Source organism: Alosa pseudoharengus, unplaced genomic scaffold (genome assembly GCF_046254945.1).
Source record: "Alosa pseudoharengus isolate Yale_2024_CS ecotype anadromous, Long Island Sound unplaced genomic scaffold, YU_APseudo_1.1 YU_APseudo_1.1_scf_4, whole genome shotgun sequence".
Classification (NCBI taxonomy): Eukaryota; Metazoa; Chordata; class Actinopteri; order Clupeiformes; family Clupeidae; genus Alosa; species Alosa pseudoharengus.
The window spans coordinates 20,970,252-21,042,340 of NW_027468774.1; the positions used below are offsets into that span (position 1 = coordinate 20,970,252).

Below are 72,089 nucleotides of genomic sequence, written 5' to 3' on the forward strand. Positions count from 1 at the left end.
GGCTTCTTTGTTGTTGAAACGTAAGAAAATCACCTTTCTCATGGCTTTGTCATTTATGAATTCAGCTACATCTCGTTTGCCCATGGCACTGACCCATGATTATAAAAGTAACGACTGGCGTAGCCTATGTAGTAGCAGAGGTAAATGTTCTACAGATCTACAGCAACTTCTGGTGAGATTACAACTTACATGAGTAAACGAGACGAGGGGTATGTGGCCTCAACCAGAGCCTGTCTACGAAGAGCCTGTTTACTTTCATTGTATCGAACCTGGTTGCAGTTTACTCATTGTTCCTCTAGGGGCCGCCGCTAGCTAGTGCAGAATGAATGGGAGTCTATGGGGCTAGACGGGTAAAATGTATCTTTATTATCGTCTTAAGCTTAGTTTTCTGTAGACTCAACCATAAATACATGCCTGTCAGTTGGAACAACCCAAAAAATTAGATAATTGCTTGAGATTTTGACGATTTATGGTGATTTTATTTTCGCTAGATCTTTGCCCAGATTGACGCTAATGCATTATAGAGGAGTGGATCACTGAAGCAAGATGGCGTCTCGAATGACGCATTCGTTCCAATGAACAGCAGTAGTCAAGGCGACATCTAGTGTATATATCTATGTAGCAACACACCATAAGCTACTGTGTAGGCTAGTGGGTGGGTCCCATTTAGAGGTGGCTACTTCATTCGCGCTTTCCTTGACTCATGGGCCCACTTCCCCGAAAGCATCTTAAGCCTAAGAGCGTCGTAAAGTCCCTCTTACGAACGTCTTAAGATTTGCCGACTGTTTCCCGAAACCATCGTAGCTTAAGAGCGTCGTGAAAACACTCGTAGATCTACGAGTGCTCCAGAGTACTCGTTACCGGCTAAGAGCGTCTTAACAGTACTTCTCACTGAGGTCACCAACAGGACATACAGAGGAATTACAACTTAGAATACATAATCCAATTTACGTTCCCATTCTTTGTTGTGTTTACCTGTGATGAATCAGATTTTAGCGTGCAAAATAGCCTACATTTAATGGTCATAATAATGTGATGAAAAGCGGACAAAAATGCAATCAAGTTATGAAACGAGACGTTGCCAGAATAGTTTGACATTATCTTTGCTAAGTGAATATTTTATTAGGCCTATGAGGTAAAAAGCAGAGAAAGCAACATGTGGTTTAGTCTGTAGCCTACTGCATCAAAATCTAAGCCTACACATTTCCTCTCTTTCTTACTCGACTTCTTTCTTATCTTCAAACGTGTTCTTAAGTGACACCGCGAAAAATTATTGCATGGTGCAACAATCTAATCTTAAAATAATTAAAATTATTTATGTCTCTGTGTGGTATATAACCTACTTGGGATGCTTACATGCAGATGTCAAAGTGTTTCTATTTTCGTATTGATGTGAATTAATGTGTAGATCCGAAGTTTAAATGGTAGGCCTATAGCTGTGACGTGCAGTCACCTGACATCACCGTCAAATCAGGGGATATTTCAGAACTATTAACGTGGACAGCTCCCCTTAAGAGCATCTTAAGAGCAGCGCACGCGCGTTCACGCTACGAGCATGTTCGGGAAACAGTCGGAAAAACCAAACGAACGATCGTAAGATGAATCGTAGAAAACCCTCTTAAGAGCGTGTCTCCGTCGTTATCGGGGAAGTGGGCCCTGGTCCATGGAGCTGCGTGAATTTTATTACAACTTTTCGCCACGATATGGCAATTTAAGTCCGCTTGATACTGTAATGCTTAAGCCATTGGTTTCCAAAGGAGATTTTATTTGTGTCGCCAGCATAGCTTATTGACAATTTATGTTGTAAATAGGCCTACATTATAAGCCTACCTGTAGCTTAAGGAAGCTAACAGCTTTCTATTAGGATCTAGTTTGTTAGTTACAGTTTTGTCATAACTCCCTGATGCATTTTTGCATTTAGAATAGCCAGAGCGTGAACAATATCGGGTGCCTATGGACTAGGCTCGCTTGGTGAACCCAGCCTGATCTGCCCGTTTCTGAACTGTGAAACTGTGAAGAAAATATGCTTTGTGGATGGGCAATATCATAACTTATTGCAATAACTATTCCAACTGTGTGTGCATGGTTAAAATTCTGAAGTGGAAGTTTAGGCTACAGCACAAATATTTCCATCCATAGATAAGAATAATGTCTAACCTCTGAATTTCTTTGCACCAGATTGATGCATTTAAACGTTAAAATATACCAAATTTTCTTACGAGGGGGGGGGGGGGGCGGGGGAGCATGCCCCCGAACCCCCCTAGGGGGGCTTGTGGAGATCTAGTGATGCCCCTGGGACAGTGTCCCCGTTTTAAGTTTACAATGATTAAAACATTACACGTTTTACGCTTCTCAACTGAAAATGTCCCCGGATTTTGTCTCAGAAATCTGGTCACCTTAGTGTGTGGCCTATTAAAAAATATTTAATCCCAAATGCCATCAGCATTCTTAACCAAACTTAGTGACAACATGCATACCCGGCTGAGCTGTAGGCCTACAGCTATAAACTTATTTATTAATTTTCTATAGGCTATGTTTCCCCTTTTTTGTACTGTAGCCTACTTGTTTTAATCTTCAATGTGTCTGAGATGCAGTGTTGGGCAAGTTACTTCAAAATCGTAATGTACTATGCATTACTTATTACTGTCATTTCAAAGTAATTTGTTACATTATAATATTACTGTCTCTGAATTGTAAGGCATTACACTACTATTGCATTACTTTTAAGTTACTTTCACCAAAATATCTAGAAATATGGATTTGCCATTCTAAATGCAGTTTATTACGCTCAATGCAGCTCATTGCTCTTCCAATGGAGGGAGATGTGGTATAGCATAATGACTGAGCTAGGCTTAAGGCTAACAACATACAGTAAGAATACAATAGGCGCAGTGCTCATGATGCAAAACAAGGAACAATCATAGTCAAAATTTTGTTAAAAACCGACAAAAGGTCAAAGTCTGGTAAATTGTGATATAAATACTGTAACTTTAAGGCCTAGGCCTGCTCAATAGAGAGCCTATTGTAAATCAAAGCTTAATAAAGACATGTCAAGATGGTGGCCTACTGGCCATTTCGGTGCCCTAAGTGAGTGGCTTTGAGTGAGTGACATTTAAATGGTAACTCAAACACCTAAAGTAAAATAAAAGGCCTATTATACAGACCATTACTGTGTGTTTTTTAACATTAATTTCTGAAGAAATGCTGTTTTCTTATAAATGGTGCACGGTCACTTTAAGAGCATTGATTTTTACGTTCTCATAATGCCCTTTTGCCAGCTCTTGTTTATAAGCCTTGTTTGTTGAGTTACATTGATAGCACAATATTAACAATAATATTCACAATGTTAAGTTTTTTTAAGCAGCCTTCATTGCTTTGGAAAGTATGCAATGACATGTTGCTTCACATTTCGTTTTGCAAATAAAAGTGAATTATGAGCCTGGTATCCACCTAGCTATCTGAATGGATTTTTTGTCGACTTGGCATATCATGTGCTTTATGTAGCCTAAATGCTTGGGAAACGAATTATTGAAGACCCACCAATTCCATTCTACTAGTACTACGTGGTGGAGATTGAGAGAACCCAAAGTGCGTGATGCGCGTGGTGGGAGCGGTGGCACTGCCAGGCTACACAATCTTTTTCTGCATTTCTATCCCTTTATTCTCTTTAATTCAAGTTCACAGCTCAAAGCTGTCATGCACTAGAAGAACATAGTTTGTGTTTTATCAAGAATAAAAAAGATTAGCGTGGCACCACTTTAGATGTTTCATTAAATGACTTGTGCTATTTCGCGAGGCATAGTGAGATCTTTCGGTTTCGCACACAAAGTGCACTAACTATTATGTTCTTCATATCCTTGTCTCTGACAAGCTAAAAATAATGAGCGTAGGCTTATGTCCATCCCGCAAATAGAGTCCGACTTTGAGTCTGCTGCAGCCACAGTCATCTTCAACGTTCTACTATTTTGCGCGGATTTTTTCTCCTGTTGTTCTCGCGGTGGTGTTTGCGAATATGTATCAAAACAAAACAAGCGCTTAATTTTGGGTTAAAATGCATTGTAACGCGCGTTACTGAAGTTTGTACCGAGTAAATATTACCCAATTTTTTTTTTGTAATGCCTTACATTACCGCGTTACCGCAAACAGCAATATATTACAGTAATTACATTACTTTTGTAACGCATTACTCCCAACACTGCTGAGATGTTGTTTGTCCATCTGTCTGGTGAGCCAAACACAAATGTCCACTATAGGGCTGGGCCCACTTCCCCGATAACGACGGAGACACGCTCTTAAGAGGGTTTTCTACGATTCATCTTACGATCGTTCGTTTAGTTTTTCCGACTGTTTCCCGAACATGCTCGTAGCGTGAACGCGCGTGCACTGCTCTTAAGGGGAGCTGTCCACGTTAATAGTTCTGAAATATCCTCTGATTTGACGGTGATGTCAGGTGACTGCACGTCACAGCTATAGGCCTACCATTTAAACTTCGGGTCTACACATTAATTCACATCAATACGAAAATAGAAACACTTTGACATCTGCATGTAAGCATCCCAAGTAGGTTATATACCACACAGAGACATAAATAATTGTAATTATTTTAAGATTAGATTGTTGCACCATGCAATAATTTTTCGCGGTGCCACTTAAGAACACGTTTGAAGATAAGAAAGAAGTCGAGTAAGAAAGAGAGGAAATGTGTAGGCTTAGATTTTGATGCAGTAGGCTACAGACTAAACCACATGTTGCTTTCTCTGCTTTTTACCTCATAGGCCTAATAAAATATTCACTTAGCAAAGATAATGTCAAACTATTCTGGCAACGTCTCGTTTCATAACTTGATTGCATTTTTGTCCGCTTTTCATCACATTATTCAGCCTGATCTCACCAAACGGCGTAGAATGACACGCCAATTTCTTATGTCATTTAGCGTGTTATTCATACACCGTTTTGCGTTTTCGCGTGTCATTTCACGCCTTTTAGTCCCAATTGATTTGTGCCAGCAGAAAGGTAGCGTGTAATCTTACGCGCAATGGGGATTTTTTCCGGGCTTTTCCGGCAAAAACGAAGACCTACGAAGGTTGGTTGCTCTCAGAGCGCTGTTTTGATCAATGGAATTTGACAAAAGGGGGTCACACAGAAAACTGCTTTGCCACCTTTTAAAACAAATTGTAAAACAAATATAACTGAAATACTGCCAATTCTACTCCATTAACACCTGTAGAAAATGAATCAAACAGGTGAATAGCGTGTGATAGGCCTATAAACTTTCGTTTGCATTAAAGTTTAGTCCATCAGATTAATTTAGCTAGAATAGAATAAATGAGTAGCCTTACACTGACTGACTTTTCAAGTCGTTAGTGTGAGCCTATACAATCAATGATGTGATCGATTATACATGTCTTGTGTACAGTAGGCTACAATTCGCGCGGGAATGCCGTCATTGAGTGCAACAATTTTCATTCCGTTTGATCCGTCATCCCGGTAAGTCGCATTTATTTAGCCTACTCTTAGTCCAGTGTAAGCATGGGAAATATGACAAATTAGCATGACTAATGGCATATAATAAACTTCTAACATTAATCGTAAATGTTATTAATGCTATGGACTGACAGTCTACATTTCTTTGTCTATGTCAGGCCGCTTTTTGTTATGAAACCGACTTCGATCTGTTTTATTATCCTCTTTGTAGAATAGGCTACTTATTTGACTTAGGCCTACTTATTTTCTTACAATAGCCTAGGCTACTAATATACTGTAATGACATTGCATTGGCAGTTTTAAGAGGAGAAGTGTTTGATCAGGTGTGCCCAATTTTGCCGCTGGAATTTTTGTCCTGGCGGCTTTTTAGTGGTTACAGTTCATCATCTGACCACAGTTTTAGGGCAATTGGGATTAGGCGCTGTGGAGGCTCATACAACGTTATATGAGATGGCATGGCATAAAATAGGAGGTATGTCTGGTAAACCAGTATGTACCAGTATGTTTTACAACTAATAATGGTAGAATTCATGGCAATGAACATAAAAAAGTATAATTATAGGATACATAACAAAGAAAGAACTCAGGATTTATGGGCAATTGTTTTTAGCAGGTTACGAAATATCCCTATTTGACTAAAACTCCCATTTTAAGAGAGAATAAGAATGTTTTTACAGTTTTGGAGGGCTATCATTTTATCTTTGTTATCCCCCTTTGTTCTCTTTTGGTTCTCTTACACGTGTTGGATATTTTGGTCTTTTTAAGAAAAAAAAATGCTGGTGGGAGTTATAAGACTAAGTCTGTCTGAGGTGTTTATAGGGAATCAAAATCTGACAAGGATATTTTGCTTTCTGGACATGGCAATTGCATCAAATTTCATGGGCATCTTCCTTGCCATGCAAACATGTGCCACATGTGTTCAAGAGATATAGCTATTTGATGTGTGTGTTAGAGGTTAGATGAAATCCCTATTTGGCTACTTTTTAACGCCCTAGCAACCATCTTAATTACCCTAGCAACCATCTTAATTACCCTAGCAACCACTTGTATAATGTCAAGCTAGCAACCAACATAGCAACCGTGTTATTTTGCATAGCAACCACCATATCTACCCTAGCAACACCATAGCAACCATTCAAATTACCCCATCAACAACCTAGCAACCACCACAATATGACCATAGTAACTACCATAGCAACCACGGTATTTAGCATAGTAAACGCCATATGTACCCTAGCAACGCTATATATTTACTGACCTGACCAACATATGTGTGTTTTTTGGGTGTCTCAGAGATCCCACCTTTGGAACAGTTGTCAGGGGCCTCAAGTCGGTGCCGTGTGTCTTGGTCCCATCCCTCTAGCACCTAGCGTTACCACGCCAGAAGAGGGAAACCTTGTACGTTTCGAACCGTTTATCTCCTTCCGGGAATAATCCACCGACTCCAAACTGAGCCTGGCTTGTTTGTGATGTCCCGTTGTTCAACATATTCTGATTTCATACTGATCGGACCAACATAAGTGAGTTTTTTGGCTAAAAATTTAAAAATGGCTAAACGTTAGCAATTCTACTGCTTTGTTGTTTTGCATAGCAACCACCATATGTACCCTAGCAACACCCAAGCAACCACCTTAATTACCCTAGCAACGCCCTAGCAACCATCTTAATTACCCTAGCAACCATCTTAATTACCCTAGCAACCACTTGTATAATGTCAAGCTAGCAACCACCATAGCAACCAACATGCTTACTCAGACAACCACCATAGCAACCGTGTTATTTTGCATAGCAACCACCATATCTACCCTAGCAACACCATAGCAACCATTCAAATTACCCTAGCAACAACCCAGCAACCACCACAATATGACCATAGTAACCACCATAGCAACCACGGTATTTAGCATAGTAAATGCCATATGTACCCTAGCAACGCTATATATTTACTGACCTGACCAACATATGTGTGTTTTCTGGCTAAAAATTGAAAAATGGCTAAATGTTAAATAGTCAAAAAAGTATTTTTTGCAGACACAATGCTTTGCGTTACAGCTAGAGGGATGAAACTTTGCACGCTCCATGTGGGTCATGTGCAGAAGGTCTGACTTGAATTTCAGCCTTGTAGCTCCATGCTACCACCCACAACTCCACATCTGAAGTGGGAGTGGTCAACTTTTCTTATGTTTTTCCTTCACAATTCTTTTTGTGGGTGTCTCAGAGATCCCACCTTTAAAACAGTTGTCAGGGGCCTCAAGGCGGTGCCGTTCATCTTGGTCCCATCCCTCTAGCACCTAGCGTTACCACGCCAGAAGAGGGAAACCTTGTACGTTTCGAACCGTTTATCTCCTTCCGGGAATAATCCACCGACACCAAACTGAGCCTGGCTTGTTTGTGATGTCCCGTTGTTCAACATATTCTGATTTCATACTGATCGGACCAACATAAGTGAGTTTTTTGGCTATAAATGTAAAAATGGCTAAATGTTAAATCGCCAAAAAAGTAGTTTTTGCTGGCACAATGCTTTGCGTTACAGCTAGAGAGATGACACTTTGCATGCTCCATGCGGGTCATGTTATGATATGGACCACCCTTGCCATTGTGGACTCCACTATTAAGGGACAGGTAATTCAACCACCTAAAGCATATATTTTCTAACAGTTTTGCCTTTACATCCTGCAGAAGTTCAAGAGGGATCTCTCGTATGCAGTGCTGCTCCTTTGCCTCATCAAGGTGAGACATGTGTAACCTACAGTATATTCCACCCTTATGTTTGCTTAATCTCATCCTGGCATATGGTTTTATTAAGCACTAAAAAGTACCTGCACTCGTCACGTCACTCTGAACAGTGATGTCATCCTGGCATATGGTTTTATTAATCACACAGAAGGGAGGAATATAACTTATTATACTGTAGCTTAGATCACATCTCCACACTACAGGCGTTCAAAAAATATATCATTTAGGCTATCTACGGTAGGTATGGTTATGGTAGGTATGGTTATGGATATGGTTTGCATGGCTGAAACTGCTTTGCCTTTGAGTTGGAGCTCAAAACGTATCATATGTGTACCTTGTTCGTCAATATACAAAATAGTGCCATGTATAGATTTATGTCCTCCAATGGTTGCAGGAAAGTGGGATATGTCCTATTGTATGTTAAATCATACCTACAACTGACCAGCTTTCAGAAAATATATGGTTTGCATGGCTGAAACTGCTTTGCCTTTGAGTTGGAGCTCAAAACGTATCATATGTGTACCTCGTTCGCAAATATGCAAAATAGAGCCATGTATAGATTTATGTCCTCCAAAGTTTGCAGCATGGTGACACATGTCCTATTGTATGTTAAATTACACCTACAACTGATCGTATGATATGCAAAAGTCTGCAGGAAAGTAGGTCAGGCTTTCAGAATATATACAGTGGGACATGTCTCAATTCATGTTAAATGTTCATCATTTTCTTCATAATTAAAGGTTTGAAGACAGAGGACGGTGGTGCAAAAGAGAAGGAGGGCCAGCCGGGCCTTGTGGAGTTCAATCAGTGGCAGGTTTTTTTTTAGCCTGACAGTGTAGCTGAAATGTTAAAGTTGGTGACTTTTTGGAGAGCTAGACAGTAAAGATGTGCACCTGCTAATATTGGGTGCAGTGAAGAAAGAAAGGGAGGGAGGCTGCTTTTAAAAGAGAGGGAAAGTATAATCTTTTTTATATTGTTTTCAGATGAAGAATTGGTGCAGTGGTGAGGCTGGAGCACCCCTGGCTTTTGCCGTATGGGTTGATTTCAGCAGTGAGTCACCCACCTTAAATTTCACAGGTATATGTAATATTTATTCAACAACATTTCAATGATGAGATCTATCGAAGATGACATTCAATGGAAGAACAATTATTTTAGTATGGTCACAATCTGGCCCTGAGTTTTGATAAAAATTATATTGACATGGCACCACAAACCTAATTGATAATGGATTTTAAGGGGGGGGGTTTCGGTTACGGTTCATTTAGGGACAAAGTATCTTGAGGCCTTTTGGACCAATGACAGGAAGGCTGAGCTGCTGAACATGTACACTAATAGGGGTGTGTCAAGTGGTATGTATAAATGAAAGTGGTGTTAAGGTTTGTTTCTGTGTCAATCCTTTCTTGAAGTTCAGAAAAGGAACCTTAACATTTGTTTTTAATGACACTGAGCATACTGTCTTACAGATGCTTTGGGGGGAGAGGCCATACGTTGACCCTGATATCAGTGGCACACATTGCCGGATGGCAATTGGCCGTCTGATAAAAGAACATGGTATGACTGGCATTCTATGTTTTCAATTTCCTTATTTAAAGATCAAAATTATGCAGACAACTGAATCTGATTACACTTTAACACCCTTCTATCTCAGCACTGAGTCAAGGTTTGTCTGGGCCTGAATATCTGCCACAAGAGAAGGATGAATGATTTCAAGTGCAACCATTGTGTTTAAAGACATTTTTACATACATATCTAACAACGATGCGCTTTTCCCTTAGTCAGAGAATGTGCAGCAGTTTGTTGAGGCACCACCAGCAACAGTAGCAGTACCAGCTGTGTCAGTGGCAGGAGCAGCACCAACAGCAGCACAAACACCATCAGCACCAGCAGCAGCGGCAGATTATAAAGAAGGATCACAATGAATATTATGTCATTTTCTTTAATGTGTCAACATCTTTTGGAAAAGTAAAGCATATCATCCTAAAGCAATCTCACTTTTCTTTGTTTGTTGATAAGCTACGTGTTTTTCATCGTAATTGATTCAATATCCAAGTGTGACAGTTTTGGTGTATCGTAAACAGAACAGGACAATTGGAAATAGTTAGCCACCTACAGAGTCTAAAAACAAGCAGATTAGCACTAGCAGATTTAGGCCTACTTCTTTCACAATGCAATAACATAAAAGCATTCATTCATTTACTCATTAGTCATTTCAGTTTGTATTATTACATTCATTATTATTGTTGTAATCTCACATGTACTATGACTACCATAATTAAAATTAGATAGATACATAGATAGTGTGTCCTAATAGGCCTACAGTGAAAATACATAAATATAGCCAACTGTTCCAGCAAGGAGGAAGATGGGGTAGGCCTATGGATATCGGGCATGCATATCCACTCCTAGGCCTATTCTCCTACACTCCCCCTGTAGTAGCCAGCATTACATTTAAATCTCTCACTTTGGCCTATAGGACACTGACTGGATCTGCTCCTTGTTATTTTAATTCAGTGATCAAGATGTACTTCCCCAGCCGCTCACTGCTGTCTTCTGATTACCATTTGTTCTGTCGACTACTCATGAACGCTATTCAAGACTCTTCCTCAGTGGTTCCATGTGGGTGCAATAAGTTGCACAGTGCTCTCTGTTCCTGTGATAGTTTACAGTGTTTTTAAAAGGCGTCTAAAAGGCACGTTTGTTCAACATGCAGTCCATTAAGCAGTAAAGCACTATAACTTGTTATTATATAATTGATTGAATGGGCATTTGTTTATTAGCCTATTGCTATTGTCCTTATTACAGTCTGACCAACATCTTCATTTGTTCCCTGTTCAATTTAAGTGTTATATTGTTATCTATTTATATGTTGCTTTGAACAGCAAAGATAGGATAACGAGCCTCCTTATTCTTCAGTCAAGCAAGTAGCCTACGGGGCGTTGCCTAGCAACAAGGGTCAGAAGTAGGCTAGCCAACACGTTTTTCGATATTTTGTGGAATTATACTTATTTTCATTGAATTCCAATGTCGTGAGTCATGTACCAACTTGCTTTAACTATTTCTCTACATATACCCAGCAAAAGTCGTCTGTGCCAGTGTTTTGCATCCTAACAATAATTTGTTTATGTTTTAAACCGTTTTAATGAACTACAAATTCGGCGCCATTGTTATAAAGCAAATGAACGCTACACGTCATGGGTCTAATTACAGAAATAGCTATAATTTCAAAATTACAAAAATATTTTTATACATAACATGAGAAACATGCTTGAATTATTAAGATGTATCACCTGCTTGACTATAAAGTCAAAAGCTTGCAACATTTGTAATATTTTAAAATAAATGTAATTTTCCCATTTTTGCACATGAGGTACACAAATGACAGAAACATTATTTATAACACATATCTTAAGTAATAAGCATACCAAATTTCAGACAAATCTGACCAGTGGTTCCACAATTCAGGAAACTCAAAATATTACATTTTTACACCTTTGAGGGGCGCTACTGAGGTAACCGGGGTACCTGGGGCATTACAAATTCTTGAGATGCTTCCTTGCATCCGGATGAACAACATATGCTATTTTATTTCACCCTCTGAATATTTACATTTTTCCTCAACTGGGCATAATGACCATGCATAGCCTACATTTGGATGAGCATGACATGATTAACGTAAAGCAATAGTTTCAACTTTGGCAAAAAAACATTTGACATGGACTTAAAGGGATAGAGGAAGCTTTTGAGGGTTTGGGATGGCATCATCAACCCAACTTGGTTTGATCCATGAACTTGTGCATCCAAAACTGTCAGAAAATGCAGCCGAATGGCTGCGTGGATGGTACTTTGCAGGACTGTCGCGTAGGTCAAAACTGACCAGCAGGGTGATGTCATGCAAATCATGTTTATTTCATATCAAAACACTTGCATATCAGATAAAAGCACAATATCGGTGTTATGAGGTGCTTGGTTTGATCCATGAACTTGTGTGCATCCAAAACTGTCAGAAAATTTGTAAAAAAGCTGCATTTTGTGACAGTTTTGGATGCACACAAGTTCATGGATCAAACCAAGCACCTCATAACATCGATATTGTGCTTTTATCTGATATATGCAAGTGTTTTGATATGAAATAAACATGATTTGCATGACATCATCCTGCTGGTCAGTTTTGACCTACGCGACAGCCCTGCAAAGTACCATCCACACAGCCATTCGGCTGCATTTTCTGACAGTTTTGGATGGACACAAGTTCATGGATCAAACCAAGCACCTCATAACATCTATATTCTGCTTTTATCTGATATATGCAAGTGTTTTGATATGAAATAAACATGATTTGCATGACATCACCCTGCTGGTCAGTTTTGACCTACGCGACAGCCCTGCAAAGTCTACCATGCAGCCATTCGGCTGCATTTTCTGACAGTTTTGGATGGACACAAGTTCATGGATCAAACCAAGTTCGGTTGATGATGCCATCCCAAACCCTCAAAAGCTTCCTCTATGCCTTTAAGTCCATGTCAAATGTTTTTTGCCAAAGTTGAAACTATTGCTTTACGTTCTCATCATGTCATGCTCATCCAAATGTACGCATGGTCATATTTTGCCCAGTTGAGGAAAAATGAAAATATTCAGAGGGTGAAATAAAATAGCATATGTTGTTCATCCGGATGCAAGGAAGCATCTCCAAGAATTTTTAATGCCCCAGGTACCTCAGTAGCGCCCCTCAAAGGTGTAAAAATGTAATATTTTGAGTTTCCTGAATTGTGGAACCACTGGTCAGATTTGTCTGAAATTTGGTATGCTTATTACTTAAGATATGTGTTATAAATAATGTTTCTGTCATTTGTGTACCTCATGTGCAAAAATGGGAAAATTACATTTATTTTAACATATTACAAATGTTGCAAGCTTTTGACTTTATAGTCAAGCAGGTGATACATCTTAATAATTCAAGCATGTTTCTCATGTTATGTATAAAAATATTTTTGTAATTTTGAAATTATAGCTATTTCTGTAATTAGACTACATGCCCCATGACGTGTAGCGTTCATTTCAACGCTGCTTTATAACAATGGCGCCGAATTTGTAGTTCACTAAAATGGTTTGTTTTAAAACATAAACAAAATTGTTAGGATGCAAAACACTGGCACAGACGACTTTTGCTGTCTATAATATGTATAGAAATAGTTAAAGCAAGTTGGTACATGACTCACAACATTGCCATTCAATGAAAATAAGTATAATTCCACAAAATATCGAAAAACGTGTACTTCTGACCCTTGTTGCTAGGCAACGCCCCGTAGGGCTACCTGCTTGGCTGAAGAATAGGCTCTCCTAATCTTTGCTGTTCAAAGCAACATAAATAGATAACAAATATAACACTTAAATTGAACAGGTAATGAAGATGTTGGTCAGACTGTAATAAGGACAATAGCAATAGGCTAATAAACAAATGCCCATTCAATCAATGATATAATAACAAGTTATAGTGCTTTACTGCATAATGGACTAAGTGCATGTTGAACAAATGTGCCTTTAGACGCCTTTTAAAAACACTGTAAACTATCACAGGACCAGAGTTCTGTGCAACTTATTGCACCCACATGGAACCACTGAGGAAGAGTCTTGAATTTAGCATTCATGAGTAGGCCTAGTCGACAGAACAAATGGTAATCAGAAGACAGCAGTGGGCGGTTGGGGAAGTACATCTTGATCATTGAATTGAAATAACAAGGAGCAGATTCAGTCAGTGTCCCATATAGGCCAAAGTGAGAGATTTAAATGTAATGCTGGCTACTAGGCTACAGGGGGAGTGTAGGAGAATAGGCCTAGGAGTGGATATGCATGCCCAATATCCATACCCCATCTTCCTCCTTGCTGGAACAGTTGGCTATATAATGTATTTTCACTGTAGGCCTATTAAGACACATTATCTATGTATCTATCTAATTTTAATTATGGTAGCCATAGTAGGCTACATGTGAGATTACAACAATAATAATGAATGTAGTAATACAAACTAAAATGACTAATGAGTAAATGAATGAATGCCTTTATTGTTATTGCATTGGGAAAGAAGTAGGCTAGTTCTAATCTGCTAGTGCTAATCTGCTTGTTTTTAGACTCTGTAACATAGGTGGCTAACTATTTCCAATTGTCCTGTTCTGTTTACGGTACAACAAAACTGTCACACTTAGATTTTGAATCAATTACGATGAAAAACACGTAGCTTATCAACAAACAAAGAAAAGTGAGATTGCTTTAGGATGATATGCTTTACTTTTCCAAAAGATGTTGACACATTAAAGAAAATGACATAATATTCATTGTGATCCTTCTTTTAGACTCTGTAACATAGGTGGCTAACTATTTCCAATTGTCCTGTTCTGTTTACGGTACAACAAAACTGTCACACTTAGATATTGAATCAATTACGATGAAAAACACGTAGCTTATCAACAAAAAAAGAAAAGTGAGATTGCTTTAGGATGATATGCTTTACTTTTCCAAAAGATGTTGACACATTAAAGAAAATGACATAATATTCATTGTGATCCTTCTTTATAATCTGCCGCTGCTGCTGGTTGTGTTTGTGGTGCTGATGGTGTTTGTGCTGCTGTTGGTGCTGCTCCTGCCACTGACACAGCTGCAGCTGGTACTGCTACTGTTGCTGGTGGTGCCTCAACAAACTGCTGCACATTCTCTGACTAAGGGAAAAGTGCATCGTTGTTAGATATGTATGTACAAATGTCTTTAAACACAATGGTTGCACTTGAAATCATTCATCCTTCGCTTTTTAAGTATTTTCTGTGTTTTTAAGGAATGAAGCAAAACTACAGCAATCTAGACAGCTTGATACAATTGTACATATATACCTGGAGATTGAAATCTGCATTAAAGGCTGGTAGTGGTGATGCTGCTGCTGGTAGTGATGCTGCTGCTGGTGCCCAGCGTCCTTGCCTCATGGGGGTGGGTTGTGGTGGGGGGGCTGTGCCCGGGCGTCCTTGCCTCATGGGGGAGAGGGGTGGCTGGTGGGGGGGTGAGAAGCGCTGTGCCCCAGCGTCCTTACCTCATGGGGTGGGGGTTGGAGGGGTGAGAGGCACAGCAGGTGTTTCTGCTGCTGCTGGTGTTGCTGGTGATGGGGGTGATGGTGGTGCTTCAACAGACTGCTGCAGCTCAACAGATTAAAGTAAAAGCGCATTATTGTTAGATATGTATGTACAAATCTGTTTTAGTCTGTAAAACACACTGGTATGCAAAAGGTTTTAGACAGGTTCATACAATTGTACTGTATATATACCTGGAGATTGTAATACGCATTGTATGAGCGTACCACCTGCCTCAGCTTTTCAGCAGTGAAAGCTTTACGCCCTTCACCTTTTCCTTTAAAAAATGCATCAAAGTGTATCAAAATGACCATAGTGAGGAACAAAGTTAAAGTCAAATCATGTTGCAACAGCTGTGTGCATGCAGTTGAAACAGTAACAGCTGGTTATTCAATATTAACGTACCGTCACTGACTGAGGCAAAGGGCAACTCCTCAGGCCACCAAGGCGGCCTGTGTTGTGACAGATATTCAGGCCGAGACAAACCCTGACTCAGTGCTGAGATAGAAAGGTGTTAAAGTGTACTGTAATCAGATTCAGTAGTCTGCATCATTTTGATCTTTAAATAAGGAAATTGAAAACATAGAATGCCAGTCATACCATGTTCTTTTATCAGACGGCCAATTGCCATCCGGCAATGTGTGCCACTGATATCAGGGTCAACGTATGGCCTCTCCCCCCAAAGCATCTGTAAGACAGTACGCTCAGTGTCATTAAAAACAAATGTTAAGGTTCCTCTTCTGAACTTCAAGAAAGGATTGACACAAAAACAAACCTTAACACCACTTTCATTTATACATACCACTTGACACACCCCTATTAGTGAACATGTTCAGCAGCTCAGCCTTCCTGTCATTGGTCCAAAAGGCCTCAAGATACTTTGGCCCTAAATGAACCGTAACCGAAACCCCCCCCCTTGAAATCCATTATCCATTAGGTTTGTGTTGCCATGTCAATATAATTTTTATCAAAACTCAGGGCCAGATTGTGACCATACTAAAAGAATTGTTCTTCCATTGAATGTCATCTTCGATAGATCTAATCTAGAGGCGATTGCTCTAAGACTACAGGGGAAGCACAGCCTCCTCTAAAATATCAGGGGAAATCACATCAAATAACACTATTACATTAGCTTCTAGCCTACTATATTCCAACTAAAATGCTGAAAAATTGTTCATCTTCATGGCTAGTTTGTTCAGCAGTAAGGTTTTGCCGGTCATTTATCGTGATTTCGCACCCGTAATACATTGCTGTGACGACACGATCCATCAAAAAACCATGCAAAAAACCCATAGACACTCGGCTTCACTGGACTTTCAATGGCACTACAGAGTGGGCTGATCTCAGTGCAGAAAAGCTACACGTTTATTGGACAAGCGCCACAAAATCGTCATTTCCAGGGAAGCCCGGCTTCTCTGGGAGTGAATGGGACAGTGGGATGGCCCGGACGCCGAGCTTCTGTATGATGATTGGAGGAACCGTCATAGAGGCTGGACACCATTAGTTGGCGTGCTATGTAACGGTGTAGGCTACATTATGCCATGTCTGCCATGCCAACTCTAGCCTACTGTTTGGCCTATTCTGGGTTTTGGGATAATTTTTGCCCTCAAAGAACAATATAGCACCTTATTAATAATATTAATTTAATAATTGACCATTTTTATCAGAGCTTCCCCTGTTCCAAAGAGCAGCAATCACCACTGATCTAATCATTGAGATGTTGTTGAATAAATATTACATATACCTGTGAAATTGAAGGTGGGTGACTCACTGCTGAAGTCAACCCATACGGCAAAAGCCAGGGGTGCTCCAGCCTCACCACCGCACCAATTCTTCATCTGAAAACAATATAAAAAAGATTATACTTTCCCTCTCTTTTAAAAGCAGCCTCCCTCCCTTTCTTTCTTCACTGTACCCAATATTAGCGGGTGCACATCTTTACATCTAGCTCTCCAAAGTCACCAACTTTAACATTACAGCTACACTGTCAGGCTAAAAAATACCCTGCCACTGATTGAACTCCACGAGGCCCGGCTGGCCCTCCTTCTCTTTTGCACCACCGTCCTCTGTCTCTTCAAACCTTTAATGAAAAATGAAAATGATGAACATTTAACATGAATTGAGACATGTCCCACTGTATATATTCTGAAAGCCTGACCTACTTTCCTGCAGACATTGCATATCATACGATCAGTTGTAGGTGTGATTTAACATACAATAGGACATGTCCCACTGTCCTGCAAACTTTGGAAGACATAAATCTATACATGGCTCTATTTTGCATATTGGCGAACGAGGTACACGATACGTTTTGAGCTCCAACTCAAAGGCAAAGCAGTTTCAGCCATGCAAACCATATCCATAACCATACATACCATAACCATACCTACCGTAGATAGCCTAAATGATATATTTTTTGAACGTCTGTAGTGTGGAGATGTGATTTAAGCTATAATAAGTTATTGCTTGGGTGTTGCTAGGGTACATATGGTGGTTGCTATGGAAAATAACAAAGCAGTGAAATCGCAAACGTTTAGCCATTTTTACATTTTTAGCCAAAAAACTCACTTATGTTGGTCCGATCAGTATGAAATCAGAATATGTTGAACAACGGGACATCACAAACAAGCCAGGCTCAGTTTGGAGTCGGTGGACTATTCCCGGAAGGAGATAAACTGTTCGAAACGTACAAGGTTTCTCTCTTCTGGCGCGGTAACGCTAGGTGCTAGAGGGATGGGACCAAGATGAACAGCACCGCCTTGAGGCCCCTGACAACTGTTTTAAAGGTGGGATCTCTGAGACACCCACAAAAAAAACTGTGAAGGAAAAACATAAAAAAAGTTGACCACTCCCACTTCAGAGGTGGAGTTGTGGGTGGTAGCATGGAGCTACGAGGCTGAAATTCAAGTCAGACCTTCTGCACATGACCCACATGGAGCATGCAAAGTTTCATCCCTCTAGCTGTAATGCAAAGCAATGTGCTGGCAAAAACTACTTTTTTGGCGATTTAACATTTAGGCATTTTTACATTTTTAGCCAAAAAACACACATATGTTGGTCAGGTCAGTAAATGTATATAGCGTTGCTAGGGTACATATGGCGTTTACTATGCTAAATACCGTGGTTGCTGTGTTGGTTACTATGGTCATATTGTGGTTGTTGCTAGGGTAATTTGAATGGTTGCTATGGTGTTGCTAGGGTAGATATGGTGGATGCTATGCAAAATAACACGGTTGCTATGGTGGTTGTTAGGGTAAGCATGTTGGTTGCTATGGTGATTGCTAGCTTGACATTAAACAAGTGGTTGCTAGGGTAATTAAGATGGTTGCTAGGGTGTTGCTATGGTAATTAAGGTGGTTGCTTGGGTGTTGCTAGGGTACATATGGTGGTTGCTATGCAAAATAACAAAGCAGTGGATTTGCTAACGTTTAGCAATTTTTAAATTTTTAGCCAAAAAACTCACTTATGTTGGTCCGATCAGTATGAAATCAGAATATGTTGAACAACGGGACATCACAAACAAGCCAGGCTCAGTTTGGAGTCGGTGGATTATTCCCGGAAGGAGATAAACTGTTCGAAACATACAAGGTTTCTCTCTTCTGGCGCGGTAACGCTAGGTGCTAGAGGGATGGGACCAAGATGAACGGCACCGCCTTGAGGCCCCTGACAACTGTTCTAAAGGTGGGATCGATCTCTGAGACACCCACAAAAAAAACTGTGAAGGAAAAACATAAAAAAAGTTGACCACTCCCACTTCAGAGGTGGAGTTGTGGGTGGTAGCATGGAGCTACGAGGCTGAAATTCAAGTCAGACCTTCTGCACATGACCCACATGGAGCATGCAAAGTTTCATCCCTCTAGCTGTAATGCAAAGCAATGTGCTGGCAAAAACTACTTTTTTGGCGATTTAACATTTAGGCATTTTTACATTTTTAGCCAAAAAACACACATATGTTGGTCAGGTCAGTAAATGTATATAGCGTTGCTAGGGTACATATGGCGTTTACTATGCTAAATACCGTGGTTGCTGTGTTGGTTACTATGGTCATATTGTGGTTGTTGCTAGGGTAATTTGAATGGTTGCTATGGTGTTGCTAGGGTAGATATGGTGGATGCTATGCAAAATAACACGGTTGCTATGGTGGTTGTTAGGGTAAGCATGTTGGTTGCTATGGTGGTTGCTAGCTTGACATTAAACAAGTGGTTGCTAGGGTAATTAAGATGGTTGCTAGGGTGTTGCTATGGTAATTAAGGTGGTTGCTTGGGTGTTGCTAGGGTACATATGGTGGTTGCTATGCAAAATAACAAAGCAGTGGAATTGCTAACGTTTAGCCATTTTTACATTTTTAGCCAAAAAACACACTAATGTTGGTCCGATCAGTATGAAATCAGAATATGTTGAACAACGGGACATCACAAACAAGCCAGGCTCAGTTTGGAGACTGTGGATTATTCCCGGAAGGAGATAAACAGTTTGAAACATACAAGGTTTCTCTCTTCTGGCGTGGTAACGCTAGGTGCTAGAGGGATGGGACCAAGATGAACGGCACCGCCTTGAGGCCCCTGACAACTGTTCTAAAGGTGGGTTCTCTGAGACACCCACAAAAAAAACTGTGAAGGAAAAACCTAAAAAAAGTTGACCACTCCCACTTCAGAGGTGGAGTTGTGGGTGGTAGCATGGAGCTTCGAGGCTGAAATTCAAGTCAGACCTTCTGCACATGACCCACATGGAGCATGCAAAGTTTCATCCCTCTAGCTGTAATGCAAAGCAATGTGCTGGCAAAAACTACTTTTTTGGCGATTTAACATTTAGGCATTTTTACATTTTTAGCCAAAAAACACACATATGTTGGTCAGGTCAGTAATTGTATATAGCGTTGCTAGGGTGCATATGTCGTTTACTATGCTTAATACCGTGGTTGCTGTGTTGGTTACTATGGTCATATTGTGGTTGTTGCTAGGGTAATTTGAATGGTTGCTATGGTGTTGCTAGGGTAGATATGGTGGATGCTATGCAAAATAACACGGTTGCTATGGTGGTTGTTAGGGTAAGCATGTTGGTTGCTATGGTGGTTGCTAGCTTGACATTAAACAAGTGGTTGCTAGGGTAATTAAGATGGTTGCTAGGGTGTTGCTATGGTAATTAAGGTGGTTGCTTGGGTGTTGCTAGGGTACATATGGTGGTTGCTATGCAAAATAACAAAGCAGTGGAATTGCTAACGTTTAGCCATTTTTACATTTTTAGCCAAAAAACACACTAATGTTGGTCCGATCAGTATGAAATCAGAATATGTTGAACAACGGGACATCACAAACAAGCCAGGCTCAGTTTGGAGACTGTGGATTATTCCCGGAAGGAGATAAACAGTTTGAAACATACAAGGTTTCTCTCTTCTGGCGTGGTAACGCTAGGTGCTAGAGGGATGGGACCAAGATGAACGGCACCGCCTTGAGGCCCCTGACAACTGTTCTAAAGGTGGGTTCTCTGAGACACCCACAAAAAAAACTGTGAAGGAAAAACCTAAAAAAAGTTGACCACTCCCACTTCAGAGGTGGAGTTGTGGGTGGTAGCATGGAGCTTCGAGGCTGAAATTCAAGTCAGACCTTCTGCACATGACCCACATGGAGCATGCAAAGTTTCATCCCTCTAGCTGTAATGCAAAGCAATGTGCTGGCAAAAACTACTTTTTTGGCGATTTAACATTTAGGCATTTTTACATTTTTAGCCAAAAAACACACATATGTTGGTCAGGTCAGTAATTGTATATAGCGTTGCTAGGGTGCATATGTCGTTTACTATGCTTAATACCGTGGTTGCTGTGTTGGTTACTATGGTCATATTGTGGTTGTTGCTAGGGTAATTTGAATGGTTGCTATGGTGTTGCTAGGGTAGATATGGTGGATGCTATGCAAAATAACACGGTTGCTATGGTGGTTGTTAGGGTAAGCATGTTGGTTGCTATGGTGGTTGCTAGCTTGACATTAAACAAGTGGTTGCTAGGGTAATTAAGATGGTTGCTAGGGTGTTGCTATGGTAATTAAGGTGGTTGCTTGGGTGTTGCTAGGGTACATATGGTGGTTGCTATGCAAAATAACAAAGCAGTGGAATTGCTAACGTTTAGCCATTTTTACATTTTTAGCCAAAAAACACACTTATGTTGGTCCGATCAGTATGAAATCAGAATATGTTGAACAACGGGACATCACAAACAAGCCAGGCTCAGTTTGGAGACTGTGGATTATTCCCGGAAGGAGATAAACAGTTTGAAACATACAAGGTTTCTCTCTTCTGGCGTGGTAACGCTAGGTGCTAGAGGGATGGGACCAAGACGCAAGGCACCGCCTTGAGGCCCCTGACAACTCTCCCAAAGGTGGGATCTCTGAGACACTCACAAAAAAACTGTTAAGGAAAAACATAAAAAAAAGTTGACCACTTCCACTTCAGAGGTGGAGTTGTGGGTGGTAGCATGGAGCTACAAGGCTGAAATTCAAGTCAGACCTTCTGCACATGACCCACATGGAGTGTGCAAAGTTTCATCCCTCTAGCTGTAACGCAAAGCATTGTGTCTGCAAAAAAAATATTTTTGACTATTTAACATTTAGCCATTTTTCAATTTTTAGCCAAAAAACACACATATGTTGGTGAGGTCAGTAATAGCGTTGCTAGGGTACATATGGCATTTACTATGCTAAATACCGTGGTTGCTATGGTGGTTACTATGGTCATATTGTGGTGGTTGCTAGGTTGTTGCTAGGGTAATTTGAATGGTTGCTATGGTGTTGCTAGGGTAGATATGGTGGTTGCTATTAAAATAGCACGGTTGCTATGGTGGTTGTTAGGGTAAGCATGTTGGTTGCTATGGTGGTTGCTAGCTTGACATTAAACAAGTGGTTGCTAGGGTAATTAAGATGGTTGCTACGGTAATTAAGATGGTTGATAGGGTGTTGCTATCATAATTAAGGTGGTTGCTTCGGTGTTTCTAGGGTACATATGGTGGTTGCTATGCAAAATAACAAAGCAGTGGAATTGCTAATGTTTAGGGCTGTAACGATACACCAACCTCACAATTCGGTTTGTATCACGATTTTTGACCCACGGTTCGATATGAATCTCGATTTTTCTTTTTTTGTTTAATAGCCTCCCTTAGAACACCAGAGGATTACAATATAATATATGTATTATTTTATATCCTGATATAAAAATATTTTTATGAATGACTGATATTTATGACAGCACACTTTATGCAGATTAGCCTATAGCCTAGGCCTGCTATTTTTTATTACAACTCTACCTCTTTAATTCAGCTGTCTGGTTGAAGCCTGGAAATATTGTAAACAAAGTAGCATATAGCTTAGCCTATCACAGTCTACTGATTGGACTGTTCAGTTTCCCCATGTGTGTTTAAGTTTCAAGGTAATACTTGTTCTCCTTGGGACAGGCCCTTTTGGGAAACGTTGGTATTGAGATGATCAGTCAACTTCAATGCAAAAGTTTTAAACAAATATGTGCAGCATGCTAATGATGCTAAGCGGAATTAATAGTAGCCTAATTTAGCTAGTCGTCTATGCGTCCTTGCTTTTACGATTGTGAATGTTTTATTTAAGTCGCGCGTGTTCATTGAGCAGGAGAGGGAGGGAGAGTGAGGCAAGGAGAGGGGGTTTACTTCTATACTGTTTGGTAAAGTTGCACACATAGTCTACAATGAAAGCAAGGAGAGGTATGAAATTATTATTTATTTATTTATTTGTTTTTGGACAATGTAGGCTACCGATAAGTAAAGGGGGAGTTGTGGGTTGCTTTTGCGGCCGCATAAGCTGCAAAGCACTGCGTGAAACACTAGGGTGTGTCGCGATTCTGCCTTTTCACACCGCGACACAGTATCGTGGATATGAATGTCGCGATTTCGGTTTCGAATCGTAAATCGTTACAGCCCTACTAATGTTTAGCCATTTTTACATGTTTAGCCAAAAAAACTCACTTATGTTGGTCCGATCAGTATGAAATTAGAATATGTTGAACAACGGGACATCACAAACAAGCCAGTTTCAGTTTTGAGTCGGTGGATTATTCCCGGAAGGAGATAAATGGTTCAAAGCGTACAAGGTTTCCCATTTCTGGTGCGGTAACGCTTGGAGCTAGAGGGATGGGACCAAGACGCACGGCACCGGCTTGAGGCCCCTGACAACTGTTCCAAAGGTGGGATCTCTGAGACACCCACACAAAAAACTGTGAAGGAAAAACTTTTAAAAAGTTGACCACTCCCACTTCAGAGGTGGAATTTTGGGTGGTAGCATGGAGCTACGAGGCTGAAATTCAAGTCAGACCTTCTGCACATGACCCTCATGGAGCGTGCAAAGTTGCATCAACAAACTAGCAACCACAACCCTATTCTCAACCAAAATGATTACCCTAGCAACCAGCATAGCAACCACTTTATTTAGCATAGCAACCACCATATCTACCCTAGCTAAGTAGCCTAAATCATATATTTTTGAAATGCACTCAGATATATTTTACATTCAAAGATCAACTGGACAGCTGTATCTTACCATGATATGCGCATCATTGACCACATGGGAGACGTTGCGATTTCTCCTAGTGGCCTCCGCCCAGGTCGAACTCCTCTCTCTAAATTTAGAGAGTCGTTTGCTCGTTCTTGCTTGCATCTTAAATTAATTCACATTAAGTATTAACACACCTAACACTCACTCTCATCTTTAATGTACTTATCATCATTTATTGGAGAGAATGGGGGGGGGGGGGGGGGGTCCCAACAGCTGCTATTAATTAAGTTGAATTGGGACATCAGGAAAACATTATTACTGTATTCACAAAACATTACATGTAGTTGTATTAACTTGCATAAAGCTAGCTCAAATACAAAAGCACTTCTTGACTAAGGTTATTATATTATGCGCATTCATCTGCGGATTACATTCGATTGCACATGCCTGTTTTGGACAAGCATGCTATCTAATAGCCTTACCAGAGCCCGTCTACGGAGAGCCTTGCCACTCTGTATTAAGTCCCATTGTACCGAATTTTGGATGCAGTTCCACCAGAGTTCCACTGGGGGCGATCGCCATGAGTGCAGAATGAATGGGAGTCAATGGAGCTAGACGGCTAAATTTGTCTCTTTCACCTGATTGTCGTTGACAAATCTCAGATTTGATTGTAGTTTGTATAACTTCAACATGGGTTATAGGTCAAAAGTTGAATGAACAAGTACTTATGTCCTTTTGATTTCTTACAGGTTGGGTCGTTGTTGCACATAACACGCTAGCATTGTGCTAATGAATGACGTCATTGACACATTTGAAAGGCTTTTTAGAACAATTAAGTGACGGAAGTTTTCCGAGAGTGGCAGTTCTCCCCTTATTAGACATTCTCTGGCCTTACCATGGCTATTGCTAACAAAGTTAAAATTACAACACCTTAACCTACCACCTATAATGGCACTTTATTAGGATATGTATACAATCTATAGATTAGCCTATATAGATCATGCTATTCAACAACTTCAACATTACTAATTATGTGTGTTGTAGGGTAACGTTAGGTTATTTGCAAGCAAGCATAGGCTAACGGTTAACGTTTCCTAACTTTAGCTGATACACCAAACAACGAATAGAGGCTAACAAACCTAACGATACTAATCTTACAATTTTGCAAAATTATGGGGGAGAGAAAATGGAAATATGATGTAGCCTAATATAGGCTAGTACAATGTAATTGTAATCATTACAACCGATTGACGTCTTACCTTGAAATGTCCCTCCAAGCTGGATGGAAGCTGGGTTGATATCTTTTTACTAGTTCGTCAAATGACACGCCGTAACAGGCTGTCATTGATCCACAATGGGCGTGAAAAGACACGCTAAAAGACTGAAAGGCGTTACATGACACGCTAAATTGCTTTAAAAGTGGCGTGCTATTTTACGCCATCTCGTGAGATCACGTTGCATTATTATGACCATTAAATGTAGGCTATTTTGCACGCTAAAATCTGATTCATCACAGGTAAACACAATAAATAATGGGAACCTAAATTGGATTATGTATTCTAAGTTGTAATTCCTCTGTATGTCCTGTTGGTGACCTCAGTGAGAAGTACTGTTAAGACGCTCTTAGCCGGTAACGAGTACTCTGGAGCACTCGTAGATCTACGAGTGTTTTCACGATGCTCTTAAGCTACGATGGTTTCGGGAAACAGTCGGCAAATCTTAAGACGTTCGTAAGAGGGACTTTACGACGCTCTTAGGCTTAAGATGCTTTCGGGGAAGTCCCCGAAAGCATCTTAAGACTATAACCAGGGGCGTCATGCAAGGCAACCAGGGGCGTCATGCAAGGCAAAATTCAGAGGGGGCACAATCAGGCAATTTGTTTCGGGGGGGGGGGGGGGGGGGGGGGTGTTCCCTGTTAGAGGTAGGCCGGTGATTTCTCCCCCAGGAGATTTTGAAATTCTGGCTGCTAAACATACCATTTCAATGCAGTTTGGGAGGGACAGAAATACCTTAACAGAGCAAGCAGCAACCATCCTCTATCTGAGGACTAAGCTAAGTATCTATTTTGTAAGTTAATGTAAAACACATAGGTTGGTGAAAGAACTGTAAACTCAAATTCAGCTCATTAAAGCATGTTTAGACACACACATTTACACTTAGGCCTACTACACATGATTTTAAAAACAGTATCATTGCAGATGTTATGATTTGATTGATATGTGACCTAAGAACAATCTTACATTAATTACATTAAAAAAGTTGCTGAGGTCTGACTTTGTGGTGCTCAGAAATTAAATTATTTTAATCTTAATTCATGTGATGAAGGACTTTGAAAGAAGTTTGACAGGTTTCAGTGCTGAGTAAGGTTAACCCTAACTATTTGAATATTTTACTAGTAATATATTTTTCATGACCATTATGGCAAGCAGGCTACCTCATTTGTAAGTTGCTATCTGCAAATCATGAGCAAGTGACCTGATAATAACCTAAGTTATGAGCACGAGAGAGACTATTATACTTTCTTGCCCTCTACATCACGGTCATAGCGATCCTATATAAAACAACTTTAAGCCTCCTTTTGAACGGGTAGCCTATCCCTTTTCATTAGCACTACATGGATTAGCAGCCAGATACGTGAAGAGAACAAGTGGAGAAACATCCAACGCAATGCCTTGGTAGGCCTAATGTTATTAGGTTGGATTTTGTAGTCACTGCAAATCTAACACCCTCGTTTATGAAACTGCACTGTAAAAATTATAAGATCCTGGAGGAACTTTTAGGGGTTCTTCAATTTGAAACTGTGGGGGAACCTCAAAAGGTTCTTCGAAGAACCTTCAAAGAAAGGTTCTTTGAAGAACCTTTTCAAAGGTTGCTTGAGGAACCTTTTGAAGTTCATTACAGAACCTTCATTATTATTAACCTTTATTATTATTATTATTATTATTATTAGAATGTATTAATCTTTATTGTTATTATTATTTTTATTATTAGAATGTGGGATAAATGTACATGAAACAACAGATGTATTTAAGCAAGAATTTAATCAAAAGCGTCAAAGCATGTCAATGGCAAAATATTAGGAATACTGTACATGAAAGGATGGACAGATAGATACATAAATAAATATATAAATAAACAAATAATACACAGGCTACATAGATGAAGGCATGAATGAAAACATCTATTAAACAATGCTATTAACAAGAACACAATTAACTTCCTAATCTAAATGAAATAGTCAATAAATGATTGATTGAACTATTGAGTATTTAATTTAGAGTATGAAATTTGACATCCGAAATACGGCAATGGGGATTTTTTTCTTTTGTCTTAATATCACACATAGACTGTAAAAACAACAATGTCTTGTTCACGGCCTTTGGGTATTCCATATTGAAAATTAAATAAACTGCTAGCAATGCTCCAATGCCCATCAACACATCTTCTGGTGTTACGACGTCTTGTCCGTCCATGCAAAGTGTAATGGTGGTGTCTTCCTCAAAGGGGTTGCCTCTCATGTATAGGGTAGGTGTGGGTGTCTTGGATATCTGAAAAGTACAGAATAACAGTATTTAGAATGGGGATTGGTGATATTCAAGCCCATTGGCAGGGGAAGTTTCTAACAGTGTCAAATGACTGGTACTCTTACCTTATCCACAACGTCAGGATTGTCCCCAAACAGATATGGCCGCTCTGCTGCAAAGAGTCCTGAATTTGAACAATATACTGGATAAGTCTTATAGCAGTAATAACATACTTGTAATTCCATACAGTTTTATAGCAGTAATGACATGAAGTGTAAATCAAACTTCTTAATACCTTTGTATTTGTAGGTTGTCTCCTCACAGGCCTGATTTAGTGCAGATTGGTACTTAGGTCAATGTTATGCAGGTGCTGAATTTCAGAGAAAACCTTTAAAAAGATAAGAACAAATTACATGTTTGCTTGGCAGAAGAACATCTGAAAAATAATTTGCAGTGAACTAAATGCCAAATGTTAACTCACAGTTCAAATGTGGTGTAAAGCTGGGTATTCAGTAAGGATTTCCTGTGTGGAGTGGCGTTGAATAAATGCCACTCTGTCACTGATTGTTCTCCTTATTCTGTTTTCAATCGTATTTAGATCAGGGTTTACTTTTTAACAATCCTCCTTCATTTTTGTCTCATTGTCCTGTAAATGTTACATTCAATTTAAAGTAAAGGTCAATTTGGTTAAAGAAATGTAATAAGTAGTAATATATGGTGTTTAATCATCATCTGAAAACTTACATTGGATTTGGATACGCTTTCATCACCAAGAACATCTACAACCTGTCAGTGTAAAAAGATCATCAGTGAACATATGCACACGCACGCACGCACACACACACACACACACACACACACACCATACCTGAACTACAGTGTTTGCATCCTGGGTAGCAGGTATCTGTGTGAATAGAAAAAAAATAAGTGTGGTTTCCCTCACATTGGATTGAGTTTTGTCCTGGAATCAAAGTAAACTGCAATAAGGATCACAGTGAAGTGTAATTCTGAAAGCTTCTGCTTGAGATACAGATGCATTTTGCTTTGTGAGGAAAAGGTGACTTGCCTGTGATGAATTTTGCCTTTTCCCATACTTTGCTCGATGGTATCCAATTTCAGGAAGGCTCAGTGGGATTCTTTCCTTCTTGAATTTGTTTTTAGCATTCCCAACCAACTATAATATGAAAGGTTATATAAACCAATTAGCCTAAAGGAAAATTCAAATGCAATGGCCTGGTTTATACAGGTGTTAAGCAACATACCAACAGAAGTGAAGAGTGTCATAGGCATACATGATTCAATTGCATCTGTAAGTGAGCAGACTACAACAACCTGAATACCCCTGACAGGAATATCCCATCCCATTATCCCTACTTGTTAGGTGCCCTAAAAAAGGACCCTCACTACAGCCAGTAGGCCTAACTGTATGTTTATTACTTTAATAATCTACTTACATGCATATCCTGGTCCTGTGCGATCCCGGAGGAAAGTGTGCTTAGATACAGCAGCAGCACAAATGTCATGATACTGGATACCTTTGAAATCAAACATAGAGATGGAGTAGCCTATATTTTAAATGACTTAATGATTGAAATGACTGGTTGTTGTTTTGCGTGAATGCAAATGAAGAACAGTAAGTAAAGCTGTAGGCTACCTCATGCTACACACTTACCACATAGAAATTGAATCAAATAGGACCTGTATAATCTGCAGCAGTATGAACGTCAGGACTTCCTCCATTAATGTTAGCTTTCATTTCAGGAGAGTTGGAAACACGGGAAGTTGAAAAGTCTGTGCTGAAGGAGTAAAATAGACAGAATATTTGGCTAACATTCAGTTTAAGCATAGCATACAAGCCAAGGCATAATGCTATCTTATAACTTAAAAAAACTAACGGTAGGCTAAATAAGGCTGCTAAGCTCTAACGTTATGTTAAACAAAAAGTTAAGGTTAACGTTCACGAACGGTGACACGTTGATCTTACCATTAGTTGTATGCTATAGCCTATAATGAGGTCATGGTTAAAACGTCTCGTTTCCATTTAATATGTAGAATATGTATCATTTAAGGTATAGTTTCTGACAAACGTCAACATTAAAAAAGCTTGAGATAGGGCTGTCAAAATGTTGCACTCACCTCCTGTTAACGTTGACTCAACTGTCAAATTCTGTTGCCATTTTTAAAGAAGATTCCACACGGACGTCATCGCCTCGAGCAACACCTGTGCGCCCATCGAGTTATCCGACCGTGTTCTGCTGCTATTTTGGCATAGGCAGTAGGCTAGGCTATGCTCGTCTAGTTTTTCAAAATAGTTAATTACACACAATGAACAAAACACCACACAAGTAGCTGAATGCTTCAGATCTTTTGCGCAATTAAACACTAGTCAAAGGCGATTACTCATCAAAACTCTTATTTTGTTGTCATAGCCTATCACAGGCCTAGCATCATATTATCTGATTAGGTTAGCCTATGTTTTGAATCAGTTAGGCCTAGGCTACACAGCAATATAGGCCTGTAAAAGATAAATTCAAGAAACAATTGAACCAGGAGACTTTGCCAAATATTTGTAATATTTGTAAGAGTAGCCTAGGCTACGTTATACTGACACCATGTAGGCTAACGTTAACGTAATGCTCTGAATTCGCGGCCAACATCAAATCCATATTCTAACTATTTGATCATCAAGTCAAAATTTCCTGGTCAACTACAAATAATTCCACTACTTTTTATTGCTTAGCTAGACTAGGCCTACTTACCACTTCAATACCATTGACTGTATCTGTTTAAACTGTAACTGTAACAGTTCAACTGTTCAAACTGTAGCCTAAAGTTAACTGTAACAGTTCAACACAAGCAAAACATTGCGAGCTCAATGCACGTGTGAGTTGTTACCGGAAGATACAGACACCAATTTTAGGAAAAGAGCTGTTGACTGGTCTTCAGCTATTTTGCTACGGTTTATTACACATCTAGAAGAATACATTTGAGTCGTTATAGGCTCTGGCTTATTATGGAGTATAATAGGAACAAAGTTATGATCAAAAAAATTATCAGGGACGAAAAATCCGAGGGGCACGTGCCCCCTTAACTTCAATGGGCATGACGCCACTGGGTGCAACAATCTAATCTTAAAATAATTACAATTATTTATGTCTCTGTGTGGTATATAACCTACTTGTGATGCTTACATGCAGATGTCAATGTGTTTCTATTTTCGTATTGATGTGAATTAATGTGTAGATCCGAAGTTTAAATGGTAGGCCTATAGCTGTGACACCGTCAAATCGTCAAAGCCCAGAGACGCCCGCTCCTGCGCCCGCAGCCGAGTCCGCTCCTGCGCCCGACGGCACGCCTGCTCCTGTGCCCGCAGCCGCGTCTCCCGACGCCACGCCTGCCGCCCAGTCGCCCGACGCCACGCCTGCAGCCCAGTCGCCCGACGCCACGCCTGCAGCCCAGTCGCCCGACGCCACGCCGGCAACCCAGCCTCTGCCTGTCTGTCCAGCCCCGCTTCTGCCCGAGCCGGACCCGCCTCCCTCTGACTTTCCGGCCCCGCCTCTGCCAGAGCCGGTTCCGCCTCCCTCTGACTCTCCGGCCCCGCCTCTGCCCGAGCCGGCCCCGCCTCTTCCCGAGCCCTTCTCTGCTCCTGTCTCTCCTGAGTGGTCTGTCCCTGTCCCCATCGCTGTGCCTGTCTTTGTGCCCGTCACCGTGCCCGTCACCGTGCCAGTCACTGTTACCGTCTCTGTCTGTGTCTCTGTCCCAGTCACCATCCTAGTCACCATTCCAGTCACCATTCCAGTCACCGTCCCTGTTACTGTCCCAGTCACCGTCCCAGTCACTGTTCCTGTCACTGTCTTTGTTCCTGTCCCTTCTCCTGCCCCTGAGTCTGTCCTGCCTGAGTCTGTCCTGCCTGAGTCTGAGTCTGTCCTGCCTGCTTGTTCCCTGCCCAAGCCCTCCGAGTCTGTGTCTGTCCTGCCTGAGTCTGAGTCTGTGTCTGTCCTACCTGAGTCTGAGTCTGTGTCTGTCCTGCCTGAGTCTGTGTCTGTCCTGCCTGAGTCTGTCCCGTCTGCTTGTTCCCTGCCCAAGCCCTCCGAGTCTGCCCCGTCCGAGTCTGCCCCGTGTTTAAGGTCTGTCGGACCAGTCCCTCCGTCCAGGCCCCCTCCGCCCACCCTGGTTGGACTTTTCTGGGGACGCCAGGAGGCGTCCGTTGAGGGGGGGGTACTGTCAGGATCTGGCCCGGACTACTAAGTTTGTGCCACCCTGGTGGCCATTTTGTGTATTGTCCAGTGTTTGTTTTTGCCTGTTCCCCATGTGCTTTGTGTTACCTGCCCGTCACCTGTCTTTGTCTCCGCCCCCTCTCCTTATTTGGTCTGTGCTTCCTGTCTTGTTAGTGTTCCCTCCTTTTCTGCCTCCTCACCTGTTCCCTGTTATTGTCTCGTTTGGTTTCGTCCAGTCCTCTGTCTTTCTGTTAATTGGTATGTGTATTTCTACCCTCCTGTTTCTCTGTTCCCTGTTGGATCGTCTCTCTGTTTGTCTTGTCAAAGCCCATACAGTATGTATATATGTAAGTAAGTCTAATTGTTAAGTTCGTGCTAAAATAAATCGTGTTTTTGTCTGTAATTCTGCCTATTGGAGTCTTGCATTTGGGTCCTCCTGCACAACCGTGACAGTCAATAGTAGTGATGGCAAACTGAAGCTTTCTGAACCAGTGAAGCTTTTAATCCAATTGTATCGAAAAAAGGTTCAGTACTCGAAGCTTCAGAACTCTATGAGGACCTCTGCTGGTGAAAGTTAAGCATTGTGTCACGAAGTGTTTCAGACATTAGCCATGAATGTCTTTGAGTCCAAGATGATAAATGTTGAGCATGAATTAATGGATAAATAAATAATGTCATAAATAGGCATAACTAAGCCTATTTTGTACCCTGTATAAATACAAATGTAATTGTCTTCTCTATAAAAACAATAAAGGTAGTGTTTTGGCTGTGAACATTTATTGTATTTGTAAACAAATACATCAATTTAGGAGGGGGATGAATAAAGAATGGGCATGCACATTGCACACACATTTCTGTGATTATATTGAGTACGTAGCCTAGATCAATTGTAATCTGGGTTGTGTTGAAACTGCGATTCAGTCCTGCACACGCCTGGACTCGAACCCGCGAAACAGACGCACCTTAGAACGGGAGTCGAGCGTGCTAACAATGGAGCTAAAAGCCCGGGCTATAAGCTTTCGTGTCAGCAGCACTATTGAGTCTGTTGGCTCTCCTTTTTCAACAACCCACAACGGCGCGCCCCGTGTCGCGCAACTTTAATGCTTTGAATTAAATTTCGAAGCAGTCACGTGGGTGTGTGGGAAACGAAGCTTCGGACGTCACAGATCACGTGATTATCACAAAACGAATCAAGCTCCGATACAAAGCTTCACTCCAAATTGGTTCATGTCTTTGATACACGCTTCGAAGCAGGGGGTTCACAGGTAACATCACTAGTCAATAGCCTACAATAGCCTACGTGATGTCCAGTGAATTATTTAATTGTGCTTTTGACATTCAATAGGCTATCCTAAACGTACGCATTTACACGGTCAGTTAGGCTATTCTCTGCCAAGCAAGGTCTCGGACGCAGGCGCTTAAGTATTGCTTTTTTATTATTATTACAGTTCTCTCCTCCTCGTAAGCCTCGACTACTCCGCCTCTGAAAAATACGGTGCTCTTTGTTTCGCCGGTTTCACTCATGGTTTCGACTCTCAATAGATGATGCCTTTATAAGTTCGCCGTGAACGCGCACAACTCTAGGTTATCTCACACAGGGTTGATTGAACTAACTGGTAACCGGTGCTTTGGAACCGACAGCTCGGGTTTAGTCGCCACAGGTTCAGACAACCCAGAGGTTAAGTTTTATCTCAGTGTTTGTTAAACCTCCTTTCTGGAATACCCCTCTGGAACTGAAATCCCAGGTTTACCACTAACTCTGGGTTAACATACCCAGTTAAGCCAGTAAACCTGCTTTCTGGAATACCCCTCTGGGTTCTCAAGTTTTGAGCTCAGCTTGGAGTGAGATTTGGGGGGGGCACTCACTCACTAAAATGTTTCGCTTGTGTGTAGAATTGAATAAAGTAAGTGCATTATTTACTAAGATGAGTGCACCATTTGTTAAAAAAAGTGCGTAAAACTTGCGCACTAAAGGTGTGCACACATGGGCGAATTATCAGATGTGAAATGGGCCCCCCAGGCACAGATGTGCACAAAACTACAGCACTAGGCATTAGGAAAACTTAACAGAATATGTAAACAGATGTTAGAGCTACATTAAATTGTAAACAGAAATAAGTATACATTTCAAAATAAATAAGCAGAAACTTTGGTTTCACATATTAAAATTGTAAACAGAAATAGCCTAGCCTAGGCCTACATACTGTTTCAAAGTGTTAACAAAGACCACCATAGTAATAAATTGCAAAATGCAAACAGAAATATATTTTAGGCTAAGCCCATCTATGGTGTTTCATTGTATTATCAACATGTAAACAAAGACATTGACCATTATATTCACAATTGTACTAAGTGTGAACATCTTCATAGCTTTTCTGTCCTGACAGCGGTTTTTTTTTTTTTTTATCTCTCAGGGGCTACAAGAGACACTGTTGGATTGGCCTCTTCAGACATTAAAGTAGTTGCATCCTTCATTGCTTTTAACACTCTGAGGTCCCGGGCCTTTCCTAGGGACAGTTTGAGGCAGTCTGCTACACCTTAACATTTTTAAGTAGGCTATTTCATCTAACTAAAACCATCTATGCAAAGGTGGCACATATTTTTATATTCTAGAAAACATCTACAATAATAACATGAGAGTAAAGTGAATAATGAAATTAGTTTTTATTAAAATTAAGTGTAAACACAACTACACAAAAACCTATTTTCAAATGTCTTCAAACCAATGTAAAAAAAACACACAATAAATGTACCTAGCCAAGACTTTGGACTTTTGAACCTTATAAACATAAGTGTTGGCTACATAAAAGTAAGAAGAGCATTCAGAAATGTTATGTAGTTTCAACACAAATTTAAAAAAAGTCAGACTAAATTAAACCAGTGGCTCTTTCAAATGAATACTGATCAAAGTCAAAGTCAAAGTCTGCTTTATTGTCAATTTCTTCACATGTCAAGACATACAAAGAGATATACATACAATTACGTTTCCCACTATCCCACGGTGGAGACAAGACATTTTACCAATTAGGTCCACAGACAAAAACATAACATTCAATTAAACAATATAAAAAGTTAATAAGAATACAGTGAAGAAATAAGAGCAGCAAAAAAATGGGTTGAAATTGTGCAATTTGTGCATACAGTAGACAGTCAATATAATAATAGTGCAAAAGTCAGGCCAATAAATGGCTGAGGTAGTTCTGTTTGACCTAAGTATGCAAGTGGCATAGTGGTGCAAGTTATGTAAGAGCAGCAGAAGTGTGTTCAGAAGTGTTTTCAGGACACAGGACAACAACAACAAGTTGCAAAGTGTGCAAGTGTACAAGTGGAGTAGTGCAAGTGGAGTAGTGCAAGGCAGCCATTGTGGGTCCAAAAGTCCAGGATGTTATGTGGCTGAGGGTGGAGGGGGGAGAGGGGGGAGAGAGTTCAGCATCCTAACAGCCTGGTGTATGAAGCTGTTGGTGAGTCTGGTGGTGCGGGAGAGCAGGCTTCTGTACCTCTTCCCAGAGGGCAGTGGATCAAACAAATTGTGAGCGGGGTGACTTGCATCACTCACAATTGTGGTCGCCTTGCGGGTGAGGTGGGAGGTGTAAATGTCCTTCAGGGAGGGGAGTGAAGCGCCAATAATCCTTCCAGCTGTGTTCACTATGCGCTGCAGGGCTTTCCTGTTGTATTCTGTGCAGCTTCCGCCCCACACAGCGATACAGCTGGAGAGGATGCTTTCAATGGTGCCTCGGTAGAATGTAGTCATGATGGCTGGTGGAGCACTTGCTCGCCTGAGTTTCCGCAGGAAGTACAGGCGGCGCTGAGCTTTCTTCGCCAGTGATGCAGTGTTGGTGGTCCAGGAGAGGTCTTCACTGATGTGCAACCCCAGGAATTTGGTGCTGCTCACTCTCTCCACCACAGCACCGTCGATGGTCAGTGGCAGGTGTTGGGTGTGACCTATCCGGAAGTCAACAACAATCTCCTTGGTCTTGCTGACGTTCAGCAGGAGGTTGTTGTCCCTGCACCACGTGGTCAGAAGGTCGACCTCCATCCTGTATTGAGTCTCGTCGCCTTTGGTGATGAGCCCCACCAGACTTGTGTCGTCAGCAAATTTCACAATGTGGTTGTTGCTGTAGGTTGCAGTGCAGTCATGCGTCAGCAGGGTGAAGAGCAGCGGACTGAGCACGCAGCCTTGGGGGGCCCCCGTGCTCAGTGTGATGCTGCTTGAGATATTGTTGCCAACACGTACTACTTGAGGCCTCTGACAGAGGAAGTCCAGTAGCCAGTTGCAGAGGTAGGTAGTGAGTCCCAGTTTGTCAAGTTTGCAGATGAGTTGTTGTGGTATTATGGTGTTGAATGCAGAACTGAAGTCTATAAACAGCAATCTCACATATGAGTCTCTTTTTTCCAGGTGGGTGAGGGCTGGGTGGAGGGCAGAGCAGATTGCATCCTCTGTGGACCGTTTGGCTCGGTATGCAAACTGGAAGGGATCCAGGGTGGGGGGGAGAATGGATTTGATGTGTGACATGACAAGCCGCTCAAAGCACTTCATGATGATGGGTGTCAGTGCCACGGGGCGGTAATCATTGAAGCAGGATGGAGCAGTTTTCTTCGGCACAGGTATGATGGTGGCAGCTTTGAAACATGATGGGACGATGGCTTGCTTCAGGGAAGTGTTAAAGATGTCTGTGAAGACATCCGTAAGCTCCTCAGCGCAGTCCTTCAGCGCACGACCTGGGATGTTGTCTGGGCCTGCTGCTTTACGGGTGTTGATAGCAGCAAGTGTCCTCTTCACGCTGTCGGCAGAGAGGCACAGGGGCTGCTCGTCTTCTGTGGGCAAGTGCTGTTTTGTGCTTCAAAGCGAGCAAAGAAGCGGTTCAGGTTGTTGAGCAGAGGGATGTTGCTCTCACAGCTCTGTGTCGCGGGCTTGTAGTGATGAGATGGGTGTCTCACACCTGTAACTGCCCCCACCCCTCTGTCAATTGCTGTCTTTGTCCTGTCAAGTGCTCTACCAGAGCACCTTCCCCCAAAGCTTTGCAGGCTGCTACAATTAAGGTGTGACTGTGGCTCTCTGCTCCCATAGACCTCTCCGGAATAAGTCCCGCCTCCGAAACATCCGGATCCACCCAACTTCCGGGCGTCGAATGTCTATGGGAAAATAACATGGCGTTTTGAAATATCATAGCCTACCTGTCAAACATCTGTAGGTGGCGAAGTAGAAAAAAATGGTGGGCCGATTGGCCTACATACTTCTGCCATCTAGTTTCCACTGGATTTTTTCATTGTCGGTGAAATATATCAGTAAGAAGCAAGGCTAACGAGTTTTGACTAAAAACGGTAACATCGAACTTTCTCAAAACACATCCGAATTACATGATTTGGATGTCAACTCAACGTATGTACTCCCAATCATCCGTAAATTGATCTAAAGTGCATTTTACTCCGAATAATTCCTTTAAGCAGGGAGGTTGGTAACGTTAATGCTGCTAGTTAACATTAGCTTGGCTACTGTAGCCTTCATACTGTATGATTCATATCAATCATTAACCTAGGAATACTTCGTGCATTTAATGAACATTTTGTGTAATAATTCACGGCAAATTAATAAACTGAATATGGTGGGATGGCTCAGGCTCAGATTGGAGCTGGTGACTTCAACCCACAGTCTTCAGAACCACCAGAGTCACCAAGCATAGCTGCTCCTAATGGTGCGATGCTATTTCCTATTGCCACTACAGTGAGCATATTTTGTCATTCATTTTAGAAACGCCATGTTGACAGTGCTGTTTAGATTCTATGGGCTAAGCCCCGAATGTTTTCAACTGCTGGCGCCACCCCTGCTTCTAGCCATAAGTAAGATCACGTCATGTTTGCTTGTCAAGTGTTCACCAGAAATGAACATTGCATGACACTCCTGCGATCCAAGACAGGTTCTCTTCAAGTTGTTTGTTTTTTCAATATTTATTTTAATTAATCAAACAGCAAACATCCTGACTTACATCCTCATATGCACATCTCATTTCCAAATAATATCCTACAGACAAGGACACAAGTTACTCTTCTTCTTAAAGTGAAAGGCCCCTAGACTTACACACCACTAATATAATGTAATCATGACATTAAAGGTATAGGTGTTAAAAAAGTAAAAAGGTTGACAGTGGGTTATGAAAGTTAATAACAATTAAGTTACTCAAACTTGTTTCATTTTCTTTCTCTCCAGACATTTCCCATTATAGAGCAGCTGGTTCTGTGCAACCAAAGGTATTCCGCAAGATACAGCATGGAAATAGGAAGAGGCCACTAAATGACTTCTGATACAAAGACTTCAAATGGTTGTAGTATTCCATATTTAATGTTTTGCTATACCCCTTCCATAATTTTTTCGCTTCCAAATTCTCCATCGTCTGTCTTCAAATCAGAATCAGACTTTTTTCTAACTGGAAGCAAGACGGTGATTCAAAGACCATTCCAAATCAGACCATTGTAAAAATAATTGTTGAAAAAAAAAATTGTTTAAATATGATGTAGTTGTTGCTCACATGCTGTGTGTGTGTGTTTGTTTGTTTGTTTGTTTAAATGTATGCAAACTGGCAGTGAAGGTGGTTTCTCTTATCAACAAAAGGGGAAAGAGTTGAAGTAAAACTTGTCCAATTGAACAAAAATGAATATGATTGTATAAATATGATGTATGATTTCTGTTTAAAATATCAATGCATTTCCGCTGAAGTGTCTATTATATTTTAGTTTTATATATTGTGTTTTCAATGCACATTATAAATAAATGGGAAATTAGTTAAGATTTATATTGGCTTTTTAGTTTTTTAGCAAAAGTATTTGAACAAGGTGAGACTGGTGAAATATATGCACCTTACTGCTGTGGTGTAGTCTAGTTAGCTGTAGTGGGTATACTGTGATCAACCCCAAATGTTAATACATTTCCTTGCCTATATACTGAGACGGTGATGCTTTTTAAGTGGGTATACTGTATAGTCCTGCATATCACGTAGACTACTCCACTGACTTACAGAACAAGGGATTTTCTGTGCATGGATGTTGACCAGTTGTATGATGTGGCCCCTTTGTGGCCCCTGTCTCAGAAAAATCCTAGAACCGCCACTGGGACAGTTCTAATGTGTCAAAGATAGTTGTAACAAGCCAGTTTGAAGACGATGACGATGATGATTTTATACATCCTAGATAGATTTCTAGGCCTGTCCTTAGACTGAGGCTGGGGCTATATGACCCCAAAAGGCCTCAGATTAAAGAAGTTTGAGAAAGGCTGATTTATAATAATAATAATAACCTTGGACTTATATAGCACCTTTCATGGTACCCAAGGTCGCTTTACAATGAGGGGGGGTAAGGGGTCCTCACTAGTAACCACCACCAATGTGTAGCACCCACCTGGGTGATGCACGGCAGCCATTATGCGCCAGAACGCTCACCACACACCAGCTTGAGGTGGAGAGTGAGGGAGTGAATGAGCCAATTACAGTGGGGGATGATTAGGGGGCCAGATTGAATGAGCCAGGTTGGGAATTTAGCCAGGACACCGGGGAACCCCCTACTCTTTACGATAAGTGCCATGGGATCTTTAATGACCACAGTGAGTCAGGACCTCGGTTTAACGTCTCATCCGAAGGACGGCATCTCCTACAGTGCAGTGTCCCCGTCACAGCACTGGGGCATTGGGATCGATTTTTTGGCCAGAGGGAAGAGTGCCACCTACTGGCCACCCACCAACACCACTTCCAGCAGCAACCCAGTTTTCCAAGGAGGTCTCCCATCCAAGTACTAACCAGGCCCACACCTGCTTAGCTTCAGTAATTCAGCTAAGACAAGGTATCCATTGGTATGGCTGCTGGATTTATGCCTCATGGTGGCAGAAATATGATTGTATTAGATGCTCTAGTGCTGAATAAGTGGGAAATTCTCTTTTTAGTCATGTTGTCCCCTTTGATCAGCATTTAGTAGGAACAAATCTTGTCAAGCAGGAAAATTATGCTCCGTGGAAACTGATTTAGCAAGGAAATTAAACAGTTTGCTATTCATGTCAAATAGAAAGCTAAGTCACCTATCATTATCATGATCAATCGTTAATAATTGATTATAGTTGAAGAATTAAATGGTTTAACACAATGCCAGTTCATCTTTCTGACCTGCTACAGTCAGGCTCATAAGGTATGAGCTACATCAGGCGCGTAACTGAAGCGTTCCATTCGCGACGTGTAAAATCCATTTTAGATGAATGGTCTATTTTTTTCGAACGTACGCCCCACTGTCACGTCTGGTGTAGCTACTTCCATTGATTATAATGGAATCTAATTGTTGCAGCAGACGCAACGCGAACGGAACGCTTCAGTTACGCGCCTGGTGTAGCTCAGCCCTAAGTCCCTTGAGGGGGTGTGAGACAACCTTTGCGCAGGGATGGGCAGTAGAAACTGACTTGATAGATAGATAATAGATAGATAGATAGATAGATAGATATAGATACTTTATTGATCCCCAGGGGAAATTCAAGGTCTCAGTAGCATACAGACATCACACACACATTCACTAACAGCAGAAAAAAGTAATTAAAAGTATAAAATATAAAAAACACAACTAAGCAATAAGGACAGTAGAAGATAAAGAATATACTAAATATACTAAAATACAAATTATACTAAATAACACTTAATCTAAATCAATTTTAAAAACAGTATCCACATAGTGGGTGATTAATCAAGAGGCGCTTGCAATGACTGAGGCAGGGACTGAGCCTGTGATTCTCTGTGCATAGTAAGGTAAGGTAAAGTGCTCTGTGTGAGTGAGTGTCTTGGTGACTTTGTATTTTGTATCAGAATAGGTATTTTTGTAAAAATAATAAATTAAAATTACCGTATTTTCTGGACTATAAGTCACACTTTTTTTCATAGTTTGGCTGGTCCTGCGACTTATAGTCAGGTGCGACTTATATATGAAAAAAAGTATATAATTGAACCTGTTTTTAAATGTTAATTTATATTAACTGACATGAACCCTACATGAAACATTATCGTCTACAGCCTTGAGAGAGCGCTCTCAAATGCACAAGTCGTGAAACACACGTGCATACTTAAATCCTCAAATTATGGCCGGGATTCTATTTAGCTGGGCCTCAGATTCGGACAAATAAAAGCCAGTATAATTTTGTTTCAATTTAACTCATAAAAGAGCGCTTCTTAATAATTTATATTGTTGGTTGGTTTAATATTGTTGCCAACGAAGTCATCGTCCTACACCATGAGTCTCCAACATGTTGCTCTCAAGCTACCAGTCGCATGCAGCCCCAGGTTAACCTACATTTAAACACAATTGTTGCTGCCAGGCATCAGCCTACGAATTTTATAAAAAGGTAAATCATGCATAATTTAAAAAATAACTAAATTTAGGCTATCTTAGGCCTCTTTGGCTATATGGAATAAGGTTTCCCTTGCAGCACAGCACACCATGAATGAATGAATGAATGAAAGCGGATGCCTTATCTCGCAATAAGCGGATGGACATCCCGACACTCTTTCATTCATGAAACTTAATAGTGAACCATTGCCATTGATAGCCTACCTGTATGCTGCTCCAAACGAAAAGTATAGGCCTATGTCTCACAGTAAAACGCAAGAAATAAAACCCTAGCTGACTCGAATAGGCTACAAGCCATGGTCCAAATAAAGGTGCTGTGCCCAGCCATAAATTCAGGATTCACGATAGTCTGTCCCCTAAACATTCCTCACCCGTTATCTAGACATGCATGAAAACATTTGAAAACAAAACTCACTGCCATGTAATATTTGATCGCTGTTTTGCTACTAATTATCTTTCACGTGAATACGCACAGAAAGTGAAAGTAGGCCTGCGCTCCGTGTCTGTCTGTTCACGTCCGCAATCGATTATAACGTTACTCAAATGAAGAACACATCCATGTTCTCTCGCGTTATATTATAGGCTGTCATGCTTCTGTATTTGCGGTTCCTGATCGCTAAACGTTTGTTTTCCTTTCCTGTCGATAGCGGTTGATGTAGAAGCACGTAATAGGCTATAATAATTTGACTTTAGCGGTGACAAATCCTGCTGAGAGAGAGAGAGAGCAAAGAGAGAGGCACCCCCAAAGTGGTCCTGCATGTGCGCGCGCTTGTGTGTGTCTCTGCATGGGGTTCAATTGAAGTCAGAGGTCCGCTTTCAGGCCGCTCCATTATTAGATTAACGTCAGACAGCGGGACTTTTATTAGTATGCTCAATACTTAGTAATCATTTATGCGCAATCCCGCGCTGAAATTTAGGGCCTGGTTTTAAATGCGCATCTTTTTTTCTCTCACTCTTTCAGCGAGCATTTGTTCCTCTGCCAGCTTGTGCCAATAGCCTATATCGTCCAAAATGCTTGATTGCATTGCATTCTCCACATGTTTAGCTAAAAATTCATGTACCACATCAGCATTTTTGTTCAGTGAATCTTTTGTAAATTGCTTTACAATAGCGTCGGGCACTTGTCACTATTCACTCCTTCGTCTTCAACATTCCCTGTAGAATTCTCAATATTTTTGGCCTCAATTTGTCCAGTTACATAGTCTGTCTGTTCTTAGTCTTGGATTTTGTGAAATAAATTTCTAAATAGGCTACCAAGCTGGAATCAAAGCACATCGACTCCCCTCTCACACCCTAAACACGCACTTCGAGCAAACAAAAAACGCCTCAGTCTCACGGAATAGCCAGAACTGTATCTGACCGGTGTAACGTTGGTAATAAATCATCCATCGCAAAGAATGATTTTTGTAGCACGTGCAACAAATATGTGTAGGTACAGCCCTGCCCTGAATACATCTCAACGTGCGCTCTAAAACATCTGGTTTAAATGGAGATGTAGATCATCACGGGTGCGAACGTGTTGTGGCTAACTCACTTAGCTCCTGTTAGTAGCCTAGGTTATGGTCATAAGCAAATGAGATGACAGTCGAAAGATACAATTAGTGCTGTTATCGATTTGCTTGGTAGCCTATAAACGCATTTATGGTTTTCTACAAATACATCAATAATCAAATTGGCCTCCATCACTCAACCATGCTAACGGTAACATTATTTTACCTACTTTCTGCTATTGATAGGATTAACGTAGCCTATACCTGCAGTAAAAAACAAGCATGTCCGATAAACATTCTCAGATTTATTTCGGCTTCAAGAGGAAATGGGAATTACATGTCATGCAGAAATCATCCTACCCTTAGAAGTTCTCTGCGGTAAACTACTGTAGCCTACAGTCTTGTCCTTGTAGGAAGCTAGTGTCTTTCCAACCCACTTAACTTCCAACAAAATTACGTCTCACTGCAACGATCTCCATCTAGTGGACAAACGACTACTTATCGCCAATACTGGAAATGCAGCCATGATGATGATGATGATGATGAATATTTATTTAATTCTACTGAATTTGTAATTATGTATCGGCCGTTCTAATACCGATAGTATGTGGGTGCCTGTGTGTGTGTGTGCGTGTGTATATGTGTGCACCACCATCTAGGCCAATGAGTGTACAGTCACTAAATGTACACATAACTTAATTTTTTAGACCGCCCCCATGGATGAAATTCTACGAAACTTGGCATACCCCCAGAGAATGTCAGGTTAATCATACACATAACATTTGGTGCAGTATTGAACGTCTTTACTGAAGAGAGGGGCGATTAAAGCAGAATGATATTGCATTTTCATTTTTTACCGGGGGGGGGGTGCAAATCACAAATGAGTGATTATGGGCTAGGTTGATGTGGGCCCTTGAGACCAACATACCATAAAAATATCTTCATCCTCGGTGCCACGGTTCAGGTAGTTATTTAGGAAAAACTGCATTTTTTGGGTTTCAGGGGGCCCAGCACGGAGGGGGAGTGGCCCCCCGGGGACCAAACGAAATTTTTTCGCGGCGGTCATAATTATGCAATAATATTTTTTGATGAAGTAATATGTCCATTATTTAACAGTTGTTAATGATTAGTTAGGGTGAGGATACATATTTTATAAACCACTTCCTAATACTATAATTCATGATTAACTCAGGAGTTACAAGTGGTTAGTTAATGATATTTTGTGAGCTTATCTCAAGTGAGGACTCTCTATGCCTTGCAACACATTTTCAAATGAGTTGTAAAGATTACATTCACATTCATTAATTTAGCAGTCAAGCGACGTGTCGATTAAATTGAAGGCCATTGACATAACAGTGAAAGCCAGGAATCGAACCCCCAACTTTTCAGGCTACTGCATGCTAGTCCAGATCTTTATCCACTACACTACCTTGGCCCAGACAGAAACCCCTACATCTATGCAAGAGTTTCTGTTTTCTTCTACTACACACTGTTAAGCATTTATTAAACATCTGTAAACTATTATTAAATGCTGTATTCTTTGTTTGTAAAGCATTATTCCTACATAAATTCTCATCTGTAAATCATGTATACACACAGTTAAAAATGGTTTGTTCATAGTAAACACGCATATCTAAATTATATTTTTTAATTGACGGTATTGTAATACCACTGGGCAGAGGTAGTGTAGTGGATAGGGAGCCTGGTTAACATCATAAAGTTGGGGGTTCAAGCCCCGGCGTCCACCTATGTGGCCTTGCCCTTTAATTTCATTGACATGTGTAAGTCGCTTTGGGTGAAAGTTTCGGCTAAATGAATAAATGCAAGAGTAAACTTTATAACTCATTTGTAAATGTGTTGCAAGGCATAAAACGTCCTCACTTTAGATGAGCTCAAAAAATATCATTAACTAACCACTTGTAACTCCTGAGTTAATCATTAATTATAGTGTTAGGAAGTGGTTTATAAAATATGTATCCTCACCCTAACTAATCATTAGTGCATGTGTATGTAACAACTGTTAAATAATGGAAACATTACTTAATCAAAAACATATTATTGCATCATTTATTAAGTATTAACAATAATGTATAAACATATTTTAGATATAGGCTTAGTTACTATGAACAAACTATTAATAACTGTGTGTGTATTTTTGTTTCTTTTAAGCACATTGAATGACATTTTGTATGATAATGTGCTATATAAATAAACTTGAACTTGAACAAATGCTTTACTGATGATACATTATGTATGCAGGGCTCCAGAGTGCGACCAATTTGGTCGCATATGCGACCTAATTTTTCAGAAGTGCGACTAAAAAAAATCGGAGGTCGCACCGGTGCGACCAGCTATTCGAGAGAGGAAAAAGTGTCCGCATTGAAACTCTACCTTTGCTTCAATAACAGACACATATTTGGCCAATATCGTGGTTTAAACAAATCACAGATAGTGAAGGGCGGGACCTCCCCTCTGATTGGCGGTGGCAGTGCCTGTGTGTAAATTCATGGAGGTATTATGTGTAAATTTGAAAATGTGTGTGCTGCAGAGAGAGAGAGGGAGGTCAGAGACCCGTCAGATAAACAGAGTGGATGTAGTTGCATACAGTGTGGTCACATAGGCCGAGATAAATGTCCCCTCTCCCCACTGCCTTTCAGCGGCTGGCAGCAGCAAACCGATCAGACGAGCCCGAGATGATGATCAAGTTTATCGTTGCCTACGATAGGCCTAGTGAAACTTCCCTTCACCAAGTTCAGTCCGAAATAATTATTCACCAGAAAAATAGTTTGAACGTAAAGCCGACGTACAGGAATGCCACTTGCGCCAAATTTATAGGAGTCATTGCAGATGAAAAGACGTCTTAAAATTGTGAACAATGCATACAAGGCCTTCGCGAACAACAGAGATACAGATATCGCCGAAAAGGAGTGTCATTACATGCAGGGAGTAACCCGGTTTTCAACAGCAATATTCGTTTTGCGCGCGAGTTGTGTAAACTCATTCTGATGGCATCAATCAATTTAATCCGGTATTTGGAGCAAACCGAACATCGCTGCTACATTTAAAGCCAGAATATTCCCTGCATGTATACAGTGGTCATTGTGTACGGTGAATTGAATGGACACATTTAGATCGAGCATGGCAAGTCATTGCAATAGCCTATAATAATAGGCCTACCATTTCGTTACTGCATTAACCATGTTCTTATTGAAAATTTAAAAATACTAAAATTAAAAAGTAAATTGCATTGTGGCGCTGTCAAATGATTATTGCAATCATCATTGCAAAATCACATAAAAATCCCCCAGGCTACTTGGAACATCTCTTTAAATTGTGCTCAAATACATTTCTATGGAAGATGCTAGCATGGCGAGCTGGTTTAGCCAGGCCTAAAGATCATGAAGGATAGTATGTAAAACATTGAGCCATGAGATGTGCAGTTTGAAGCCCTTAAAAGACGTGCACTGTTAATTTACTCACTGTTATTTTTATTTAATCCATCTTGAGATGTTTTCAGCTCAGTGAAGCACTTTAAGCACCAACACTTCATTAAGTTACTTTTCTTGTAGAATTGTAAATCATAAGTCATAGGACAACCTATATAGGACAGTAATTAAGGAAAAAAAGTGAACCTGCTGCGGTGTTAAATGCAATGTGGTTGACAATTTGGGTGCACCTAACTTTTGTGCTGGTGCACCTAAGAAAAAAAGTTAGGCGCATCAGTGCAACCAGTGCAAAAAGTTAGTCTGGAGCCCTGAATACATACAAATGCAACAGCATGATCTGAATATGTCACAGAAAAGTACACTGTATGTAGCAAGATTGCAGCCATCAACTTCCCCACTCTCTCTCACACCTACTCCAACAGAGTGGCAAAGAAGGCCCAATCCATTGCAGCTGACCATAGCCGTCCTGCCAGTTTAAGCTACTCCCCTCAGGCCGTAGGTACTCCATGCCCAGATGCAGGTCCAATAGACTCAGAAAGTCTTTTATCCCAACTTCCATTTCCATTTTTATCAGTCTGCCAAAACTGTTTTAACTATATTTATTTTTATTATTGTGTTTTAGATACTGAGTATTTTTATGTATTTTTTGTGTGTCTTGTCCTTATGTCTGTCTGTCTGCTGGCTGTGAAAATAATTGCCCCTTGGGGATAATAAAGTCACCTTGACCTTGTATAGACTTTGTGTAAAGATAAGAAAAAAGGTGCAGGTCACAGACAATTACTTTTTGTTGGTGTTTTGATTCATTTGATTTTATTGCCATTCCCAAGTATGTAAGTCCTCATAGACCTTATGCTTTTGTAAGCTACTGACTTTGGGGCAAATTTTACAAAATTCCTCCCTCCAATCGCCAAATCGCTTTACCGTATACTTCAGTTTCCAGTTGAAGTATGAGGCATAGCGTTCCTTATCCTCCGCCAGACTCTTCAGGAACTTTCCAAGCTCCTCTAATGAGGGGAAGTCGTCCACATGGATGAAGGAGTCTTTTGGTGCCACCGCCTCATACTGTTCCCGTGGTGGACCTAAAACTACAGGCACTGCTCCACCCATGAAGCCATTGTACCACAACTTCTCTGTGATGTAGTCTTTGAAAATGGAGTTCTCAAAAGACAGGTAGAAGTAGCAGTGAGAGATTGTGGGTAACAGAACATTACCATCAAGGCGCTTATTCAGTGCTCCACCATACACATTCACTGGTATAATTGTTTTCAGTCTGTTGTAAACAGCAGTTCTCTTATGGTGGGCTGCAAAATTGCTCACAACCCAACAAGCCATAGATGACTTGTTCTTTGGTATGAAATCCTCAACTGTCAATCCTGTACCGAAGTCCTGGGGTACCAAACTGCCATATGGTGTATAGATATCTGCATCACGGCGGTAAGACATGGTGCAATTAAAGTGCCCAGCAAAGGGCTTCACATTACCATTATGTGCTGGACTTTCCAGTGAGAACCATACCCACTTCTGCCTCCGTGGTCGGGTCTGGTCTACAGGCAGTCTTTGTTGGCCTTGAATTAGCTCACGGTTGTGGAAAACCACAAAATCTGCTTGAGAGAACATGGACCGATCGTCCACCAACTTGCAGTTTGGTATGCCAAACCTCTCCCAACACACATTACCATCCACACTAGATTTATCTCCAAAAGGCCAGTACCACACTAAAACAGTTGTATTTTTGGCATTAATATTCATGTCAATGACTTCAGTTTCAATTCTTGAGGTCATTTTCATTTTAAAAAACAGTGAAGGCCACTGGATAAGCAAACTGCCAAAAAGCGTGAGACAGACAAAGAAGGCAGCAGCCAGCAGTGTACATCTGTGGCTACAGAAGTCCAGCATATTAGTTTTCCGATTGTTTTTGCTGTAAAACAAAACAACAAAGAAGCACAAATAAAAAAATATATCAAACAATACAGACTGGATGCTTAATCATATTACAGTACCACTCAGCAGTTGCAATCTCTAATCTCCCTTCCTCCTCAGACCACTCTCACTCATTATATTGTTGCATCCATTTGAATAGTTGCAAAGTTATGAACATAGGTAAAATGTTTTTGTTGGATGTAAGGAACTAAAGGTCTGATGTCTGATAAAAAAATATTTTGACTGTGTCCAGGGCCCCTTACTGGTCCTGTGCCCCTGGGCAAGCAAACATCACCTAACCAACTGCTAGCTGTCTGTGTCCTGAATACACTGTAAAAAACGGCAACAAAAACAACCTGGGCAAACCTAGAGTTTCAATTGCACGGGAGCAGCACGAGAGGGAGGGGGAGGGAGTAGCGAGCTAGCTCTCTGTTTTGTTTGAAAGTCAACAGAAGCGACATTACCCAGCTTCGCTTAGAGCACCTTTAATTAAGGCATTAAGATCCATTTCCAAAAGATTATTTTTTTTATTCCTCTTTTTAGTCAACTTTAGCAAGGGGCTGAATACTTTTAATAGGCACTGTACATCCTTTGGTCAGTCATAGGACTTCAGACCTCTTATGACTTTTATGGACATACACCTGGACATTGGACTTTTAATGCCTTCATGCCGGTCATCTTTAAAAATCCCAACCTCCCAAAAAAGTGTGTTCATGAGATCAGCTCGGAAAACAAATACAGGAAACACATAAATAAGTTAATAGAACTGCTTACTATGGTTGAGCAAGAAGGAAAATGTCACAGGCTGGTGTTTCTATAGCATTAATTTAGTCATAAATGAACTTGCCTATTTTTAATGAGAGTAAAATTCGTCTCTTGTGCTGTTGCAAGGGAGGTTGAAGAATATGACAGTGAGGTCAAGTCACAATTCTCCGAGCTAAAAATCCAACCCAAATGCATTCAAGTCATTTTTCCTCTATTTTTCCTCCTCATTTCCACCTCATTTCATATAAGATGGTATAAGCTTCCTTACCCTTTGATGGAAGTGTAGAACACCTGCAAACTGTGCCCTTATGAGGTACTTGCTCTGGCTGTTACTCCAGAATGACATTCAGGATTGTATTGTTCTGAGGTTGGATGCCAACAACCAACCGCCCCGCCCCGTCCCGCCCCGCCCCGTCTATCTATCCCTATCTCAGGTGACTGTAATGATCACTGCGCAGGATGGCCAGGATCTGTCAAATGATATGAATTGGGTCATTGTAGTGGCTGACTAGTCCATGACAGAAATGTTAATCTCCTGGCTAGGGAGCTCAATAAAATGTAAATGGAAACAAATGTTAGTCATTAACTTATTAAAATGTTTTTATTGATGCTTAAAATGTAAGCATCATTAATAATGGATTTGGTCTGTATTTATTCCTTCTTCCTTAATACCAAACTTAATAGCAAACTCAGCGTAAATCTAAGGTTAGTGATATACAGTATTTTAAGGATCCAAAAAGAGAAACTGGCAAAATAGTTGTACAATAGATACTCCTATACCTGCATACTTTTCAAACCTGTTTGCCAGGTTCATGGCTGGACTGGGACAATAAATTGGCCCTGGCATCTTATGTACAATAGAATAAATAGGTATCGTCTTCTCTTCTTACATGCACACGTACGTTGTCATAACTAGGCCTACTTGTCATAAACTGTCAAGCATATTTTATAAATGTATGTTACATAGCTTAAATGTCTCTAAGTTGATGAATTAGTCTCAGGTAAATCTTAACTTTCACTTAAGGGATGTGTGGAGCATTACTAGATCAACCAGTTCTCTATACAATAGCTCAAAGGTGACACTTTAATGAGTCTTCAACTGCAAGCAAATATGAACAGAGGTGAACTAGATAGATAGATAGATAGATAGATAGATAGATAGATAGATAGATAGATATTTTATTGATCCCCAGGGGAAATTCAAGAGCAAAGTCCAGGCAAAGTAGCATTTTACGACCGACTAATTCAGTCAAATCGGGCGTTACGATGATGGACAGGTTTGTTTATTTAACAATAAAACTGATGCTGCTATGACCGAACTGTCTTTGCACTACCATGCCAGTTGAAAACTTTAATTTAAATTGGTGTGATATGTCTTAATGTTTTTAGCTATGTCTTGTTTTTAATTCTAGTCTAGTTTTTAACTACATGTCTTTGTCTTCACCGTGGGATGGAGGGAAATGTAATTTCGATTGCTTTGTATGTCTGGAACATGTGAAGAATCAACAATAAAGCTGACTTTGACTCTATTTAAATAAAAGAAGAAAAATAGCAGTGATCTTACATCTATCAACAGAAGCAGCAAAAAGACCCAGGAGATTTATGTTTTATATTTATATCATATTATGTCCAAATTCAGGACAACCGGTCAAAAAGCTCCATCCTCCACCACAGGGTTCAGTACTGGGGTCACTTCTGTTCATCATCTACCTCTTTCTATTTCAAATATTTTATTGTGAAAAACATTTCAAAATATTACACATTTATACACATTCAGAGTTTTTTTTTTTAAGTAGGAAATAACAACACAAACAATAACCCACTGTAGGAACTTAAAATTGTCTAGGGATTGTTTCAGAAATGAAGTCTCAGTCAGCCAGGAGTCAAGTCAGAAATCTCAGAGAGCTTTATTTACGAATCCGGAGACCTACGTCGTGTTGCTAACAGACGCAGTCTGATGTTACAAACAGGGAAACACTTTTTATACTTCACTGACAGTTCAGACAAGACATGACATCTCCATTAATGGTACGCAAACTTGTTTACGACATAGTTACCCAAAGAGTCAACCATATCTATAAGGCTGTATCCCATAACGACCAAGGGCCATGGAATTCAGTCAAGATTGACCCCAAGACAGTAAATAAGGTCTTAGGGCGCCAGCCGTCGAGAAGAGGCCTACCCAGCCTCCTTCGAGGACACACACACACTCAGTCATGGTACACACATACACAGCATTGACACACGCATGGCTGCAACCATGCGCTCACCATGAAGGCACATACACACACAGCAGGACTGCACACTCACACACTCAGCATGGCTGCGCAAACACCTTGAACATGGAATTCCACAGTTGTTAACACATAAATCTCTCCTTCACTTTCTGCTTACAGCAGCGTCTCTTTCTTCAGCTTTGCACAGACCATACCAAAAGAGTAAATGGTTGAATATAGCCTGCACTTAAATGGAAACACCTTTAAGGCCAAAATTTCTCACTACACCACACACAACAACAAATAACAAGGCCCACCCCCCACCCTCACACAAACACATAACCCACCCTGGGACTTCCTGATCTATTACATTGCTGAGGCAATAAGATATTATGGATAAACAAAACAACATCTTAACAAGATCAATGAATGTGCTGGAGAAGGGGATACCAAATCTCCTCGAATTTCTCCAGTCTGTTTGATAGCACATACCGTATCCTTTCTAGGTGCAAAAGTCGGATCATTTCGTCTAGCCACATTTTAACAGAAGGGGTCTCACTTTTCTTCCAAAATTGTAAGAGTAGTTTCTTAGCTGTAATTAATATGTATGATAGCAATTTTTGTTGGAGTACTGGGAGTGAATTAAACTTATCTGACACGCCTAGGCTAGCACCACCAAAATTGGATCTGGTTCCAGTAAAGTCTCAAGCATATCTGATATTGATTTAAATATCTGGACCCAAAATGGTAAAATCTTAGGGCAAAGACAGTAACTGTGAAGTAGAGAGGCTTCATCTGCCATACATTTATCACACAATGGAGATTTTTCAGGGAATATCTTGTGTAGTTTTGTTTTTGAGAGGTGGAGTCTATGGATTATCTTAAACTGAATCAAACAATGTCTTGAATTAGCAGAGCATTTATGTATTTTTTCCAAAGCATCATCCCAGAGTTCTTCACTTATTCCCTCCCCAAATTCTTGTTCCCAAAGAGTTAATACCCTGCGTAGATGGTACGGACCTGCTTAATAGTGCAGAATAAAGTGTTGAAATGAGATGCCTAGCTCCGCCTTGAAATATAAACAACACATCCAAAGTTGTGGGTTCAACACAATCTAGTTTGGGTACATGTTTCCTCACATAGTCCCTCACCTGTAGATATCTGAAGAAATTATTGACTTCATATTGACTTTGAAGTTGGCTGAAAGAGGCAAAATTTTTATTAATGAAAAGATTTCTAATGTTCAGAATACCCAACTCTCTCCATTGTGAGAAGGCAGAGTCCATATAGGATGGAGGAAAAGATGGATTTTTAGCTATAGGTAAAGAAGTCAAAAAAGTCAAAAAAATCACCGCTCATCTGTTGAGGTGCTGGATTAGCAAGTAATTCAATGAAAAGTAAAGAAAAATCCAACACTCAAGTCTTTGCAAACAGGTTTTTACTCTATGTGCAAGCTTTCGGTCAGATTACCTTCTTCAGGCAGAGTAAAGCACATTATGTGAAACAGTGCATGAGGTTACATATAATCATTGATTCATGACACCTGTGTCAGTTTCAGTGCATTCTAGGAATTGTAGTCTTTTGCAGAGTCATGACATCCAAAAAAGCATCATGGGAAATGCAGTCCATAGATAGACAATGAAGCTTATCTAAAAACAGGAAACAAGAAACAAGAAACAAATCAATGCAATGTACACATCAGGCTTCAGCCGTCATAAAAACAAAGCATAAAACACATTTCATTGTTTATAGGAATACACTCATATCGAAATCCTCATTTAGGCCCAAAGGTTGTAATGTCTCCAAAGTATGGATCCAAAAAAGCTCTCGTTGGCAGAGCTTTCTGTCAACATCAACCCCTCTATGTAAAAATACTTGCTCTATACCTTGGAATCTAAGGGAGGAGATAGGATGTGAACAATCATTAAAATGGCAAGCGACTGGATAATTTTCATCTCTCCGTCTAATTGAACTTTTGTGTTCGCTTATTCTTTGTTTAAGTGGACGGGTAGTTTTACCAATGTACATTTTATCGCATGGACATTTTAACAAATAAATTACATTTTTTGTATTACATGTAATAACTCCCTTGATTTTAAATGTCTTTCCAGTTAGAGGATGTTTAAATGAATTTGTTTTCTCTGAATTATGACATTGGGCACAATTCCCGCAGGGATAGTTCCCAGGTTTAACTGGGGCTAGCAGTGCCTGTTTAGGGGGGGGCAGAATAGAGGCTTTAACAAGTTTGTTGCGTAGGTTAGAGCCTCTTTTATGAACAAAAAGAGGTGGGTCCTGAACGTTTTTGGACAGGGCTGGATCTGTGGCTAAAATGTGCCAATGTTTTTGAATGGTTTTTTTAATAATGTGAGCCTGAGGAGTATAGGTAGTGATACAAGAAACTGAGAAGTGCTTTTCCTTTTTAATACTTTTTTTCAAAAGGTCAGCTCTAGACTTAGAGAGTGCAACATCATACGCTTCATCAACACATTGAGCTGTATAGCCTCTTTCTAGGAAGCGCTGTTTCATTTCTACTGCTTTCTCTTTAAAATCTTCATCAGAGTAGCATAGTCGGCGCAACCTGTAAAATTGACTTTTTGGTAGGCCATTTTTTAAGGCTCTGGGGTGGGCACTCGTAGCTAAAAGGAAGGTATTGCGGTCAGTTTCTTTTTTATACAGTGTAGTAGTAAGGCTACCATTACTTAGCTCAATCCACATGTCTAGAAAAGAAACTCTTAATGAGTCATATTCCAAAGTAAACTTCAAATCAGAATTACAACCATTCAAAAATGAAACAAATGCCCCTAATTCTTCGCTTGTACCTTGAAATAGGCAAAAAACATCATCTAAGTATCTGTACCATTTGAGGATTTTTTCACTAAAAGGGTTGATATCTGGATTATAGACAAATTTCTGCTCGAAAAATCCAACATACAGATTTGCATAGTCTGGGGCAAATGTAGAGCCCATAGATGTTCCCTTCAGTTGTAGGTAGAATTCCCCTATGAATGAGAAAAAATTAGGCTAGGGAGGCCAATTCAATAATAAATGGACTTGGAGGGAGGTCTGTACGATCTTGAAGATAAAAACCCAAGGCATCCATGACTCTGTAAAAGACTACAATTCCTAGAATGCACTGAAACTGACACAGGTGTCATGAATCAATGATTATCAGTAACCTCATGCACTGTTTCACTTAATGTGCTTTACTCTGCCTGAAGAAGGTCATCTGACCGAAAGCTTGCACATAGAGTAAAAACCTGTTTGCAAAGACTTGAGTGTGCGGATTTTTCTTTACTTTTCATAGCTATAGGTAAAGAAAAGGAAAGAGACTTAGCATTGAACCTTGACTTAATCTGTTGCCATATGCCATTATAGATTATACAATTATGACTATAACAAGCCTTCTGAATTTTTGTTGGTGCTAATACCAATGTGCCAATGTCATATGGAGCACAGTCTGCTCTTTCCATTACAATCCAGGATGGATCTTTAAAAGTGTGATCCAACCACATAATCATAATGCAGAAAGCACAGGCCTGATAATAAGAAAAGAAATCAGGGAGACCCATGCTACCATCTAACTTAGGTCTGCAAAGATGTGCTTTTTTTTATTCTAGGTGTCTTGTAATCCCACAAAAATGGAGTTATAAGTGTATCAAGCTGTTTAAAGAATTTCTTAGGGAGGAAAATTGGGATATTTAGAAAGAGATATAAGATTTGAGGGAGAAAGACCATTTTTATTGCATCAACTCTCCCTGCTAGTGAAATAGGGAGTGATTTACAAAACTCAATGTTATTCTGCAGCTTAGATATTAATGGAGGGAAGTTGCACTTGTACAGTGATTGAAAGTCCTTAGTGACTCTGATACCTAAATATGTAAATTCTTGCAGTGATATCTTAAAAGGGAACCCCAGTAAGGCTGAGAGGTTGTGTGTTTTTACCAGCATTAATTCGCTCTTTGACCAGTTGATCCTATAACCTGAAAAACTTCCGAAATGAGATATCAGATCTAGTATGGCTGGTATTGAGGACAAAGGTTTAGTCACGTACAATAATATATCATCTGCATTAAGGGAAATCTTATTTGATGTATTATTGATGTCATATCCATGTATGCAGACCTCAGACCTGATCTTTTGTGCCAAAGGCTCAATGGCCAGGGCAAATAGTAAGGGTGATAAGGCACACCCTTGCCTTGTACCTCTGTGCAAGAGAAAAGGCGGAGAAAGAATGCCATTAGTTAAAATTCTGGCACTAGGTCTGTCGATTTTTGAAATCGTTACCAATTTTATATTTTTCTAGCGCAGAAAATAAATAAGGCCACAATAATTCATCAAATACTTTCTGTGCATCTAATGATAGGATAACTAAATCAGAAGACGTCTTTTTCTGAGAGTAAATAATGTTAAAGAGGCGTCTAAGATTAAAGAAGGAATGTCTGTTTGGTATAAAACCAGTTTGGTCCGGATGAACAAGTTTACTAATTAAAGAGCTAAGTCTGAGAGATAGAGTTTTAGCTAGTATCTTTTGGTCAGATGTCAAAAGAGATATGGGTCTATAGTTGCCCACTTCCATTGGGTCCTTCCCTTTTTTGGGTAATACTGTTATGATGGCCTCGTTAAGTGAGGAAGGTAAAGTGCCATCTTTTGCTTGTGTATACATTCTCAGAAGGTAAGGACAGAGAAGATCACTGAATTGCTTATAAAACTCGTTTGGAAACCCATCGGGCCCAGCGGTCTTACTATTTTTCAACAATTTAATTGTTTCCTGTATTTCTTTAACAGAGAGCTCTGCATTAAGAAAATCCTGATCTCGCTGTTCTAAAGCGGGAAGGTCACAGCTCTCCAGGAAGTTGTCTATAACAGAACAATCTACTGTTCGAGAGGAGTGTAACTCCTCATAAAACTGTTGAAACCTTTGATTAATATCTTTGAAACCAATATATCCCCCTGTTCTGATTTTAGTTGAGTTATTGTGCGATCACTCTCCATCTTCCTAAGTTGTCTAGCAAGTCATTTATGAGGCTTTTCCCCAAATTCAAAATACTTTTGTTGTGCGAACAAAAAGGCCCTGGTTATACAATTATTTGATTGTATCTATACCGCAGTGAACATATTTTCTTGTATTTGTCAGTAGAAGGGCATATAGCATTTTCTCTGTCCATTTGGTTGATTTGTTTTTCAAGCTCAGTTAGTTCAGTCCGTCTCCTTCTTTTTCTTTCAGCCTGAAAAGATATTATGGATCCTCTAACACAGGGATTCCCAAACTGTGGTACGCGTACCCCCGGTGGTACGCGAGCTGCTTCTAGGGGGTACGCGAGATGAAAAGGGCTATGGCGGACAGGTATAAAATTAAAATTTTAATTAAGTTTTAATTCATGAATAAATACACAATTTCGAATCAGGTCATAATGATATGGAAACATGAAATTAAAGGATATCATTTATAAACTCTGTATGTGTTCATCAAAAAAAGGGCAGCTTATTAAACATGACGCCTGGAATAGCTAATAGAATGCGTTACTTTTGAATGCGTTGGATGGTCCGTGGTCCGTGGGGGGAAAGTTTCGCGGATATAACAGGTTTTTGAAAACAACAAAAACAGAAAGGAGGGAAGGAGCAAAGCTAGGAGTTATTTCAGATGGGCAAGAAAGGTAACATTAAGCTAGGCTTTACATTTAACAAACTAAAGGTAGCCTAAGTTTAGCCTTTCTAGGCTGTATATATGTTGTCCAAACGAATACATCCTTGTCAGGCATTGTTGTAGGCCTATTATAAGATATTGCATGTGGATGTAACTTTTTAACTGACCAAATGCACACACCTAAAACCGGGAAACGGACAAATATTGTCAACGGGGGGGGGGTAGATCATTCATTTCAAGAAAGAAAGTAATTTGTGACCCAATATATGTACAAAACTCTGGCTCTTTCAGGAGTTGTGGGTCAAGTCGCCACATCCTATCTCGTTTAGGTAGGTCATTAAGCTTTAAAGAAAGTGAGACAGGAGCATGATATGTAACCTTATCTATTAATGATATTAATTTAGAGTCTGCCAAGCAATAATAAATCCGTGTATATATATTGTGAACATTAGAGTGAAAAGAATAAGCCCTCTCTTGTGGATGAAAAATACGCCATACATCAAAAATATTTGAATTTCTCAAAAATTCCTTTAGAAATATGCTAGACTTTGAAGATGGTGCTCTACGACTTGATGAGCGATCCAGATATGGGTCTAGTACCAAGTTCAGATCACCTGCTATAAGCAGATTAGTATTGGAACCATCAGGAATCTGGGAAACAACATGTCTAAAAAAAGGTGAGTCTAGGTTGGGCCCATAAATATTTACCAGAGTGATTGGAAATGAAGAGTTCACCTACTAATATAAGAAATCTACCATCTCTATCAGCAATAGTGGTTTTGTGGGTAAACGGAGTACCTTTTCTAAATAAAATGGCTACACCTCTAGCTCTAACTGCACATGTTGCATGATACATTTGACCAAGTGTCAGTTTGTTTTTTAAGGAAGACCCTATCCCTCCCACCCAATGAACTTAGTGTCTGGCCTATACTAATGAACCCCTCATAGTAAGGCGCGACCCCTCTAAGGAAGTTACATAAAGAAAAAAAGAGACAAACATATAAGTGGTAAACAAGACATACCCAGAATACCTCCCTAACCTAACACTTCTTAGGAAGAAGTAAAATAGCTCCAAAACTAAGTATATTTTTTCTAACCATAGTAAACAACATTAGTTGTCAACACAAGCATTTAGCATGCACCAACAAATAGACATAATCACCACGTCATCAGGGAATAAGACTGTCTGTCAATCTTCTATCACACCATCGGGGCTGCTGTCGTGATCAGACGGCTGCTGGTCTCCTCTGGTCTTGTTGCCGAAGTGGCGCTTGGCAAATTCACAGGCTTCTTTGGCATTTGTATATACTGTCTCCGTGCCATTGAAAGTCACTCTCAGCTTCGCCGGGTAAACCATTCCATACCGAACTCCCGGTTGTTCTCGGAGAAGTTCCTTGGCCCTATTAAACGCAGCTCTGCTCTTCACTAGCCTAGAAATCTAGACGCACCCTAGCGGCGGCAAATTAATTTGCTCAGCCTGTACGTCTAGTATCAAACCATAGGGATTTCTATTGGCTGATGCCGTGGACGTCATCCAATCACAGCGCTCTATTTTGTTAGAGAGTCTTAAGGCAGGCTTAACAGGATAACGACAGTCCTGCGACGGTGAACAACAAGGAAGGTGGCTATGGCGAACGAAGAGCGGTTGTTTGAATCGGCGTTGGCGTCAACTTTGGAGGAGTTGGACTTGTGCTTTTCTTTGAAAGTTGAGCAACACAATGCACTTAAGTCATTCCTTTCAAAGAAGGATGTATTTGCTGTTTTGCCGACAGGATACGGATATGGTCGTAGCGCTGGCCTATTGCATGCCTAGGCAGTTTGAAAGACAATTCTCTGCCCGCCCCTTGGATTAAGCGAGGTGAATGGTTCGATTCCAGACTATACATTTCAATGATATAGGATGGCCCGCCAGGCTAGCGCTTCACCACATCAGGAGTAAAATCGGGAAAGATGTGAATACTTTGTCCGTTGAAGGAAAGATCTCTCAAATCGGCGGCTCGTTTAAGCACCTTTGCAACATCTTGGTAGTAGTGAAGTCGTGCAATAAGAGTGCGAGGCGGCGGGTTTTCACCCTCCGCTCTCCTCCGCATAACTCTGTGTGCACGATCCACCAACGGTTGCTCTTCCAATGACAGCGCGTCTTTCAGGAGCCCAGATACAAATTTTCCAGTATCCATGCCCTTTTCAGAGCCTTCTGCCAACCCCACAATCCTCACATTTTGTCTCCTTGAACGTCCCTCCAAGTCAGCACATTTCTCTGTAAGACGGTCAACTTCTGTGCACAGACGTTTCACCTCTGACTGGAGTTTGACGATAGCATCCGAACTGTGTGAGGCTGACTGCTCCAACGCCGTGATAGTTTCGCTGTGTTGGTCAGTGGAAGCCTGCAGTGTTTTTATATCAGCACGAATCTCCGTTTGGAAAGTAGACAGTTCTCCTCTAATCGCAGATGCCATCTCCGCGATTCGAGTGTCAATAGTCTGACATATTTCCATTTTAGTGAACTGGAGATCAGAACGGATTGACCCGATAGCTTCCAGGATTGTAGCATGGTTCGTCGAGGAGGTGTTAGCTTCCTCTGTATCTGCAGCATTAGCTCCGTCTTTCTTTCTGCCTTGAGACTGTTTGCCTATTTTCATCTTGGCTCCCAATGAGTGAAAACGTCGTCTAGTGTATATTTAAGTATCACTTGTGCGATATAATGTCCAAGATATCAGGTTATAATACCATTTTAATCAAACCATGCTGGAGCTATCAAGGGAAGCAACCTACCACGCCATGGCTCACTAGCGCCCCCCCCCATCATCTACCTCTTTTCCCTTGGTAACATCTTCAATCTCCAAACTTTTGGTAGTGTAGCCTATATGCATATGTAAGGGATAATGTATAGAACGGCATTACTGGGAAAATAAGTCCCGACAGGGCGAACCGGACCCCGACGCGCAGCGGAGGGGTCTTGTTCCGCCCTGAAGGGACTTATTTTCACAGTAATGACCGGCGTTCTATACTTTATCCCGCTTATTATACGTATACTTGCCAAAACAAAATAATAAACTCCCCACAATATGACTTTAGCCTACATAACCTAGCCTATTTGTTACCGTTCATCGTGGCATTTGCTGAGAAACAAATAGTTCGCAACAACACATTCTTTAGAACACAGCTGATCAACCGTCTGCTTTCACGTTTGAATGAAGTTCCAGTCCTTGCGTAGTGATATGAAAGACGTATCAGAAGCACAAAACCCGTTGCCATTGACATCGGTAATTATATGTTTGCAGCGGTAATTACATGAATTTATTTACCGCTAGAACTTTGGAAAAATCCCTTTCAAGTCAATGGAGCGTTCTACTAGCATTGCGAAGAGCCGTATAATAAAATACTATAATATATAATAGTATAGTATATAGGCCTAGTCCAGGCAAAGTAAGTAAAGTTACATTGTTTTCAAAGAGTTAGTACATTTCTCAGGCTTATTTCAGACTGGTTTGTTGCTAATTGGTGTCTATTTTTTCATTTTGGCCCTTTGAATCAATGGAAATGGTTGTTCAGTCTTTAAATAGAGCCAGTGTGTTTTTGCATGTAAGTGTTCCACAATGTTAAAGTTGTACAAACACATAGTTAAGCATTATTCGGCCTAGGAAAGTGTTTTTGGTGGTCTGATTTAGAGGTCACTGAATCATATACAGTATATCACACAGAAGTATTAGTCCATCATTTTCCAAGATTTATAGACTTTAGTAATTGACCTCTTGCCCGGGGGTTGACTGATAGACTGTCTGTCCAATCAGAGGGGCCTGTATGCCTCTTTACTTTGCACAATTTTGGCTAAAACAGTAATCAGACAGCACAGTATGTTTATGTAAGTCAGTGATCCTCACTATTTTTTTCACAAGAGCCACATTGGCAGTGCAAAATCAAAAGGAGAGCCACTTTTACGACAACATACTAAGTCACCTTTGCAAATGTGCATTTCTACATATAAATTGGACATGCACATTGCACCATTAAGGCTTAACTTCCTTTCACCTTCATTATTTGGGTGAAGGGAGAAGTATAATTCAGATGTTTGTGTTTTTGTAGTGCAGTATTGTATGTTTATGAAGCACATTAAAAAAAAATATTGGCTGTGTTACCACATACAGTGGGGCCCATTTAGAAGTGGCCACTTCATTTGCGCTTTCCGTGATTCAAGCAGCTGCGTGAAATGTATTACAACTTATCGCCAGGGGCAGGGGTAAACAGGGCAGCGGATTGCATTTAAAGGCGTTGCAAGTGGCAGTGAGATACTGTAAGCAGAACGAAACTAAAGATCACCTCGTTGAAGTCATACAGTAGACTAGGCTAAATCAGAGCCTAGCCTACCTTTTTTTTTATCAACCTGGGGCCAGAGATGACGGCCTTTGGCGAACAGTTTAGGCCTACTCAAAATGAGTAAAACCAAATTTGGCGAAATCTCGCCAAAGCTGCCATGCGAGCCACCAGTTATAGCTTGACTAGCCGCATGTGGCTCGCGAGCCGCGCAATGAGCAACACTGATGTAAGTGAATGAATGAAGGAAAATTGTAAAGGCAAAGTTGAGTATAGTATAGTATAGTATAGTATAGTATATGGCTTTAGCTCCCTTGCTAGCACACTCACCTCCCAATCTGAATTGTTGGAGGTTGGTTCGAGACCCGGCAGCCCTGCAGGGCTGAACTGTGCAGTCAATTAAACACAACAAAGTTACATTTCCACAAAATAGTTCATTTGGCCAATGAAAGCTAGCAAGGACACTGGCAAGATAACCACAGATAGCAGATTACTATTTCCCCATTAAATGCACTTATTAGAAAAAGACATTAGCTTATGGAGACATGGGCTGTATTTTGGGCTCCAGCGCATGGCGTTAAGCTCGTTATTCACCCGGGCAAAGCTTAATTCAGAATTTTGCACGTTTATTTTTTAAACATTGCGACCAGGGGTGTGGCAATTAACAACCTAGGGAGGGGCCTGGCGCGTTGTCTAAAAATTGCTATCATACACCACCTAAACCTGGTCAGAAGTCAATGGCGAGTTGTTCATATGCTATTTTAAGAGCGCATGTCAACAGTCATATTGGCAGGTGCACGCACCATCCTTCTATCATGCATGAACGCACACCAGCGCACGTCCATGCAAAGTATTACAAATTGCACGATTACAATGGGAAACATAATTAGAATAAAGATATTACGAAATACTGTACATCTCATGATGAGTAGTTATTCACCATCATTTGCAAATTGGTAATGACGGTTAAAAGTGATATAAGCAACTCCTCTGCAGAATAAATGTTTTTTTATTCAGTCATTTGAGCAATATTAGGTAGATGTAAGTGTTGCTTTTTCCAGCATCTGTTTTCGGTGGTAACCCATTGTCAGTCAATAGTGAAAGTAACTGCATATAACTGTCTTGTCGTTGACTGACTCCTTGGTGAAGTTAGTTTCACTTTGCCAATGAGTTCAAATAATAGACGAGTGCAAATGCGTGAAGGCTATGCTAGGTTTTAGTAAAGCATGGTTTAAGAAGGACTATTCCATACGGTCTCGCAAGCAGCCTCCTTCAAATGGGCCGGTGAATGCCAAAATACCGATGCATTTATTTGACATATCGCGCGTTGCGCTGTTAAAGGGAATGACAGATGTCATTCTCATTGGTTTAAAATGATGTTACGCCCCAAACACACCCATATGACTGATTAAAAAACCTAGGAACACCTTGATGCGCCATGCGCTCCACGTTTGATAACGAAACCCCTCCCAATGTGAACTGGACATCCTACTAAATTTGAATAGACTTTTGACGAGTGACGATGCATTTTAGAATGTCATGATAGGGCCCATGGTTGCATTGTTGAATTGTTTTTCTCCTCTTCATGAGGACGACGTTTCTATACTTAAGCGGAGTTGTTCAATAACATGCCCACTGGATCCCATTCCATCCTCTTCTGCAATCTATCACACCCACTATTTTGGTCGGCGGTCACACGTTATTAATTCATCACTCAGTTGGAGAAAACAGTTCCTTTTTCTTTCAAACAAGCAAGGGTTACGTTTGCTTAAGAAAGGTATACCCAATTGAGCTGATGTGAAGAACTATAGATCCATCTCCCTTCTTCCTTTCCTGTCAAAGGCTCTTGAGAAAGTGGTGTTCAAGCAAGTTTCTGATCTCTTATCCCAGAACAACCTACTAGATCCTAAGCAGTCTGGTTTCAAGAGTGGTCACTCTACCAAAACTGATCTTTTATCTGTGAGTGATGCATTGAAAGTAGTTAAAGCCTCTGTTCAGTCATCAGTCATTTATTTGACTTATCTGAAGCCTTTCAGACAGTGAACCATGACATTCTCCTCTTTACATTATTTGAGCTAGGAGTTCTTGCAAAGCTCTTGGTTTGCATCCTACCTCAAGGGATGTTCAGTCAGTGTGTCTTGGTCAAGGCAGGAACGTCATGACATGACGTCACCACAGGTGTGCCTCAGGGTCCACTTCTGTTGTCTATTTACACCACTTCCTTAGCTGAAGTCATTCACTCCCACAGATTTGCTTATCACTGTTATGCGGATGATACTCAACTTTACCTGTCTTTCCCACCTGATGAATGATTTCTGCATACCTCATCAATATTTCAGTCTACATGAAAAATCGACACTTTTAACACAATCTGTCCAGCCCAGCTGTCACCCAAGCATCCTCCCTATTTCAACCCTTGTTTTGTGTATGTTTCTTTGCTGAATTATTTTGTCTGAGTGTCTAGTAAGTACGTTGTTGTTCTTGAAGTTTTTTCTGTCAAGTCTGTTTGGTCCTAGTCTGCTCAGGTCAAGTCTTTGGTTTCTTTATTTTTTTAAAAGTCTGTCTGCAACTTTGTATCTAGCTGTGTTTGGATTGATGACTGCCTGTTCCCATGGAATTTGGAATCACCTTGGATTTTGGAATATCAGTATTTTTAGCTTTGCCCCTGTGTTTCCTCTGTGCTGAACCTTGGGGTGTCTTGCTATTAAAATGCAATACCTTATTTCTGGCTACCATCTCTGTGTATGCATTTGGGTCCTATATTTACATCCCTGGCCTTACATCAAAGTCAAAGTCAAAGTCAGCTTTATTGTCAATTTCTTCACATGTTCCAGACATACAAAGAGATCGAAATTACGTTTCTCACTATCCCACGGTGAAGACAAGACATATTTTACCAATTTAAGTCCACAGACAAACATAACATTCAAGTAAACAAAAAAGTAAGTAAATAAGTAAATAAGAGGGCACATATAATGAAAAAATAAGAGCAGCAAAATTTGGTTGAAATTGTGCATAGACAGTCAATAAAATAAAATACTAGTGCAAAGTCAGGCCAATAAAAGGCTGAGGTAGTTCTGTTTGACCTAAGTAAGAAAGAAAGTGGCATAGTGGTGCAAGTTATGTAAGAGCAGCAGAAGTGTTGTGTTTTCAGGACAACAACAACAAGTTGCAAAGTGTACAAGTGTGCAAGTGGAGTAGTGCAGGCGGCCATTGTGGGTCCAATGTCCAGGATGTTATGTAGCTGAGGGGGGAGGGGGGAGAGGAGGGAGAGAGTTCAGCATCCTAACAGCTTGGTGTATGAAGCTGTTGGTGAGTCTGGTAGTGCGGGAGCGCAGGCTTCTGTACCTCTTCCCAGAGGGCAGTAGATCAAACAGATTGTGAGCGGGGTGACTTGCATCACTCACAATTTTGGTCGCCTTGCGGGTGAGGTGGGTGGTGTAAATGTCCTTCAGGGAGGGGAGTGAAGCACCAATAATCCTTCCAGCTGTGTTCACTATGCGCTGCAGGGCTTTCCTGTTGTATTCAGTGCAGCTTCCGCCCCACACAGCGATACAGCTGGAGAGGATGCTCTCAATGGTGCCTCGGTAGAATGTGGTCATGATGGCTGGTGGAGCACTTGCTCGCCTGAGTTTCCGCAGGAAGTACAGGCGGCGCTGAGCTCTCTTCGCCAGTGATGCAGTGTTGGTGGTCCAGGAGAGGTCTTCACTGATGTGCACCCCCAGGAATTTGGTGCTGCTCGCTCTCTCCACCACAGCACCGTCGATGGTCAGTGGCAGGTGTTGGGTGTGACCTCTCCGGAAGTCAACAACAATCTCTTTGGTCTTGCTGACGTTCAGCAGGAGGTTGTTGTCCCTGCACCACGTGGTCAGATGGTCGACCTCCAACCTGTATTGAGTCTCATCGCCCTTGGTGATGAGACCCACCAGAGTTGTGTCGTCAGCAAATTTCACTATGTGATTGTTGCTGTAGGTTGCAGTGCAGTCATGCGTCAGCAGGGTGAAGAGCAGCGGACTGAGCACGCAGCCTTGGGGGGCCCCTGTGCTCAGTGTGATGCTGCTTGAGGTATTGTTGCCAACACGTACTACTTGAGGCCTCTGACAGAGGAAGTCCAGTAGCCAGTTGCAGAGGTAGGTACTGAGTCCCAGTTTGTCAAGTTTGCAGATGAGTTGTTGTGGTATTATGGTGTTGAATGCAGAACTGAAGTCTATAAACAGCAATCTCACATATGAGTCTCTTTTTTCCAGGTGGGTGAGGGCTGGGTGGAGGGCAGAGCAGATTGCATCCTCTGTAGACCATTTGGCTCGGTATGCAAACTGGAATGGGTCCAGGGTGGGGGGGAGAATGGATTTGATATGTGACATGACAAGCCGCTCAAAGCACTTCATGATGATGGGTGTCAGTGCCACAGGGCGGTAGTCATTGAAGCAGGATGGAGCAGTTTTCTTCGGCACAGGTATGATGGTGGCAGCTTTGAAACATGATGGGACGATGGCTTGCTTCAGGGAAGTGTTAAAGATGTCTGTCCTTCAGCGCACAACCTGGGATGTTGTCTGGACCTGTTGCCTTACGGGTGTTGATAGCAGCAAGTGTCCTCTTCACGCTGTCGGCAGAGAGGCACAGGGGCTGCTCATGTAGAGGGGGATGGGTCTTCTGTGGGCAGGTGCTGTTTTGTGCTTCAAAGCGAGCAAAGAAGCGGTTCAGGTTGTTGAGCAGAGGGATGTTGCTCTCACAGCTCTGTGGCGCGGTCTTGTAGTCCGTGAGGGCCTGAATGCCCTGCCATAGGCTTTGTGCGTTCCTGCTGTCTTTGAAGTGGGTGGTTATCTTGTGAGTGTATTCCTTTTTTGCTTCCTTGATGCCACGGGACAGGTTGGCTCTCGCTGTTCTCATGCCAGCTTCATCCCCAGCTCTGTAGGCTTTGTCTCTGGCCCTCAGCAGCCTGAGGACATCCCCTGTCAGCCATGGCTTCCAGTTAGCCTGAGTGATGATGTCTTTTGTGTGGGTCACATCATCGATGCACTTGGTGATGTAAGAGGTTACAGTCTCTGTATACTCCTCTATGTCTGTCTGGTTGTTGTAAGTGGCTGCCTGCTTAAACATTTCCCAGTCTGTTGTGTCAAAGTAGTCTTGAAGAGCATCGGAGGCTCCCTCAGGCCACACTTTTACCTGCTTACGAACCGGTTTGTTCGCTTTTACCCTTTGTCTGTATGCGGGCATTAGCATAACAGTGATATGGTCTGAAAGTCCAATGTGGGGGAGGGGGGTGGCTTTGTATGCTCCTTTGTGTGTAGTGTAGACCAGGTCCAGGATGTTATCTCCTCTTGTTGGAAAATCAACATGCTGGTGTAGCTTTGGAAGTACAGTTTTACATGGTGACAAAAAAAGTTAGCAAAGAAACAAATACAAGACAGAGTTTGGGTGACTAGAACAGGCGTGCAGGTTTCAATCAACAGAAAACCATGAAGTGCGGGAACAGGACAAAACATGGATAGTGGAACATGGCACACATGACAAAACAAAACATTACAGGGAATAGAAAACATGGAACACGGATCCAGAGATCCTGGAATGGTCCATGGCAAGGCTTTTCTTTTGTGATTCCAAGTTGGGTAAATCATATAGTGATCATTTTGGGATCTTTAAAAAGTATCTAAAGACCTTGTTTCTAACTAATTAATGTTAATGTTTATATGGTTATTGTTATTATTCTGTTAAATATTTAGCCTCTTGATAATATTGGTATTTTTGGCAAATTCATTTTACTTTTATTATACTATATCTCGTGTTATTCCATTATTATTGTGTAATCTCAGCTTCACTGAAAATTAGGACTACCCTCAATGAACCTCCGAGAATAAATAAAGATTGATGTTAATGTAATGTTTACTGATGTCATTGTCACTTTGGACAAATGTGTCTACAAAATACCATTTATAAACATAAACATACATGTGCAGTCAGCGATTGTGCAGACAGTCTTGTTTGTTTGTGTTTATGTTTATATACATTTTATTAGCAGGTGGTTTTGTCCAAAACAATATACATTATAGGCTATTTTAACAATGATCAAACAAATCAAGCCAGAGAGGTACTGTAGCTCACTCCTCCCTTCAGTATTCCCAGAGAAACTCCATGCATGGTTTTATTTTTGTTTGAGGGACAGGCTGCCCCCACTTTGCTTGTTTCTAGTTTTCGGAGCCTGGGCTGCCTATACAGAGACCCAGGCTTTTTTACAGTGTACTCATTGAATGGGCAGCTAGCAGTCATGAGATGATTGGTGAATGTGACATTTTATAGGTTTGAAATTACGTATGATCACTGGCTGCACCATAGACTATATATACAGTCTATGGGCTGCACCTTTAATGGTGTGCAACTTAATCTGTCAATTCATCAGTGACGGACTGGACGGTCTGGCATTTGGGCAGATGCCAGAAGGGCCGCAGCCCCTCGCGGTCCGTTTGGGCCGGCCAATCACGGAGCGGCATGCTTGTCGGGTTTGCGCGGCCCATTTATCGTAAAGACAGTTTTACTATATCTCTCGACCCTAGACTTGTAGTCAAGACCGCCTAAACCGAGACCAAGACACTACCAAGACCAGAGGGTATCAAGACCGAGACCAAGACGAGACCAAGGCCAAGACAGACTGAGTCAAGACCAAGACAAAGTCGAGACGAGACCGAGACCAAGACCGAGACCAAAAAAAAAAAAAACAGCTAGGCATGTCCCTCCACTCGGCGGCCATATTGCAACGCTTTTTGGGTACTCATCGGGCATCTATTTCAGCAGAAATGCGCGTGCGCAAGGCTTCACCACACCAACCTTGCTCCAGTGTCGAGTTCACAACACATGATTGGCACAATGTCTGCACAACACAGCACATAATTGGCTCAAAGTAGTCAACTCACACCACATGATTCGCTCAATGTATACACATGTCGACATTTTGGCGAGGTAGGGGTGGGATATGTGTAGACAACGGCCATATTGGCATTGCAAACTAGCCCCATGCATTTCTATGGAGGATTTTTTGAGTGCTGTGTCTCCACATTAGAAAGTCTCTGGTGTTACACCATAACTTGCATCAATTGAATAAGAGCAGCATACTGGGGCAGGGTTCTCAAGTTTTGAGCTCAGCTTGGAGTGAGATTGGGGGGTGCACTCACTCACTAATTATAAAAAAAAAATTGGAAAGAAGCATTAACCCTTTGAGACCTTGAATTTGTCATTGTAATCTATACATCCTATATCTTGTTTTTGTCTGGGAAAGTATAATGCATAGCCTATGTCTCTTATGTCAGCCTTATCAAGGGAAACCATTTGTTTTTTTATGTCACCAGGAAGCATGTCAGTAGAAATAACTTTTCATATTTAGGTGGGATAGATTGGAATCTTGATATATAATAATCGTGACGCTGGGATATTCTATGGCTAACCAATTTACGAGATGTAGGCCTATATGTACTGAGTGAAACAAATATTTTATTTATTAGGCTAATTGCTTTATTCACTTGAGTAGCCTATATTGTCACTCAATCATTAGACTAAGCATGTGCATGCCGAAACCGAGGACAGCAAGTTCATTATACATTATGGTGGTTGGCAGGTCATTGTCTGCAGCAGTCCTGTAGGCCTATGTTTAGAAAAAAATGTAGGCCTATGTGTAGCATAAATTGATAACACTCGTTAATAATAAGCTAATTTTCATTCATTGTTGACATGGTCCATGGAGGATCAGATTGGTGTCCAGGGACCTGATGAACAAAAGCACAAAAACAAAATGCTAAAAAGCACAAACGAGTGCGAAAGTTGCAGCCGTGACGACAGGGAAAGTGCAGGCAGCCACGACAGTGATTGGTCGTGTAAAATGAACGTTGCTGATGTCTGGCTTACACAAAGCTATAACGACACAATCATTAGGTTTTCTTAATGACCGACAGTTTAGTTTAGTTTCTAGATAAGAAATAATTTTGCCATAAAGTAGGCTAGGCCAAATGTTCGTGAAAAGGCTTGATCTACACACCCTTTAAAGTACCATAAGTAGGCTGGTTTACCAAATGACAGACAGTTGAATTTCTGAATAAAAAGAATGTTGGTGCAGTTTTGAAATCTTAAACGTGTAACCCCACACAAGCATAACGTGGTTGTAGGGAGGGGATGTGCTATTTTGGAATTTTACCCGGATACAACGAATAGCCTACTATTTTTTGATTGGATGTCGGTGGCTATTTATTTTTTTGATTTTGCTGGTGAGTGGTGCGCTAGTTCTGAACCCTGCGAGAAATCCTCTCGTATCCCTGCGCCTCCTCTAATAATTATGCAGATACCTTGACATCCCTAGTAATATTTCTGCGTGAGAAATGCAAGGTGTGGTGTGTGAGCGTGTGAACTTGTTGAATTGCGTGTGTCTCACGCCCATTGCATGAGACTTGAGAACCCTGCTGGGGTAAGAGGTTTCGTCCCAGTTTAAATTCAATTTAAGAAGGTATTATTTCAACTACAGACAGAACAATGCAGAGACAGAGCATGTCATGAATGTGTGTGACTGTGAGCTATGTTCCGTGAATGCAAATTTAATGATGGTGGAATTCGCTGACATTAGGTCTGACTGAGACTGACAGCTACGACGTAAACCGTTTCGCGCTGGCTACACTTGCGTCTTTTGATTGGATGAGCGCCAGTTTCTTAATCACAACAAAATACATGTATGTCATTGATTGGTTGCATTTGAAAGGTTGCATTTGAAGGGCGTGAAAGGCGAAATAATTTAATGTTGCATTATCGAATGTTATGTTTTGTATCATGGACATATTTGTTGCAAATCTCCCGACCACTATGTCGACCCGAGACCGCAAGACCAAGACAATGAGACCAAGACAAGACCGAGGGATCCGAGACCAAGACAAGACCAAGACCAAAGACGGTCGAGACTGTGACAAGACCGAGACCACGTAAAAGTGGTCTCGAGACCGGTCTCGAGACATCCAACTCTACTCGACCCACTATCAAGCATCAATAGTGTTACATGGCTTCGAATAAGCCATTTATCTCTAACTCCCTTTTCCTCCTTCATTGTAGGAACCTGATCAGTATTTATACCAGACATGAGTCTCTACACTATAGTCATGGTGACCCTCAATATTTACATCAGTCTACATTCTTTTGTAACCTTATTCAATCAAATGATTTAAAAGTGCATTGTTTGAAATTGGAATACAATAAATATGCTGCCTGTATCTTTTATTTTATTATTGGTTTACAAAAGTTAGGTTACATGAAGCAATGACTTCTGGGAATTTCAAAACCGAATGCGTCTACTTCCTTCCGCACGGGGAATTGCCGATCTTATGCCTTGATCCTCGGAATTTTCCCCTTATAAAAGCTAATAAACTGACCCTAAATGCACTTCGAAACATAAGAGAATGTCTGCTTAAATTCAGTGAAGGTGCTACGGTTGAAAATCTACAGTCGGAATTGACACATCTCACCACGCACTGGGACAGCCTGAAAAAGTCTCCTCTAAACCAGTATACAGTCAAAGCGTCGGACTTTGATGATGCCGCGGAGATATAGGAAGATACAGAAATAAACCTGGTGAGCAAGAAATGTGCTACCTGCAAGAATTGTGTAATCTGTTGCTATTTCCTTCTCCAGCAGTTAAACCTCTTTACCTGTGCCTACAACTATATATGGTTAGCAAATGAATTCCTAACACTGTCATGTACTCAAGTGGCATACAAACGGAGTTTTTCCCCTCCTAAATTCATCAAGAATCGCCTAAGGACACGATTGTCACAGGATAATTTGGAGGCCTTTATGCTGATGGCGACAGAGAAAGAGGTCCTATAATGGATGCTGATGAGCAAGCTCCTTCGCACCTTGTTAACTGCATGACGTTAATTAAGACACGTTTGTGGAGCGGCTGCTCTGATGGGTTTCCCGTTTACCAACAAAACTAGGCCTACATTCGCGCGCAGCCGTGGGGCAGAAGACGCTTGGTGCCACAGTGTTATAAACTTGACTTAAATAGTCGGCTGCTGTAAGCTACAATCGGATTTTTTTTATATACCCCTGGTCCCCTGTTGTCTCAATGATAAAAACATCGCATTTCAGGCTATATTTCAGAGTTTGCCGTTCATTTGCATTAACATCGTATTTTGTCATTTTTGGCGAAGACATGCATTCCTTTAGGGATATTGAACATATTGAACATTCTCTAACCATCGTGATTTCGAATTGGTGCAGTTTTCAGCACAAAAACTCATTTTGTTCTTTTCATGGAGAGCACTGCTCTATGCTGTTCTATGGTGCTTTCTGCCTCTTGCGCAAGCATGTTTTCGTGACGTTGCATAGAAATCCATGTAGCCTATTCCAGGCTATTCTTTTTTCATATTTCATATTTTTGGAGTTGTGCATTGATATATCCATGTTCTTGGTTCAGTCTTTATGCATATTAAAGTTAGAGTTCATCACCAATGGGGCTACAAACGTGTTATGTCCGTGCATGTGAAGTTATATCTGTGTGTTGCGGGCACATGCACGCGCGTGCATGCGCGTCCCCGTGTGGGCCGCTGGTTGGTGAAAATGCCAGGGCCGTTTTTTAATCCCAGTCCGTCACTACCAGGGGTGCTGAATAACAAAATAATCATGGATGTCCGACGATTTCTACCCCTGCATATGATTCGAATTTAGATAGCTAAATACGCCATTTCACCGCCGTGTATGAGTAGGTCTAAGAGTGAGAAGTTTTATAATGCCCTGGGCAGCCGCATTCCACTGCAACTATGCGCAGCACTTGCCACTCCGACTCATCAATAAAAACTGTGCGCGCACACACCAGTCCCATAGAAGCGCACTTGACTTTACATCATTAACCTATTTCAGTAGGTTATAGCCTATAAACAGAGAATGTCCGTAGACGGGCTCTGATAGGCTATAGCCTTGTCTAAGGTAAATTCCTTTTCTGACTTCTTTTTCTTTATCGCCATGGCATTTAGAATAAAGAATAACGTTCGCGAACCGTTCTGGTTTTGTTGCCAGCATAACCATCGGCCTTACCATCTTACCATCGGCCTATCTGCAAATTAACACAAGGGATGGGTTGAAGGGATGAATTGAACGATGACGAAGTCGGACATATAGGCATAGTTCATATTGGAAAAAAGGTTATACAATTTGGAACTCTAGCTTTTCCCCACCGCAGTCTTTTAATGCCATCTAATCGTAACGTGCGCAGTCTGCGCCATACTTAAGTCCAAATCACACCCAAGATTCGCAACGAGATGAGCAGCAACTTGATGCAACATTCTAAAACCTTGCAACTGTGACCAGACATGTGAATGCTTTGTGACGGC

At 40.9% G+C, this 72,089-nt stretch overlaps 1 protein-coding gene and 2 long non-coding RNA genes across 9 annotated transcripts; all 3 read right to left on the reverse strand.

Moving 5' to 3' along the window:
• Positions 1-14,262: 14,262 nt before the first annotated feature.
• Positions 14,263-17,167, reverse strand: LOC143103043 (uncharacterized). 3 transcript variants are annotated; one of them, XR_012982698.1, is made up of 7 exons: positions 17,077-17,167; positions 16,135-16,218; positions 15,933-16,020; positions 15,738-15,830; positions 15,527-15,609; positions 15,102-15,395; positions 14,263-14,933 (listed from the first exon to the last, which is right to left on the reverse strand). It is a non-coding gene; the product is annotated as an uncharacterized LOC143103043 (long non-coding RNA). The 3 variants fall into 3 exon arrangements; XR_012982696.1 differs by lacking the exon at positions 16,135-16,218; XR_012982697.1 differs by lacking the exon at positions 16,135-16,218 and having other exon boundaries at positions 15,102-15,401.
• Positions 17,168-27,497: 10,330 nt separating this feature from the next.
• Positions 27,498-29,513, reverse strand: LOC143103044 (uncharacterized). Of its 5 annotated transcripts, none has more exons than XR_012982702.1 (8): positions 29,033-29,513; positions 28,815-28,895; positions 28,427-28,534; positions 28,229-28,264; positions 28,105-28,146; positions 27,842-27,938; positions 27,656-27,748; positions 27,498-27,544 (listed from the first exon to the last, which is right to left on the reverse strand). It is a non-coding gene; the product is annotated as an uncharacterized LOC143103044 (long non-coding RNA). The 5 variants fall into 5 exon arrangements; XR_012982703.1 differs by having other exon boundaries at positions 28,229-28,321; XR_012982700.1 differs by having other exon boundaries at positions 27,842-28,006; positions 28,229-28,321.
• Positions 29,514-39,150: 9,637 nt separating this feature from the next.
• Positions 39,151-48,914, reverse strand: LOC143101956 (alpha-(1,3)-fucosyltransferase 7-like). The gene is made up of 2 exons (XM_076265263.1): positions 48,833-48,914; positions 39,151-47,797 (listed from the first exon to the last, which is right to left on the reverse strand). The coding sequence occupies exon 2, from the start codon at positions 47,773-47,775 to the stop codon at positions 46,690-46,692; it is 1,086 nt and encodes a 361-aa protein (XP_076121378.1). The 5' UTR covers positions 47,776-47,797; positions 48,833-48,914; the 3' UTR covers positions 39,151-46,689.
• Positions 48,915-72,089: the final 23,175 nt, after the last annotated feature.

Excerpts from the sequence above, each read along its gene's own strand:
- LOC143101956 (XM_076265263.1), bottom strand. The coding sequence starts at position 47,775 with ATGCTGGACTTCTGTAGCCACAGATGTACACTGCTGGCTGCTGCCTTC.